Here is a 72089-nt window from a genome sequence, read left to right on the forward strand (position 1 = left end):
TTTGCAGTCAAATTCACAAAATGCTCTTTGAACCCCAGGACCCTATGTTTTCTTCTATGCAGTTTATTGTGTCAAGTCTTATGCTTAAGTCTTTGATGCATTTTGAATTAATTTTGGTACATGGTGACAGATAGCAGTCCAGTTTCATTCTTTTGCACGTGGCTATCCAATTCTCCCAGCACCATTTATTGAAGAGGCTGTCTTTCTTCCATTGTATGTTTTAGCTTCTTTGTCAAAAATTATCTGTCCATATTTATGTGGTTTTATTTCTGGGTTCTCGATTCTTTTCCATTGCTCTATGTGTCTGTTTTTCTGCCAATACCATGCTGTTTTCATTATTGTAGCCCTGTAGTACAAGCTAAAGTCAGGGAGTTGACACCTCCAGTATTGTTCTTTTTTCTTAAGATTGTTTGGCTATTCGGGGTCTTTTGTGTTTCCAAACAAATCTGATGATTTTTTGTTCTATTTCTTTAAAAAATGCCATTGGGATTTTGATGGGGATTGCATTAAATCTGTATATTGATTTGGGTAATATGGCCATTTTAACTATGTTGATTCTTCCAATCCATGAACATGGAATGTCTTTCCATTTCTTTATGTCTTCTTCAATTTCTTTCAAAAGCATCTTATAGTTTTCAGCATATAGGTTCTTCGCAGCCTTGGTTAAGTTTATTCCTAGGTATTTTATTCTTTTTGCTGCAATTGCAAAAGGAATTGTTTTTCGTATTTCTTTTTCTGAGATTTCATTGTTAGTATATAGGAGTGCAATGGAATTTTGTAGGTTGATTTTCTAGGCAGCTAGTTTACTGTATTCGTTGATTGTTTCTAATAGCTTTTTGGTAGAGTCTTTAGGGTTTTCTATATGTAGCATTATGTCATCTGCAAAGAGTGATAATTTAACTTCTTCATTCCCATTGTGGATGCCTTTTATTTCTTTCCCTTGCCTGATTGTTCTGGCAAGGACTTCCAACATTATGTTGAAAAGCAGAGGTGATAGGGGACAGCCCTGTCATGTTCCTGAATGTAGAGCAAAGGGCTTCAGTTTTTCACCATTAATTAGCTGAGGGCTTGTCATATATGGCCTTTATTATGTTAAGGTATTTTCCTTCTATACCTATTTTATTAATTGTTTTAATCATAAATGGATGTTGTATCTTGTCAAATGCTTTTTCTGCATCAATTGATATAATCATACAAATTTTTTGTCCTTTGTTTTGTTTACGTGATGTATCACATTGATGAAGTTGCGGATGTTGAATGATCCTTGTGCCCCAGGGATGAAACCCACTTGGTTGTGATGAATAATCTTTTTAATGCATTGTTGTATTCGATTTGCTAGAATTTTGTTTAGGATTTTTGCATGTGTATTCATCAGAGATATTGATATGTAGTTTTCTTTTTTTGTGTTGTCCTTACCAGGGTTTGGTATCAGGGTAATGTTGGCCTCATAAAATGAGTTAGGGAGTACTGTCTCTTCTTCAATTTTTTGGAAGAGTTTGAGCAGGATTGGTATTAGATCCTCTTTGAAGGTTTGGTAGAATTCACTAGTGAAGCCATCTGGTCCTGGACTTCTGCTTTTGGGAAAGTTTTGGATGACTGATTCAATTTCGTGACTGGTGATCAATCTGTTTAGATATTCCAGTTCTTCATGGTTCAGCCTTGGAAGGCTGTATGTTTCTAAGAATTTGTCCATTTGTTCTAGATTATTGAATTTGGTGGCATATAGTCCTTCATAGTATTCTTGTATGATCCTTTTTATTTCTGTTGTGTCCGTGATAACTTCCCCTTTTTCATTTCTGATTTTGTTAATTAGTGTCTTCTCTCTTTACATCTTAGTGAGTCTAGCAAAGGGTTTGTCAATTTTGTTAATCTTTTCAAAGAACCAGCTCTTTCTCACATTAATTTTTTCTCTTGTCTTTTTGTTCTCTATTTCATTTAGTTCTGCTCTGATTTTTGTTGTTTCCTTTTTTCTGCTGACCTTGGGTTTCACTTGTTCTTCTTTTTCTAGTTCTTTAAGGTGTAACATGAGGTTACTTATTTGAGATTTTTCTTGTTTCCTGATATAGGCCTCTAATGATATAAATATCCCTCTTAAAACTGCTTTTGATGAATCCCAAAAATTTTGGTAAGATGGATTTTCATTGTTATTTTTTTCTCTGTACCTTTTAATCTCTCCTGTAATTTCTTCTTTGACCCAGTCATTCTTAAAAGTATGTTGTTTAATCTACACGTATTTGTGTTTTTTCCTGCTTTCTTTTTGCAGTTGATATCTAATTTCAAAGCCTTGTGATCAGAGAATATGCTTGGCATAATTTCAATCTTCTTAAATTTGCTGAGGCTGATTTTATGTCCCAATATATGGTCTATCCTTGAGAATGTCCCATGTACACTAGAAAAGAATGTATAGTCTGGTGTTTTAGGATGATGTGCTCTATATATATCAATTATGTCCATTTCATCTCATATGTGATTTAGGGCTGCTATTTCGTTATTTATTTTCTGTTTTGTTGATCCATCCATAGCTGTCAATTATGTATTTAAGTCCCCTAGTATAATTGTGTTTGGTCAATTTCTCTCTTTAGTTCTGTTAGTAGTTGCTTGGTATATTTTGGTGCTCCCTGATTGAGGTCATAAATATTGATGACTGTTATGTCTTCTTGTTGTATAGTCCCCTTTACCATTATGAAATGTCCATCATTGTCTCTTGTTATCTTTTTCACCCTGAAGTCTCTTTCATCTGATATCAGTAAAGCTACACCTGAGTTTCTCTGGATACCATTTGCTTGGAGTATCAATTTCCACTGTTTCATTTTGAGTCTATGCTTGTCCTTGTGGCTGAGATGTGTCTCTTGGAGACAGCATATGGTTGGGTTTAGTTTTTTGATCCAATCTCTTACTCTGTGCCTTTTTATTGGTGAGTTCAGTCCATTTACATTTCGGGTGATTGTTGATATGAGAGGATTTTCTGTCATTCTATCTTTAGTTTCTGGTAAGGCTGTGTCTCCATTGTTTCTTTGCCTTTTTGTTGTTGTCTATTATTTCTGTGTGGTGGTATTCTATGATGTTTCCCTCTGTTTCTTCTTTTATTACAGTATATATTTCAGTTCTGGATTTTTTTTCCGTGATTACCCTTAAGTTTATGTAAAAGAAAGACAAACAAATGAGAAACAAGAACTCATAGACACAGACAGTAGTTTAGTGGTTACCAGAGGGTAAGGGTCGTGCGGGGTGGGAGATGAGGGTAAGGGGGATCCCTCAATATATGGTGATGGAAGCAGAACTGATTCCGGGTGGTGAACACACAATGTGATTTATAGATAATGTAATACAGAATTGTACACCCGAAATCTATGTAATTTTACTAACAATTGTCACCCCAATAAATTAAAAAAAAAAAAAGACAGTTTGATATTTAGAGTATTCCATTTTTTTCAGCACGTTTACTTTTCCCATTCCCATATTCCGATTCAGGACTTCACTCTCCCCCTTTTTATGTTTTGGTTGGCACAAATTCTCCCGGTTGGTTGTGGTCGAATAACCTCCTTTAGTATTTCTTGTAGTGCACGTCATGTATTAGAAAATTCCTTCAGCTTCTGTATGTCTGGAAATGGCTTTATTCCTCCTTCATATCTAAAGGATATCTTTGCTGGGTATATTATTCTTGGCTCATGATGTCTCTATTTCAATATTTTGAATATTTGGTTCCACTCCCTCCTGGCTTGTAGAGTTTCTGCTGAAAAATCTGATGATAATCTAATGGGTTTTCCTTTGTAGGTTACCGTCTTCTTTTCCCTGGCTGCCTTGAGGATTCTTACTTTGTCGTTGATTTTAGACAGCTTCAATACAATGTGCCTTGGAGAAAGCCTGTTACAATTGAGGTAATTAGGTGTTCTATTTGCTTCTTGGATTGGAGGATCCAGTTCTGTCCACAAGTTTGGGAAGTTCTCATCAACAATTTGTTTGAATGTATTCTCTGTTCCCTTCTCTGTTTCTTCTTCTTCTGGTATTTCCAGTATTCTTATATTGCTCTTTCTAATGGAGTCATAAAGTTCTTGTGGAGTTCTTTCATTTCTTTTAAGTCTCAATTCTCTTTCTTCTTCCATCTGTGTCATTTCCAGGTTTCTATCTTCTATGTCACTGATTCTTTCCTCCATCTGGTCAACTCTACTACCTAAGCTGGTTATTTCATTCTTAATTTCTTCTATTGAGTTCTTCATCTCTAGAAATTCTATTTGGTTCTTTTTTAAAATTTTAATCTCTTTCGTAAAATGCTCATGTTGCTCTTTGATTGTGTTTCTGAGTTCATTAAACTGCCTTTCTGTGTTTTCTTGCATCTCATGAGTTTTCTCAGAACTGCAATCTTGAATTTTCTGTCATTTAAGTCACATATTTCCATATCTTTAAGTTCCATTATGGAGACTTCACTTTCTTTCTGAGCTGTCTTGTTGCCTTTGTTATTCACAGCAATCAATGATTTATTATTTCTCTAACTATATACCTACAGGAGTGGGTTCTGCAACAGGTTGATAGGCATAGGTCTTTCTTTTGTTTTCTGGTACATTTGGTAGAGTGTTTTATTTTCTCTCCGGCTGTAGCCTTTTTTTTCTCTCTAGCAAGGTAGTGCTATATTTTCTCTGCACTATTCCAGTTTCTCACCCAGTGGGGTCATTCCCTGGGAGCCAGGCTTCGTTTGTGTTAATAGTTCGCCTGGGTCACAGGGTGCAGTGTCCGTGTGGGTATGGGGAGAGCTTTTGTAGTTGCAATGCTCTTCCTGCACCAGATTCATAGCCCATATGTTTCAGCAATTCAGTTTACTCCTGCAGGGATCCGCCCAGATACGTGGGGTCAGGGGCAGGGTGAGTTGTGAGAGGTGGCCTAGAGCAATGATGGGAACCAGCACCACTGCCGGTCCTGCTTCCACAGCACCCACCCCTTTTCCAGAACTAGTTGGGCTGCAAATCTGTCTGTGTTCCACAGTTCTCAGAACAGCAAATATTCTGTTCTTTTGATCTGACACTGCTACTCTTCCTCTTCTAGCACCGGGCAGGTTGGGGCGGGGCGAGCTCTGGGAGCTTAGGGCGGGGACGGCTAGTCTCAGTGCTAAAGGCTTCAGTTCTCTGCTGGGCAGTGAGGGCTTAAACCACTGTTTTCAGCCTTCTTCCCTCAGTCTTTTCTCTGAGCTCTCTGCCTTGAGCGTTGGGTTCAGCTGTGTTATATGCTGTCCCCTCAGCAGTGTGGGCCATAAATGGAGCCCTAGCAGTCTGAGTTCTTCCGTCGCCCACAGTTGCAGTAGTTCCAGTATGCAGCGAGGTCAGAGCACTGAACTAAGTCTGTGTCCTGCACCCGTGTGGCTCTGTCTCCGCACTTCTCCCTTCCCTCCTCCCCTGCTTGCACTATTCACCAACCTCTAGATGAATTCATTAGTGGGCCTCTTTGTCTTTCCTGTCTGCTGTGCAGGGAGTCCTTTGTGGAGTTATAGTTGTTCGATTAGTTGTACATTCCAGGGGAGATTTACAGAGGCTCACCTCACGCCGTCACTTTGATGACGTCTCTGCAATTACTTTTCCATGAACCTACCGTAGGGAGAAGAAATACTTCAAACAATGGTGACTGGAAATTTCCCCAAATTAATATCAAACTCCAAACCACAGATCCAGGAAGCTGAGAGAACACCAGGCACAATATGTATCAAAAAATTACACCTCAGCATATCATTTTTAAATTACAGAAAATCAAACATAAAGAAAAATTCCTGAAGAAACCAGAAAAAAAACAAAAAAAAAAAAACCTTACCTATAGAGGAGCAAATGTAAGAATTACATCCAACTTCTTTCCAGAAATCATGCAAGCGAGAAGAGAATGGAATGAAATATTTAAAGTTTTGAGAGGAAAAACGTCCCCAACCTAGCATTCTGTATTCTATGAAATTATCCTTCAAAAGTGAGGAAGAAATATTTTTGGAGATAAAACAAAAAAATGAGGGAATTTGTTGCTAATAAACCTTCCTTGCAAGAAATGTTAAAATAAGTTCTTTAGAGAGAAGAAAAATAATATAGGTCAGAAACTCAGGTTTAAATAAAGGAAGAGTATCAAAGAAGGAATACGTGAAGGTGAAATAAAAACTTTTATTTTTTTATTACTAATTGATCTATCAGACAGCAGTTTATTCAAAATAATAGCAACAATATATTTGATTATGTATGCTTAATGTATGTATATAGACACACATATATATGCTTATGCATGCTTATATATAAGTGAAATGAATGATAGCAATGATACCAGGGATGGGAGGAAAGAATTAGGATTATTTTATTAGAAGGTACTCATACTACCCATAAAGTGGTATAGTGTTATTTGAAAGTGGACTGCGATTGGTAATTCTATTCTTAAATTTTTGAGGAACCTCGATAGTGTTTTCCATAGTGGCTGTACCAATTTACACTCCCACCAGCAGTGCATAAGTGTTGCTTTATCTCCACAGCCTCTCCAAACACTTGTTATTACTTGCCTTGTTGATAACAGCCATTTTAAGAGGTGTGAGGTGGTATCTCATTGTGGTTTTGATGTGCATTTCCCTAATAACTAGTGAAGTTGAGCATTTTTTCATATATCTGTTGGCTGTTTGAGAGAAGTGTCTGTTCAGGTCTTCTGCCCATTCTTTAATTGTATTCTTTGGTTTCATTGTTGTTGAGTTGTATGAGTTCTTAAAATATGTTTTGGATATTAGTCCCTTATCAGAGGTGTTGTTTGCATATATCTTCTCCCATTTGGTTGGTTATCTGTTTGTTTGGTTGATAGTTTCTTTTGCTGTGCAGAAGCTTTTTAATTTGTATAGTCCCATTCATTTATTTTTGCTTTTACTTCCCTTGTGTTTGAGATCAAATTCATAAAATCCTCTATGAACCCAAAATCTGTAAGTTCAGTACCTATGCTTTCTTCTATGCACTTTATTGTTTCAGGTGTTATATTTAGGTCTTTGATCCATTTTGAGTTAATTTTGGTATACGGTGATAGATGATAGTCTAGTTTTATTCTTTTGCACTTGGCTTTCCAATTTTCCCAGCACCATTTATTGAAGAGGCTTTCTTTTCTCCATTGTATGGTTTTGGCTCCTTTATGAAAAATTATCTGCCCATACATATGTGGGTTTATTTTTGGGTTCTCAATTCTATTCCATTAGTCTCCGTGTGTGTTTTTCTGCCAATACCATTTCGTTTTGATTATTATCTCTTTGAAGTATACATTGAAGTCCCAGCAATCCCTCTTCTGGGTGTCTACCCCAACACCTGAAAACATTTATCCATAAAGATATATGTGCCCCTATGTTCATTGCAGCACAATTTACTGTGGCCAAGACATGGAAACAACTAAAGTGTCCTTCGATAAATGATTGGATAAAAAAGATGTGGTACATATAGTATACATGCTGCCGAAGTGAGCATGATATGGTACATATATACAATGAAATATTACTCAACCATAAGAAAAGATGAAATACTGCCATTTGCAACAACATGGATGGATCTTGAGATTATCATGCTAAGCAAAATAAGTCAGACAGAAAAGTTGAGAAACATATGACTTGACTCATGTGTGGGATATAAAACTGAAAGCAACAAATGAACAAGACAATCAATCAAGAAACAAAGACTCATAGATACAGACAATAGTTTAGTGGTTACCAGAGGGTAAGGGGGGGTGGGTGGTAGAAGAGGGTAAAGGGGCTCAAGTATATGATGATGGAAGATCTGACTCTGGGTGGTGAACAGACAATGCAATGTATAGATGATGTGTTATAGAATTGTACCCTTGAAACCTATGTAATTTTACTAACCAATGTCATCCCCAATAAATTTAATAAAAATTAAAAAGAAAAAAGGAAGTGGACTTGGATTAGCTGTAAATGTATACTGCAAATTCTAGGGCTATCACTAAAAAAAAAGTAAAACAAGTATAACTAATATGCTAAAAAAGGAGAGAAAATGGAATCATATAAAATGCCCGTTAAAACCAGAAAAGGCAGGAAAAGGGTGGAAGACAAAAATAAGAACAAAGAACAAAGGCAACAAATAGAACACAGTAATAAATATGGTAGATATTAATCAACTATATCTTTGAATATTAATGATATAAATGCACCAATTAAAAGACAGTTGTTTTCAGAGTGGATCAAAAAACACACCCCAACTATTTGTTGTCTACAGTAAACCCAATTTAAATATAAAGAGACATATAGATTGAAATAAATGGATGGAGAAAAATATACTATACTAACACTAACGATAAGAAAGCAGGAATAGATATATAAATTTCAGACAGAGCAGACTTCAAAATAAGGAAAGTTATCAGGGATAAAGAAGGGCATTAAATAATGATAAAGGTGTCAGTTTTCCAAGAAGACATAACATTCTTTAATATGTATGTCACCAACAACAGAATGTCAAACTATATCAGACAAAAACTGATAGAACTACAGGAAGAAACATATGAATCCTCTATCATATTGGAGATTTCACCACCCCTTTCTGAGAAATGGACAGATCCAGCAAACAGAAAATCAGTCCAGCAAACAGAAAATCAGTAAGGATGAAGTTGAACTTAGCAACACCATTAATTTACTGGGTATTATTTACATCTATAGACTACTTAATCCAACAGCAGAAGAATAAACATTTACCTCAAGCTCATATGGAATATTCACCAAGATAGACCACATTCTGGGCCATAAAACACACCTTAACAGGTGTAAAAGAATAGAAATCATACAATGTCTTCTCTCAGACCACAGCGGAATTAAACTAGAAATCAATAAAGAAAGATACCTGGAACATTCCAAAATACATGAAGGTTATACAACACATTTCTAAATACCACATGGATCAAAGAACAAATGTCAAGAGAAATTTTAAAATATTTTGAACTAAATGAAAACGCAACTTAAAATTTGTGGGATGCAGTGAAAGCAATGCTTTATTGAATCAAATGCATATATTAGAAAAGAAGAAAGTTCTAAATATCAATAATAAGTTCCACCTTAAGTAACTAGAACAAGAAGACCAAATTAAATCCAAAGTTAGCAGAAGAAAATAAATAATCAGAATTAGAGCAGAAATGAATGAAATTGAAAACAGGAAATCAATAGAGAAAATCAGCAAACCAAAACCTGGTTCTTTGAAAAGATCAATAAGACTGATAAACCCCTGGCCAGGCTAACTAAGAAAAAAAGAGGGAAGATACAAATTACTAATAAAAGAAATAAAAGAAGAAACATCACTACAGATTCCATGGGAATTGGGAGTTAAAAGGGTAATACAGGATTACTATGAACAACTCTATGCCCACAAATTTGATAACCCAGACAAAATAGGTCAATTCTTGTGAAGTCTCAGTCTGCCAAAACTGACTCAAGAAGCAATACATGATATGAATAGGCCCATATCTACTGAAAAAAATGAATCAATAATTAATAACTTTCCTAAACAGAAAGCACTGCTCCCAGATGGGTTTGCTGGTGAATTCTATCAAATATTTAAGGAAGAAATTATATCAATTCTCTATAATTTCTTTCAGAGGATAGAAGCAGAGGAAATATGTCCTCACTCAATCTGTGAGGCCAGCATTACCCTAATACCCAAACCAAACAACGACATTAAAGGAAAAGAAAACTAAAAACTAATATCCTCTCATAAACACGGATGCAAAGATTCTCAACAAAATATTAGCAAAGCAAATTTAAAACGTATGAAAAAAATCACGCACCACAACCAAGTAGGATTTATTCTAGGCATGCAAGACTAGTTCAATATTTGAAAATCATTTATTGTAATCAACAGACTGTTAAAGGAAAATCACATAATCCTCTCAATAGATTCAGAGAAAGTATTTGACAAAATCAAACATCTATTCATGATAAATCTCAGTAAACTAGGAATAGAGGGTAATTTTCTCAACCTAACAAAGACTACAAAAAACCTACAGCTAATGCCATACTTAATTATGAGAAATTAAAAGCATTCCCACTAAGATCAGGCACAAGGCAAGGATGTCCAGTTCCACCACTCCTTTTCAACATCACGCCAGAAGTCTTTGATAATGGAATAAGGCAAGAAAAGGAAATAAAAAATATACAGATTAGGAAGGAAGATGCAAATCTGAAGACACGATCACCTATGTATAAAATTTGGAAGAATCGTTAGTAAAGTTACATAGATTTCAGGTGTACAATTCTGTATTACAGCATCTATAAATCCCATTGTGTGTTCACCACCCAGAGTCAGTTCTCCTTCCATCACCATATATTTGTTCCCCTTTAACTTTAATTTAAAAAAAAATTGAAAGAATCAACCAAAAAACTCCAGGAATAAGTGATTCTAGCAAGATGGCAGAATACAAGGTTAATATACAAAAGTGAATTGTTTTCCTGAACACCAACAAAAAACAAGTGAAATTTGAAATTAAAAACACATTACTACTTATATGAGCATACTCCAAAATTAAATACTTATGTATAAATCTAATAAAATACATACAAGATCTATATGAAGAAAACTACAGTGCTTTGCCAAACAAAAGTAAAAGGAACTAAATAAATGGAGAGATATCTTATATTCATGGATAAGAAGACTCAATATTGTCAAGATGTTATTCTTTCCAACTTGATCTTTCAATTCAATGCAATCTCAATCAAAATCTCAGCAAGTTATTTTGTGGATGTCAACAAATTGATTCTAAAGATTATATGGAGAAGCAAAAACAAACAAACAAACAAACAAACAAACAAGCAAAGAAACCGAACAGCCTACACAATACAGAAAGACAAGAAAAAACTTGCAGGACTGGTACTGTTAAACTTCAAGATTTAATCAAGACAGTGTGGTACTGGTGAAAGAATAGACAGATTAATGAAACAAAACAGAAAGCACAGGAATAGGCCCACACAAAAATATTCAACTGATCTTTGACAAAGTAGCAAAGGCAATGCAATGGAAAAAAGACATCTTTTCAACAAATGGTGCTGAAACAACTGTACACACACGCGCGCGTGTGCGCGTGCACACACACACACACACAAATGAATCTGCTGTGTTTCCCTGAAAATAAGACCTAGCCAGACAATCAGCTCTAATGCGTCTTTTGGGGCAAAAATTAATATAAGACCCGGTCTTATTTTACTATAATATAAGACCGGGTCTTATATAATATAAGACTGGGTCCTATATTAATTTTGGCTCCAAAAGATGCATTAGAGCTGATTGTCACGCTAGGTCTTTTTTTGGGGAAACACAGTAGATGCAAAACTTACGCTCTTCACACACACACACATAAAATAACCTCAAAATTGATCATAGACCTACCTGTAAAATGCAAAACTACGAAACTTACAGAAGATAACATAGGAGAGAACCTAGATAGCCTTTGATATGGTGATATCATTTTTAGATACAACACCTGAGACATGATCCATGAAAGAAACAATTGAAAAGCTGGACTTCATTAAAATTAAAAACTTCTGCTCTGTGAAAGACAGTATCAAGAGAATTAAAGGACAAGTTACAGACTGGGAAAAAATATTTGCAAAAGCCACATCTAATAAAGGACTATTATCCAAAATATACAAAGAATCCTTAAAACTCAACAATAAGAAAACAACCCAATTTAAAAATGGACCAAAGACCTTAACAGACACCTCACCAAAGAGGATATATAGATGGCAAATAAAGCATATGAAAAGATGTTCCACATCATATATCATCAGAGTAATACAAATCAAAACAATAATGAGATACCTCCACACACCTACTAAAATAGCCAAATCAAGAACAGGGACACCAAATGCTGGTGAGGATGTGGAGCAATAGAAGCTCTCACTGCTAGTGGGAATGCAAAATGGTACACACTTTGGAAGACAGTTTGGTAGTTTCTTACAAAACTAAATATACTCTTACCATAGGATGCAGCAATTCCACATCTTGATATTTACCCAAAAGAGTTGAAAACTTATGTCCACACAACAACTAGCACATACTGATTTATAGCAGCTTTGTTCGTAATTGTCAAAACTTGAAAGCAACCAAGATATCCTTCAGTAGGTGAATAGATAAATAAACTGTGGTACATTGAGACAGTGGAATATTATTCAGCACTAATTAAAAATGAGCTGTCAAGCCATTAAAAGACATAGAGGAAACTTAAATGCATATTCTTAAGTGAAAAAAGCCAATCTGCGAAGGCTACATACTGTATAATTCCAACTATATGACATTTTAGTAAAGGTAAAAATATAGAAAAAAAATCAGTGATTGCCAGAGGTTGGAGTGGAGGAAAGATGAATAGGCAAAGTACAGAGGATTTTTAGGGCAGTGAAAATACTCTGCATGATACTATAATCATGTATACATGTCATTATACATGTGTGCAAACCCACAGAATGTGCAACAGCAAGATTGAACCCTAAGGTACACTATGGACTTTGGATGACTATGATGCACCAATGCAGGTTCATCCTCGGTAACAAATGTGCCCTCTGGTGAGTGATGCTGATAATGGGGAGGCTACGTGTGTGTGTGGGGGCGCAGATATAGATATATATATATATATATATATATATATATATATATATATATATATATATATATATATATATATATATATGAAATCTCTGTGCCTTCCTCTCCATTTTGTTGTAAACCCAAAACTGCTCTTAAAAGGTCTTTACGTTCCCCAGATTAATTTTCAAAACCCCATGGCCATCTTGTGGTTACTGATTTGAAAATTAATCTGGGGAACGTAATTTAGTGGTTACCAGAGGGTAAGGGGGTTGGGGGTTGGGAGATGAGGGTAAGGGGGATCAAATATATGGTAACGGAAGGAGAACTGACTCTGGATGGTGAACACACAATGTAATTTATAGATGATGTGATACAGAATTGTACACCTGAAATCTATGTAATTTTACTAACAATAGTCACCCCAATAAATTTTTAAAAAAAGGTCTTTAAAAAAAAAACCTCTATGTTCAGTAACTATTTCTTGCTTTGAACATAAAAAAATATATGAGTGACATTTTATCTAAGGATTCTATTCTTTTGTTTATCCACCAAATCTATTAAGTACATTCTCTCTCTAAGTTATGATCCTAGATGTTTTAGGACATATAAAAAGTCCTGACACATGGTGCTATGACTTCAAGCTTACAATCTAGTTAAAGAGCTCACACATGTGCATAAAACTACCACATTAGGAAATGTTTTAAATGTTAAGTGAGTGATGCAGATATATGTGTCATTAGAATTCAAGGGAGATTACTTGTAGTTGGGGTGATCAGAAAAACATTGTGAAGGGGTTAGCTTTTGAAAAGCTGGACCTGGAAAAATGAATATTTTTTAGTTATAAATTAATAAAACATTAAAAATGAATAGCACAGCCGTGTATCCATATATATCCATATATATATACACATATACATATATACCCATATGTATATTATGTGTAGACAACATTTTTATAGATTTGTTCATACTACACATGTTTTGCAACTTCATTTAGAAAGTTATATATGTATAATAATTATATATATTTTATATATGTATAGTTAACAGCTCTATAGAATTCCATTGTATGTCTATTTGATAATTTATTGAACTAGAACTTCATTGTTGAGTATTTTAGATTTGAGGGGAAGTTTATTACTATTACAAACAGTGCTGTTAACATGCTTGTACATTTTTTTTTTGTACATTTGTGCGGGGTTTTCTGTAGAAAAGAATCCTGTAAAATGTAATTTCCAGGTCCAAAAGAATGTGTGATTTTTATTTTGTTAGGTAGTGTCAGATTTACCTGCAAGTAGCTTATACCATTTATATTCCCACCAACAGTTTATGCAAGTTACTTTTCATCCATGTGCTTCCCAACATATGTATTCTTTTACTTTTTGCCAATCTGATATATGATATATAGTATCTCATTGTTTTTATTTGTATTTATATATGAATGAGGTAGCATCTTATATGTTTATGGGCCATTTTCATTTAATTTTTAGTAAACTGTGCCTTCCACTGACCATTTTTCTATTTGAGTTGTTCGTTTTTATGAGCTCTTTTTAAATTAAGGAAATTCTCCTATTTTCTGTTACACATGTTAAAGTACATTTCCCAGTTTGATTTTTGTCTGACTCTGATTTTTTTTTTTTTTTGCCATATAGGTATTTTAAAGTTGTATATAGTCAATCCTTAAACTGTCTATTAGTTATTCCTCCCTTTTGGATAGGGCTTTGAATGGAGGGCTCCTACCAAGGAGATATGAGTTAGGAACTGTAAGCTGGATCTTTAATACCTGGCTAAGAAGTTTGACTTCATCCTTTTAACAATGAGGAAGCACTGTACAGAAAGGGAATTGTAGGTTTTGAAGAAGATGGGTTTGGCAATATGGAGGAGTAGCTGATAGAAGAGAAGAAAGAACAGAATTGGAAAGAACAGATAGGAAGCTAATGCATTATTAGTCAGGCATAGTGGGACAAAAGTCTCACCTAGGGGAATTGTGGGGGGTTTCGAAAGATTTTAAGAGACATTCTAAAGGAAGCATTGACAGAATTTGGTGACTTGCTTGCGTGATTGTAGAGTTACTGATTATTCTGAACTTCAAGGTTTATGATTCCATTCAATAAAATGGGGGCTGTCTCTTGATTTGACATATAAGTCATTTTCTTTCCTGCTTAGTTCAACTCACCAGACACATACTATGAGCTGCTATATGCCAACCCTTGTGCATGGAGCTGGAGACATAAAGACACATATGGACTCTGGCCTGAAGGAATTAAGTCTAGTAGGGAAGACAGACACATGTATAGCCAAGTATTTCATTACAGTGTGCCAAGTACAGTGTGCCAAGTACAGTACTTATGCACAAGATGCATAAGTAATACAGAGAAGGGAGGGGAAACTGCCAGAGGATATCAGGTAGAGTATAATAGAGGATGGTACATGTGAGCAAGTTTTTAAAGGATGAACAGGAGTTTGTCAGGTGAAAAGGGGGAAAGAAAGGCATGGATGTCTGAAGCACAGTGGTGTGTTTAAAGAGACTTGTGAGTATTAATAGCTAAGTATGACAACTTTAAACTATAAGGAAGAATAACAAGTGATGTAGTTGAAGTGGCAAAGAAAGGCCAAGTTGTGGAAGACTTTGAATGCCCTGCAAAGGATCTTGGAGCTTGAAACCTTTGAAAGGTTTAAAACAAAGAGTGACTGTTTAGGATTTATAGTTTAGCAAGACAACCTTCCTTAGAAGGGATGGGACTAAAGTCAATGAAACCAGTTAGAAGGCAACTGCAAGAAGTGATGAGGGCCTGGCTTTGGGCAAGAGAAGAGAGTGGAGTCAATTTGGAAAATATTCAGGAAAATCTAAACTATATGTAATTTACAGAAGATGTAAATTTCAACTAATTGTTTTTTCCTGAAGCAGTTCTTAATAGGTTTGATACTGCTGTTTCCACTGGTATTCCTCATGGAGTGGATGTGTAAAAGTGATGGGACAGGAGTGGGAAGCATTTGTTAATCTTGAGCTTAATTTACTGGTTCTTAACTCATTTTGTACCTCCATACTGTGAAATTGACATCCATCAGCAACATCACTCATTACCCTGCAGTGATTTTAAACTTGGCGGAGGGTGATTGGTATGAGAGAAGTTATACTGTCTTCCAGGGAGCATGTGTAGTTTGAAAAAAAACCCTGAGAATTCTGCTAGGTAATACCCTCCACTCTTCCTCCAAACATACACACATTGAGAATCACTGGTGTATTTGTAGCATTGGTGTGAGACTATGCGCGTGTTCATGCATGGATGAGTGTGTGTGTGTGCACGCATGCATGCGTGCTCGGGCATGCACACACACACACACACACACACACACACACACACACAGCAAATGAATTCACATCCACACAGTGAGTATATATGTGACTACACTAAAACAGCCCCCAGTTACAGATTAAGCAGCAGCATCACACTTTAGTTTTCTTCTCTGTGGTGCTGTGATTTTTAATGCATTTCTGATAAATATAAATCAACTCATTGGGAGAAAGTTAACACATGGGGAGAGAATTAAGGGAAAAAGCATGGAACAAATCCCCAATCTAGAGAGAAGGGAATATAAGATGAATAATTACTTTCATGCAGATGTGATTTTTGAGCTGACTGCTATTGTAAAGCTTCCAGAGTGTGGCAAATAACATAGTAAGTGCAGCGTCTGGCAATGGAGTGTGAAGAGTGCTCACTTTAGGTGAAAACCAAGTTATCTGCTGAGGTCACACAGACTGTCAGGGAGGCAGCATTTAAGGCACCTGAGTAATTTCTGTGCCAGGGAAGAGTTGACACAGCAAAATGGTGATTTTCTTCCAGATCCTTCTACCTCCCCTTTGTAACATCAGTTTCCTGACTCACCTACCTACTATCATTATGTTCCATCTCTTCCACATGCAACCTGTCCTTCAATTTCAACAAGCTCTCAGTAGAAATGTGTTCACACTGCATTAAGAATAACTGACAGAACTCTAGGTTGTATCAGCCTTGTAAAGATGTAAATAACAACTACTGAGAGGAGGAGTAATTGATTTTTTAAAATAAAATGAGCATAATATTTTTCATTAAAATTTATTAGGGTGACAATGTTAAGTAAAATTAAGTAGGTTTCAAGTGCATAATTCTCTAACACATCATCTATGAAGATCTGGTCATTAAGTTTGCGAACTTCTTGCAATAAAGTTGCTAACCTTTTTTGATATCAGAGGGACTATTAATTATGAATTTGTACCAACTGGACAAACAGTTAACCAAGTTTACCATTTGAAAGTGCTAAAAAGCTGTGTGAAAAAGTTAGACAACCTGAACTTCTCACCAACAATTCATGGTTCATGCATCTGACAATGCACCAACTCACACGGCACTGTCTGTGACGGAGTTTTTAGCCAGTGAACAAATAATTATATAGGAACACCTCCCTACTCACCTGATCTGGCCCCCAATAACTTCTTTTTTTTTAAATTTATTGGGGTGACAATTGTTAGTAAAATTACATAGATTTCAGGTGTACAATTCTGTATTACATCATCTATAAATCCCATTGTGTGTTCACCACCCAGAGTCAGTTCTCCTTCCATCACCATATATTTCATCCCCCTTACCCTCATCTCCCACCCCCCACTCCCCTTAACCTCTGGTAACCACTAAACTATTGTCTGTGTCTATGAGTTCTTGTTTCTCATTTGTTTGTCTTGTTCTTTTGTTGTTTTTGGTTTATATACCACATATCAGTGAAATCATATGGTTCTCTGATTTTTCTGTCTGACTTGTTTCGCTTAGCATTATATTCTCAGGACCCATCCATGTTGTCACAAATGTTCCTATATCATCTTTTCTTACTGCCGAATAATATTCCATTGTGTATATATACCACAACTTCTTTCTCCATTCATCTATCGAAGGACATTTTGGTTGTTTCCACATCTTGGCCACCGTAAACAAAGCTGCAATGAACATTGGAGCACACGTGTCTTTATGTGTAGATGTTTTCAGATTATATGGGTAGATACCCAGGAGAAGGATTGCTGGGTCATATGGTAATTCTATTCGTATTTTTTGAGGAACCTCCACACTGACTTTCATAACGGCTGCACCAGTCTGCATTCCCACCAACAGTGTCTGAGGGTTCCTTTTTCTCCACATCCTCTCCAACACTTGTTACTATTTGTCTTGTTGATGATAGCCATTCTGACTGGGGTGAGGTGATATCTCATTGTGGTTTTTGTTTGCATTTCTCTGATGATTAGTGATGTTGAGCATTTTTTCATATGTCTATTTGCCATTTGTATGTCCTTTTTGGAGAAATGTCTCTTTAGGTCCTCTGCCCATTTTTCAATTGGGTTGTTTGTTTTTTTGTTGTTGAGTTTCATGAGTTGCTTGTGTATTTTGGATATTACCCCTTATTGGAGGTACTGTTTGCAAAAATCTTCTCCCATTCAGTTGGTTGCCTCTTTATTTTGTCCATGGTTTCTTTTGCTGTGTAGAAGCTTTTAAGTTTCATATAGTCCCATTCGTTTATTTTAGCTTTTACTTCCATTACCTATGGAGTCAAATTCATAAAATGCTCTTTGAACCCAAGGTCCGTAAGTTTATTACCTATGTTTTCTTCTATGCAACAACTTCTTTTTTTAACCAAAGATAAAGGAAATATAAAAAGGAAGACATTTTGATGACATTCGGGACATCAAGTGTAATACGTCGAGAACTCTGATGACCATTCCAGAAAAAGAGTTCCAAAATTCCTTTCAAGGGTGTTCAAGGCACTGCCATTGATGCATAGCTTTCTAAAGGGAGTACTTCAAAGGTGACCATAGTGATATTCAGTAATGAGGTACGTAGCACTTTTTCTAGGATGAGTTCCTTAACTTAATTGTCTGACCTTGTACATATCACATTGTGTATTCACCACCCAGAAAAAGTCAAGAACCATATGATTTCACTGATATATGGAACAGCAAAGGAACAAGACAAACAAATAAAGAAACAACAACTCATAGAAACAGACAATAGTTTAGTGGTTACCGGAGAGTAAGGAGGGAGGTGGGCAGTAGATGAGGATAATTGGGATCAAATATATGGTAATGAAAGGAGAACTGACTCTGGGTGGTGAGTAATTGATTTCTAATAGTGCCTTAAACCAGCACAGTGAAATATCACCTGGCACAACAGGCATGGTCTCTATCTTCACGGAGTGTACAGTCTAGTAGAGGATATGGACAATGAGCACTTATATGTATGATGACTCTTACAGGAAGGACAATGAATCTTGAATTATGGGATATTTAAGCAGATGCAAAAAGTGGAGATATTTTGGGTGGGGTTGGTGCACTACCCATTAAAACATATCCTAAAATTATCAGGGTACATATGACAGGCCTTTTTAGTAGGCTGAGTCTCTTTGGGGACCCAGTCTCTCAAGTTGCAGGGGAGATTAGCTTTCTATTCCCTGCTTGGGCTTTTTTTTTCTTATCTTGATTTAGGTGCTTATCCATTTTTATTTTTAAAATATTGTTGACATGCAGCATTACATTAGTTTCTGCTGTAAACATAGTGATTCAACATTTACATACCTTATGAATTGGTCATCATAATAAGTCTAGTAACCAACTGCCATCGTAGAAAGTTATTACAATATTATTGACTATATTTCCTATGCTGTACATTACATCTCCATGGCTTATTTATTTTATAACTGGAAGTTTGTATCTCTTAATACTCTTCCCCTGTTTTACCCATTCCCCCACCTCCTCCCCTCTGGCAACCATCAATCTGTTCTCTGTATCTATGATTCTGCTTCTGTTTTGTTTTGTTTGTTTTTTTACATTCCACATATAACTGAAATCACACAGTATTTGTCTCTCTTTCTCTAACTTATTTCACTTCGCATAATACCCCTTTCTCATGGAACTTGGCTAGTGTTTGAGACATCATTAACTTGGGGAAGAAAAATAACATATATGAACAATGAATCATATTCTGTAATATCAAGTTATATTTTCAGTGTTGAAATTCATCACAGATTCTTTTTAAAGATTATACATTCAGGGAAAAAATGCACATAAAAAAATGTAGAGAGATGATGTCATAAAATTGGCGGCTTAGGGTGAGCCTCTTGAAATCTCCCCTGGAATTTACAACAAAGTGAATAACTATAATTCCACAAAGGACTCCCTGCACAGCAAACAGGCAAGAATAAGAGGTGCGCAATTGAAATCATCTAAAGGTGGGCAAATTAGGCAAGTGGGGGAGGATGGGAAGGGGAAAGTGCAAAGACGTGAGCCACGCGGGTGCAGGAGCAGATGAGATCTCGGAATTCTGAGCTCCCTGCATTCTGGAACTACCTCAGTCACGGGAGAGGGAAGAATTCAGACAGCTAATGCTCCCCTTATGGTCCACAGTCCTGCCTGAGGGATCAGCACATAACACAGCTGAACCCAACACTCACTGCAGAGACCTCAGAGCAAAGACTGAGGGAAGAAGGGTGAAAATGGTGGTTTAAGCCCCTACTACCCAGCAGAGGATGTAAGACTTAGACACAAAGCCTAACTGGCCCCTCCCTACCATCCCAGACCTTACCCCACCCCACCTGCCCAGTGCTAGAAGCAGAACCAGAGCATTGTCAGACCAAAAGAACAGAATATTTGCAGTCCTGAGAACTGCGATCTGCAGCCACAGACTAGCAGCCCAACTACTTCTGGTGAAAGGGAGGGAGCCTTGGGTGCAAGACTGGCTGTGGTCGTGGTCGCCACCATTGCTCAGAGCCACCATTCAGAACCCACCCTGCCCCTAGCCCCACCTATCTGTGCGAATCCCTGCTGAAGTAAACAAGGTCACTAGAACACACAGGCTCTGAATCTGGTGCAGGAAGAGCTTTGGAATTTAAGAAGTTCTCCACATCCCCTCACAGAGGCGGTGCCCTGTGACCCAGGTGACCTGTTCACTGAAGAGATGCCCACCTTCCAAGGAATTCCCCCCCCATTTTGTGAGAACCTGGAACAGTGCAGAGAAAATATAACATTACAGTGTGAGAGAATAAAAGGCTGCATTCAGAGAGAAAGTAAAATATTCTACCATCACCTACTGGAAAACAAAAGAAAGACCTCTTCCTATCAAACTATTGCAGAATCCACTTCTCTAGATGTCTAGGAAGAGAAATAATAATTCATTAACTGCCATGAATAACCAAGGTAACAAGACAGATCAGAAAGAAAGTGAAAAGTCTCCAGAAAAGGAACTCAAAGATATGGAAGTATGTGACTTAAATGACAGAGAATTCAAAATTGCAGTTCTTAAAAAACTCAATGAGATGCAAGAAAACACAGAAAGGCAGTTTAATGAACTCAGAAACACAATCAAAGAACAAAATGAACATTTTACCAGAGAGATTGAAATTTTAAAAAGAACAAAATAGTATTTCTGGAGATTAAGAACTCAATAAAAGAAATTAAGAATGAAATAGCCAGCTTAGGTGGTAGAGTTGACCAGATTGAAGAAAGAACCAGTGACATCGAAGATAGAAATCTGGATATGACACAGATGGAAGAAGAGAGAGACTTGAGAGTTAAAAGAAATGAAAAAACTCTACAAGAACTTTCTGACTCAACCAGAAAGAGCAATATAAGAATAATGGGCATACCAGAAGGAGAATAAAGGGAGAAGGGAACAGAGAGTATATTCAAATAGTCACCCCAAACTTCCCAAACTTGTGGAAAGAACTGAATCCTCGAATCAAAAAGCAAATAGAACACCTAATTACCTCAATCCCAACAGGACTTCTTGAAGGCAAATGTATTGAGCTGTCAAAAATTAACGACAAAGGATGTCATAGGAATAGCAGCAGCAAGGTGGACTTCTTGAGATCTCCTCCTTAGCTAATCACAAACTGAACATCTATAACTCATCAAAGAACTCTCTGCTCATCACACAGAACTGCTAAGAGACTCCTACGAGGATTACTTGAAGGTGGGCAAACTGGGCGAGCAGTGGAAGAGGGAAGGGAGCACAGGGGACAAGCGGCCCACATTCGCGGCTGCGGAGACGCAGGGGATCCCAGGACGGAACATAGACCACAAGAGCTAGGGTGTGGGCTCTTTCTCTGCGTCCCACAGCTGATCTCTCCTGCCAAGAGAACAACATATCCAGCATTTGAGGCAGTAACCTCAGTGAGACCTCCAACTAGGCCCAAGGTCGGACAAAGGACATAAACTCCATACCTGGGCCCCTCCCCCCACTCTCCCAATCTTACACCCGCCCTTCCAGAGACTTAAGCTGGCCCCTGAACTGAGGAGTAGTGTAAGATTACAGAGGAGCCATAGTGCTCAGGATCTGGAAAGACACGGCGTGCAGCTCTGACCCAGGGAAGAGACTGGGAAGAGTGACACTACTGGGCTTGGAGAGAGAAGACTCCTCCATCCCCAGCCCCCACCTTTTCTGGCTTCTGGGATGAGTCTGACACTGCTGGGCTGGGAGACAGAAGAATCCTCCATCACCAGCCCCCACCCTTTTTGGCCTGCCTAGGGCAGGGCAATTCAACAGCAGAGATACTCCCAGGGATTAGCAGTAAGTGGCAGACGAAGCTCTGGGCTTTCAGGAGCTCAGACATCTCCCGCCTGCCACACATACATGCACACACGCATACACACAAACACACACACATGGAAGAAGTGCCCTAAGACTCAGGAGAACTGGGCACAGTTTTGTTACTCTCAGTGTGCATATGTGCAGGAAAGAGCAGAAACTGCACTGACTTTGTAGAAACTACCATCCAGACCCCTTAGCCCCACTCATCTACATCTGCAGTCCGAAGGTCACTCTGAGCACCAGATGACCGCCTCTGCCTGCACAATACGCAGAGAACTATTTGGTACAGCAGAGGACAACCTTGAGATTACTTGGTGGGCTTAAGCCAAGACTGGTGCTGCATTTTTGTTTTTTTTTTGTTTTGTTTTGTTTTTATATCTTTTATATTTTTGCCTGTGTTGAGTGTGGGTTATCAGTTGTTTTTACATGTGAATGTATTTGGTTTTTTCTTTCTTGATGTTGTTGATATTGTTGTGCTTGCTGATTTCCTTTGTTCTGAAATTGCCCTACATCAGGGCACAACTCAAGAGGCACAAGATTCAACATACACAGAGGCCAACTCCAGACCAAACCAGAGTACTACCATGTTTGACCTGTAAGTGACACACCCAGAGGGAATTCTCTACAGGCTCAAGAGCCCATAGAGGCCAAGCCTCATTTAAGGGATCAACCCTCACATAGCAGAACATCAACTGTGTGCAGAGCCAAGTCTGACAACTAGTCAGCCTAGGAGTCAATCCCACCTACTCACAAGCAAAAAGCCATTAAAGATCAACTTTAACAGGACAATATACACAACACAAGAGTCACCTTTGGAGACACGCACAGGAGAAGAAGGAAGTGGTGCAAGTCAAATATAAAGGACACATACTACATAAGATAACTCAGCAAAAACTAAGAACCATAGGGGATCTACCTAATACATCGAAGCAAACACAGAGAGTCAGCCAGAATGGGGAAACAAAGAAACATGACCCAAATAAAAGAAGAGTAGAAACCTCCAGAATTGGAACCAAATGAAATAGAGGTAACCAACCTATCAGAGACAGAGTTCAGAAAACTGATGATAAGAAATTCAAGGAGCTTAGTGATGACATAAAGAAGGATAGAGAAATCATAATGAACAGCCAGTTAGAATTAAAGAATACAATAACTCAAATAAAGAAGACACTTGAAGGAATTACCAGCAGATTAGATGAAGCAGAGGATATCGAATCAGCGACTTAAAAGACAAGTTAGCAGAGATCACGCAAATGGAACAACAAAAAGAAAAAAGAATAAAAAACAATGAAGATGGTTTAAGAGACCTCTGGGATAACATCAAGAGTAAGAACATGTGCTTCATAGGAATTCGAGAAGGTGAAGAGAAGAAGCAAGGGATCGAGAATATATTTAAAGTAAAAATGACAGAAAACTTCCCTAACCTGGTGAAGGAAACCGACATACAAGCCCAGGAAGTGCAGAGAATTCCAAGCAGGATAAAACCAAGCAGGTCCACACCAAGACACATTATAGTTAAAATGGCAAAGATTAAAGACAAAGAGAGAATCCTAAAAGCAGCAAGAGAAAGACAGTGGGTTACATACAAGGGAACTCCTATAAGACTATCAAATGGTTTTTTTTACAGAAACATTGTAGGCCAGGAGGGAGTGGCAGGAGATACTCTAAGTGATGGAAAACAAAGGCCTACAACCTAGATTGCTTCATCCAGGAAGGTTATCATTTAAAATTGAAGAAGAGATAAAGAGCTTCCCAGAAACGAATAAGCTAAAGGAATTTATTACCACCGAGCCAGCATTGCAGAAAATATTAAAAGGGCTTCTGTAAACAGAAGAAAGATGAAAACAATCTAACTGCAAATTTAAAAAAATGGCAATAACAATGTACCTATCAATAATGACTTTAAATGTAAATGGATTAAATGCTCCAATCAAGAGACATAGGGTGGCTGACTGGATAAGAAAGCAAGACCCTTGTATATGCTGTATACAAGAGACTCACCTCAGATCAAAAGACACACACAGGCTGAAAGTGAAGGGTTGGATTAAGATATTTCATGCAAATGGAAATGAGAAAAAAGCTGGAGTTGCAATACTTATATCTGACAAAATAGACTTTAAAATGAAGAACATATTAAAAGACAAAGATGGGCACTATGTAATAATAAAGGGATCGATCCGACAACAACAGGACATAACCATAGTAAACATGTATGCACCCAACACAGGAGCATCAAAATATATAAAACAGATATTGCCTGACATAAAGACAGAGATCAACAGGAACACTATCATAGTAGTGGACTTCAACACACCTCTGACAACAAGGGACAGGTCTTCCAGACAGAAAATCAATATGGAAACAACGGCCTTAAATGACATTTTGGGACAGTTGGATCTAATTTATATTTTCAGAGCATTTCACCACTAAGTTTCAGAATACACATTCTTCTCAAGCACACATGGAACATTTTCCAAGATAGACCACATGATAGGTCACAAAAGACATCTTGATAAATTTAAGAAAATTGAAATCATACCAATTGTCTTCTTTGACCACAGTGGTATGAAATTGGAAAGAACAATAGGAAAAAAACTTGAAGGCACACCAATTCATGGAGGCTGAATCACATGTTACTAAATAATGTATGGGTCAAGCAGGAGATCAAGGAAGAAATCAAAATATATCTTTAGACAAATGAAAATGAAAACATGATAACCCAAAATCTATGGGATGCCATGAAAGCAGTCCTAAGAGGGAAATTCATAGCTTTGCAGGCCTACCTAAAGAAACAAGAAACATCACTAATCAACAGTTTATCTTCACACTTAAGGGATCTGGAAAAAGAACAGAAAAATAAGCCCAAAGGCAGTGCAAGAAAGGAAATAATAAATACCAGAGCGGAAATAAATGAAATAGAAACCAGAAAAACAATACAAAAGATCAATGAATCCAAGAGTTGGTTCTTAGAGAAGATAAACAAAATTGACAAAATTTTAGCCAGACTCATCAAAAAACAGAGAGAATCCAAATTAATGAAATCAGAAATGAAAGAGGAGAAGTGACAACAGACACCACAGAAAAAAAGAAAAATTTGAAGAAATTACTATGAGCAATTACTATGAGCAATAACTATATGCTAACAAATTTGACAATCTGGGAGAAATGGACAATTTTCTGGAAGCATAAAATCTTCCAAGGCTAACTCAAGAAGAAACAGAATACCTGAATAGACTGTTTACCACCAGGGAAATTGAATCAGTAATCAACAATCTCCCAACAAATAAAAGCCCTGGACCAGATGGCTTTACAGGTGAATTTTACAAAATATTCAAAAAAGAATTATCACCTATTCCCCTCAAGCTCTTCCAAAAAATCCAGAAAGAGGGAAGGCGCCCAAACAATTTTTATGAGGCCACTATCACCCTGATCCCAAATCCAGACAAAGACACTACAAAAAAAAGAAAACTACGGGCCGACATCTCTAATGAACATAGATACAAAAATCCTCAACAAATATTAGCGAACAGAATTCGGCAATATATTAAAAAGATCATACACCATGATCAAGTGGGATTCATTCCTGGTGACATTCAACATCCTCAAATCAATTAATGTGATAAACCTCATTAACAAGATGAAAAATAAAAATCATAAGATCATATCAATAGATGCAGAAAAAGCATTTGACAAAATCCAGCAGCCATTTATGATAAAAACCCTTAAGAAAGTGGGAATAAAGGGATCATATCTCAACATAATAAAGGCCACGTATAATAAACCCACAGCTAACATCATACTCAATGGGGAAAAGCTGAAACCATTCCCCTTAAGATCAGGAACAAGGCAAGGTTGCCCACTTTCTCTACTTCTATTCAACATAGTGCTGGAAGTTCTAGCCACAGTAATCAGGCAAGATAAATAAATAAAAGGCATCCAAATTGGTAAGGAGGAAGTAAAATTGTCATTATATGTAGATGATATGATACTATATACAGATCCCTAAAGACTCCACCGAGAAAGTATTAGAGCTGATAAATGAATTTAGTAAAGTAGCAGGATACAAAGTTAATATTCAAAAATAAGTTGCACTTGACAGGCATTCTCCATGCTGACCTCAGCCATTCTGCCACAGGCTCTGGTCCAGTTCCTACTATTCACTCTGGCCCCTCCTTCACTGTCACTTCAGCTCCTTATCCAATCCCAAGACTACTCAGTTCCAAGAAATGTCTCAGCACTTGGCCCAACGGCAGTGTACGGTACCTGCTCACTTTACTTTGGAGGTTTCTCTCTGAGGGAATTGGTTTAATTCACTAGAGGCTGTGAGGTTTAACTCAACAGTAGTTGTAACACCGTTTTCTCTTACATTTTTCTTTCTTTTTTTTTAATTGAAGCTTATTGAGGTGACAATTGTTGGTGGAGTTGCATGGGTTCCGGGTGTGCGGTTCTGTGGTACATCGTCTATGTCTTGCATTGTGTGGTCGCCACCCAGAGTCAGTTCTTCCGTCGCCGTGTATCTGACCCCATTCACCCTCTTCTACAGCCCCCCTCCCCCCTTACCCTCTGGTAATCCCTAAACTATTGTCTGTCTCTGAGTTTTTGTTTCTTCATTTGTTTATCTTGTTCTTTTGTTGTTTTCAGTTTTATATATCACGTATCAGTGAAATAATATGGTTCTCTGCTTTTTCTGTCTGACATATTTCACTTAGCGTTGTGGTCTCGGGATCCATCCATGTTGCCGCGGGTGGTACTATTTCATTTTTCCTTGTGGCAGAGTAGTATTACATTGTATATGTATGTGTGTGTGTGTGTATATATATATGCACACACACATACATGCATACATATGTACACGCACATATATATATATGTGTGTGTGTATATGTGTGTGTGTGTGTGTGTGTGTGTGTGTGTGTATATATATATATATATATATATATATATATATATATATATATACACACACAACACTTCTTTATCCATTCATCTTTCTTGGTAGAACTTAGTTTTGGTTTTGCCACTTAGGAGAGAGCTCTTCTTCCCTAACATACCAGTCACAAAATAAGCAAAGTAGCCCTTATTATCGCCACCTAGAAGGGATAGATTTATGGTATCACAGGCCTCCTTGCCCTCCTTACATAAACTTTGCTCAAGATACAGAGACTTTCATAAAGGTGGAATCCTAAGAACTGGTCCCACATAAATTTAAGTTTTGCAGAGCAATTACGAGAAGCATACCAAAGACTCTAGAATACTTTAATATCAATAAAAACTGTACTGTGTTTAAGTATAGTTTCTGACATATAATACTAAAATAAGTATCAATTATATATACAAAGTTTTGCTTAGAAAAAAAATGAAATATATGCACATACAAATTGTTATATTGTCATATAAAGATTAACTAAAAAAATAGTCCTTTTTACCCAAAATCCAAATTAGTTCAGCATGGAGGTGGTCTTTACAACATGTAAAATAATATTTGTTTGTAATTAATAGGATAGTTCAATAAAATATTATTTTGATATCTTCATGGTTCACATGCCATGTATTAAAAACAGCAGTATATACTCACTTGATTAACTAACAGAATTAAAGATAAAACAGAAGTATTCCATTAACAAGCATGGGTAAATTATAAGATAACATGTAAAGGGTGGTAGAAAAAATAAATGGAAGATATGCATGTTATTCAAAAAAAAAATAAGTTGCACTTGTATATAACAATAATAAAATATCAGAAGGAGAAATTAAGAAAACAATCCCATTTATAATTGCTTCAAAGACTATAAAATACCTGGGGATAAATTTAACCAAAGAAGTGAAAGAACTGTACTCAGAAAATTATGAGACACTGAAGAAAAAAATTAAACAAGATACAAATAGATATAAACATATACCATGCTCATGGATAGGAAGAATTAATATAGTTAAAATGTCCACACTGCCTAAGGCAATATACATATTCAACTCAATTCCTATCAAACTAGCAATGACGTTTTTCACAGAAATAGAACATGTAATCCTCAGATTTATATGGAACCATAAAAGACCCTGGGTAGTCTTCGGCAATCTTGAGAAATAAGAACAATGTGGGAGGTATAACGATACATGACATGAAATTACACTACAAGGCTACAGTAATCAAAACAGCATTGCAGTGGCCTAAAAACAGACACATAGATCAATGGAAAAGAATAGAGAGCCCAGAAATAAATCCATGCCTATGTGGTCATTTAATCTACAACAATGGAAGCAAGAATTTAAGGTGGGGTAAAGACAGTTTATTCAATAAATGGTGCTGGGAAACCCGGACAGACAACTGCAAAAAAATGAAGCTGGATCCCCTCTGTTCACCATATACAAAAATAAATTCAAAATGGCTTAAAGACTTAAATGCAAGATCTGAAACCACAAAATTCATAGAAGAAAATATAGGCAGAAACTTTACAGACATTACCTGGAGTAAGATTTTTACTGATGTATCCCCTCGGGCAAGGGAAGTAAGAGAAAAAATAAACATGTGGGATTACATCAAACTAAAAAGTTTTTTCACAGCAAAGGAAACCATTAATAAAACAAAAATGGATCCTACTGAATAGGAAAAGATATTTGCCAATGATATATTCGATAAGGGGTTAATATCCCAAATTTATAAAAAAACTCACTCAACTCAACTCCAAAAAAACAAACAACCCAATTGAAAAATGGGCAGAGGACTTGAAGAGACATTTTTCTAAAAAAGACATACAGATGGCAAACAGACATATGAAAAAATGCTCAACCTCACTAACCATCAGAGAAATGCAAATAAACACCACAATGATATACAACCTCACCCCATTCAAAATGACTATCATCAATAAATCAACAATCAACAAGTGCTGGCGAGGATGTGGGGAAAAGGGAACCCTTGTGCACTGTTGGTGGGATTGCAGATTGGTGCAGCCACTATGGAAAACAGTATGGAGGTATCTCAGAAATCTGAAATTGGAACTACCTTATGATCCAGCATTTCCACTCCTAGGTATGTATCCGGAGAAATCCAAAACTCTAATTCAAAAAACATGTATGCACCCCTATGTTTATTGAAGCACTATTCACAATAGCCAAGGCATGGAAACAACCGGAATGCCCATTGGTAGACAACTGGACTAAGAAACTGTGGTAGATTTATGCGATGGAGTATTATGCAGCCATAAAGAAGAAAGAAATCTTACCATTTACAACAACATGGATGGACCTAGGGAACATTACATTAAGTGAAATAAGTCAGAGAAAAACAAATACCATATGATCTCACTTACATGTGGAATCTAAAGGAAACAGTAAATGAATGAACTAATGAGAAACAGTTTCAGAGAATTAGAGGAAAAACTGAGGGTTGCTAGATGGGAGGGGGAGTGGGGGTAAGAGGGAAGGTGAGGGGATTAGAAAACAGTCAGTAACCACAAGATGGCCATGGGGTTATGAAAGTTAATTTGGGAAATGTAATCAATAACATTGTAAAGATTTTGTGGGGTATCCAATGGACACTTGTCTCGTTAGGGAGACCACCTCAGGCATGATGTAGATGCCTGATCACTGCACTGTACATCTGAAACTGAAGCTGAACAATAATGAATGTCAACTACAAGTTTGTATATATATATACAAGAAGCGGAATACAGCATTAGGAATAGAGACAGTGGAAATGTAATAGCTCTGTGCGATGTCAGAGGGATAGTGGATGGGAGGAGGGGGGTTGACACAGTGTGAGGGATGTAAATGATAAATGTCTAACTATTAAATTGTTTTGTGCACCTGAAACTAATAAAAAAAAATTATGACAAAGAAAGAATCCTCAAGGCAGCCAGGGAAAAGAAGATGGTATCACACAAAGGAAAGCCCATTATATTATCATCAGATTTTTGAGCAGAAACTCTAGAAGCCAGGAGGGAGTGTAATCAAATATTCAGATTATTGAAAGAGAGAAATTATGAGCCAAGAATAATGTATCCATCAAAGATATCCTTCATATGAAGGAGGAAAAAAGCCCTTTCCAGACATAAAGAATCTGAGGGAATTTTCTAACACATGACCTGCACTACAAGAAATACTGAAGGAGGCTATTCAACCTGAAACGAAAAACCAAAAGAATACAAAACCATGAGTAGTATTACGAACAAACAGAAGCTGGGAATGGCAAGTCCTACAGCAAAAGGCACTATACACTTAAACATAACATATAGGATAAAGAAGGGGAAGAAAAAAACTTGGAAATAGAGGAAAAAGACAACTTTCTACCACAGCAAAGAAATCAACTCACAGCATAAATAGGCATAATTTCTGACAACAAAAACATAAATGAGGAAGGAGTAAAGGTCTGAACTGGCACAAAAGAATGGGGAAAGTAAGCTTACTGAAGAAAATAGAATACTTTAAATATGAAACTTTCTTTTACATAAACTTAATGGTTACCACTCAAAAAAACAAAAACAAAAAAACCCAGAGCTGAAGTATAAAACATAAAAAAAGAAGAAACAGAGGGAAATATCATAGAGTACCACCACACTGAAATAATACACAGCAACACAAAGGCAAAGAAACAATGGAGACACCATCCTACGAGAAAACCAGAAATAGAATGATAGGAAATTCTCATATATCAATCATCACCCTAAATGTACTCTTCTGCCGTAAGAATAGACAAAATAGTACCATTTGTGACAACATGGATGGAACTTGAGATTATTAGGCTGAGCGAAATAAATCAGACAGAAATGTCAAGAACCATATGATTTCACTGATACATGGTACATAAAACTGAAAACAACTAAAGAACAAGACAAACAAATGAAGAAACAAAAACTTATAGGCTCAGATAATAGTTTAGTGGTTACCATAGTGTAAGGGGGGAATGGCGTGGTAGATGAAGGTAAAGGGGATCCAATATGTGGTGATGGAAGGAGAACTGACTTTGGGTGGTGAACACACAATGTGATATATAGATGATGTAATACAGAATTGTACACCTGAAATCTGTGTAACTTTATTAACAATTGTCACCCCAATAAACTTATTATTTAAGAAAAAAATGCAGACATGTCTCAATCTGACTACCTTTATGCATAAATCCTCCTTATAGACCCTCTGCATACAGCAGTTTCTTCCCCTCTGTCCTGTCACTTTCTGTGTTTTCCAGCCATTTTTATTCACACTTGTCATAGAGGCTTTGCACATGAAGACTCTTTCTGTGTCTTGCATGAAGGGTCTATTATACACCTTCATTTTGCTCATTAAACTAACTGTGCTTGGAAAACTCATACTCTCCAGAAACTGGGCAGAAACCCAAGAAACTGAGGAGGTAATGTGCCTGAGATTACGTGTCTGAGATTGGAGGTCATTTTGAGTTACATTTCTTGATAATCTTTTGGAAAAGTGTCAGGTGCAGACTTTTGAAAGGTTAATTTTTTTTCTCAGGTTGTAAATTCTGGCTTCAGGTTTTCTTCTCCCCATAAACTGTCACAGGGTCATGATACTTCCTGGTACTCCCCACATTTATTTATTATTCATAATAAACTCCTTAAGGGAACATTTATGTTTAGTTTGTGCTTACATTTAGTGTTGCTTTGTATATCTGAGACTATAATTTTCAACTTTGAAATCTGCCAGCATGACATTTACCTTAAAGTGTGTTTCTGTTGTAGAATTATTCACAAGCTTATTTTCTTACTGATATCAAATGGGTTATTGAGCATGAATGGTTGTAGTCAGAGAAAGTTGGTGGAGGCAGTGCAGCTACATGTGTTCTTTACTCATGTATTTGGTGTCATTATTAGACTGGACTAGCATAATCAGAAACTGGAAGTAGTGATTCCAATTGCTGCTACAAGCTGGCTTCTTTAGGGTGAACAGAATAAATTATCTTTTAGTATCATGATCCAGTGAGACAAGGCTGCCTAGGCACACGACAATAGTAGGAATTATTGAATTGGCAGCCTGCAATAGGAATTTGATTCTGGATTCGCAATTGAAAGGTTTCCTGTATTAGTGATTGCCAGAAGGTTAAAGTGATCCAAGACTTGCAAACCAAGAAACTATGGCAAGAAGAAGTCTAGCATTATGCCTGGTCAGAAGTAAGCTAGACATCAGGCATATGGTCATGGTGCAGAGAATAAATCAAGGCAGTCAGAAATCCAGAATTTTAGGTAATTTCAGATCAAGAGCCAGCTATAGAAGCACAGAAGTAAGTCCTATCATAAGTCAGATATTGTTTAACTTCTGAGTTACTTGGTAGTTTACACTGAAACTAGAAATTCTGAATGGGGGTAGCCTTTGATTTGTGGGTATGATTAAGGAATTAGCTAAAAGTGTATTTCACCTGGATAGGGCGGGGTTAGGAGAGCTAAGACCCATAAAGAATCACAAACTCAGTGAAAACTGGGTTGGAATGATGATCCTGATAATGATAATAATAGTAGCTCCAAAGTGTTGACATGCTTCTTCTCATTTCATCCTTATAGCAAACTGTGTGTAGGTACTATTAATGTACTCACTTTTACAAATGGGAAAATGAAGGCTCAGAAAATTTTAGTAATTTCCCCAGGATCCATAAGGTAATAAATTGCAAAGATTAGTTGCATATCCTGCCTCTCTTTGATTGTGACTATATAGGCTGATATTAACCCCATACCCACGCAAGAAATGAAGATCCTTATGAACAGGAAGAAGTAGGGTAAACACAGTGAAGTGGCTGACTTATGCTTCTGACTCTCTTTTCTGTTGTTCTCTTGATACCTGCCTTTCAGTTGTTTCTATAGTCAACTGGGCAGTCATCTTCTGTGGACCTATTCCCTGCCCAGTCCTACGCTGGGCTATCTGGGGTTGTCTTTCTCACATGTTGTCATTAAAACAAAACAGTTCAGATTAGTAATATTTAACTTCAGTTGATTATACCTAACTCTGTGGTGTGACTGCTTGTAATTAATTCTTCCATCATCAGACCACTATGTTTTTACTCTTTGTCCTTTGCTGATAACAGGCATGATTAAAAACAACATTCCAGTGATATTCCCTTTTAGGGTCTCTTCTCTATTCTGAATAGGATTTCTTTTGCCCTTGTTTAAGATAAACCTTCCTTGTCCAATTATTGGCTTTTCAGGTAGCCTGCGTGATTGCTGCCATACCCCTTAGGTTTATAGGAACATTCTCTCCTATGAAGTTGGTCTTCTCGATCAATGATACCTCTACTTCAGGTCAAGAGTCAATTGAATACTTTTCACGTGACACCTGGGCGTATGCAGATGTCTAGTTTTGATGCCAGTGGCATTTTTTAATATTATAGTGAATAGTACATACAGGATTCATGACAGGTTTTGACTAATTGTATCTCCAAATTAATTCCAGAGTCACACATCAGTCAGTCATTAGTTTCTTGATCTATTTCTTACCGTACTTTCAGTAAGTCTTACTCTCTTCCTCCAACTTTCTGTATAGCATATTATATATGTCCTAGTTCCTCATTTTCTAACACTGTAAAATGGGGATAATTATTCTTGGCTAGCAAGTAGATGAATGTGTTCTGTTTGTGGAGTCCTTGGGGCCCTTGGGGAAAAAGACACTCTATTAATTCAAGGCCGTGATATGACTGTTAGGAACATATATAAATTATTTAGAGTCTGATCATCTCAATTTAAGTTTACCAAGGGTACTTTATAGTGTTTGTACAGATTTCAGTGGCTGCCACAGAACCCTCCAAAGTCATTAAGGGGGTTATCAGGTATATGCTGATATCAATTTTAGTAAAAATATGGGATCTCCATGTAAGTAGAATAATTAAAATAATTTATTATTGGAGCACATTCTTTTACAAAATAATCCAGACAGAGACACTAACTATCTTTCAGGCTAAAAAAAAGTCATACAAATTATGATTGCAGGTCACACACATGACTTTAGGAATATGTCATAAGGGAAAATAGACTCTTGAGAGACTGACAAGAGGAATATGCTTGTTTCATTTCTTTTATTCTTAATTGAGGGGGCACAAAACTCCAGTCATCCATTTTATTAAAAAGCTACTGACTAGGCCACATTTCTGAAAAAAATTGACATTGAAAGGTAAAATAGAGTATAAAGTGACTACATATTCTTAGGCAGCTTTTTGCCACCCCAATGGAATAGGCTGGAAGATATCGAGTGTGGACGGAAAAGGGGCCACATGTTAAACCTGACAAGCTCAGGAGACTGAAAATAACCACATAGGATGACGTGAACATAAAAATTCATAACTAAGGAGGGCCATGGTGGGAAGTCACACCCTTGGCCTGTAGCTTCTTTGACAAAAGGTCAATCTTTACCTTAAGTGAGCCTATCTATTGTATTTTTGCATCTAAGATAACATACCCTTGGGATGTCAGAGTAATCCCTTTTTCCGGATCCCCCAAGGGCACAACCCACCACACCAGAGCAGGAAACCACAAAATCCCTCATTGTTATGTTGTTCCCCAAATGCTACCTCTGTGTGCTGTAAAATGCTACTAACTATCCTGTACCCATCAATGTAAAAGAAGTGTGTGCCTCTCCATTTTGCTTTTTATCCAGTCCCAGAGATTTCCCTGCTTTGTTTTTTTTTTCCCCACCCCCTTAATCTACAACCAATGGATTTCATGTAACCTTCCTCCTTTGTTTCTAATGTATAAACTAAATTACAAAACGGCCATTTTACAGAGCATTTTTCTCAATCCATTGAGACTTTGCTTCCCGGCAATTGTCAGTTTGGCTTAAATAAACTCTTATAAGTTTTCTCTTAGACTGAATGTATTTTTCATTGACACAAGAAAGGGTTGAGGAATTCTGCATGGATGGTGAGGCTCTTCCTGGGCCCTATACTTTCTAAAAAGCTCCTTTTCCTCTGTTGCCTCCTGTGGCAGTGTGAGTGTAGGGGGGAGTGGTGGGAGTGGAAGTGGTTAGGGAGTAGTGGGGCGATGCCTTTGTGTGGCCAGCTTGAGTATGACACTTTACCCTGCGTGCTCTTACCCTTCCTGGAATATTTGGGTGAGCTCTTAAAATCAGGCAAAATATGCACAACTCATAAAGCCTGCAGGCAATCATTGCAGTTAAAATCTGTCCCATTTCCTCTCTTGACTTCCCCCTTGAACTTTGTGTGCCTTCCTCCATTCACTTTTACTATGTGGATTTAAATTTCTTGTTCTTCTCATTTAGAGGTTTTTATTGAAATCAATGTCCCTTCAAATTGATGAAAGGAAGAGATGAATTTTAACTATACAAGTAAATAGCAAATCACTGATATACCAGACAACATCCCATCATTCACTCAGGAATCTCTGAAAGGGAAGATTACTTCTGTTTCACATGATGGCTGACTTGATTAAAATATTTAGTTTTTTTGAATTCAAATACATTACCACCATCAAATGTTATCATGAATTTTTACATATTCATCAAGGTAAAGAAGGTCTTTTCAGATTTTTCTGTTGGGTTTTGTTTGAGTCCTTTGATAACAGAAACAGAGCTGTTCACTGTTGTGCTTTCCTTCCAGCATGTTCACAGAATTATGACAACTAGCAAGTAGTTAAATTCTTTTGCAGAATGTAAGGTACAAATACTATAGGTCCTACAGCATTTGTCACCATTGAATAGTGTAGGGGAGGAAAAGATGTTTTTCCCCCACCCTCGTAGGTTATTGGCTAAGACTTCCCTGAAATAAAAGAGAGATTAACAGGAGAAAAACAAACAGAAGTTTAATAACATGTGTATCTCCTGTATACATGGGAGAGATCATTGCAAGGCTTGCGGTGAGATAATGAGGCTAGTCAGGCAGGTTGAGAAAAGTGAGTGCTTTATTCTGCGCTCCCGGGCAAGGTTCACCGGTCCCTAAGACGGGGGCCGGCGAAGTCGCGCCCAGGGCAGAGCAAGGGAAGCATATATGCAATTTTTGGGGGTGGGGGTTGGCTGAGTGAGGTGGCAGTTGGGCAGGCCCCCCCAGCGCAGATCGGGCGCGAGCAGCTGCATCTGGAGTTGTTTATCGCACCAGCGGTCTGCTGCCTTTTCTGGGAAACGCCAGGAGCCTCAGTCTCTGTCATGCGGCAAGGGGTCTGACTTAGCAGAGGGACATGACTTGGCTCCTGGGGACGGGTCTGACTTGACAGAGGGGTATTTTTGGCACCTGGCCGCTTTGACCATGTCCATAGCTGACCTAACAACCATAGGAAAACTGAGTAACTCTCTGAAATGGCCCAAGTCATCACCTTAAATACCATCTCTAGTAAAGAGAAAAGATGTTGATGGGGGTGTTAAGGTCCGGAATTGTCCCCCCTCAGACAGACAGAGAACACACACAATAATGCAAGTCACACAACGAGGTTTATTTCCAGCCAGCTGGGGTCCAAGTCTCTGCCCGACGCAGCGGGTTTTAACAAGGACCCCAAACACTTAAAGCCAAGGGTTTATATAGCATTTTCAAGGCTTTCCATAGCTTCAGAGAGTACAAGATAAACTACAGGACTTACATAGCTTCAAAGAGTATAAGATTTACTACAGGACAAGGAGACCAGGGGTATAAGATAAGCTACAGAACTTGCATAGCTACAAGGAGTATAAAATAAGCTACAGGACTTCTAGTCTCCATGCTGCAACTGCCCACATCCTGGAATTTACAATTATGTTGTTTCAGGCTAGGGGCTGTTAACCCTGACCTTAAGATAGCAGTTCTCATGCTAACGGTCTCTACAGGGGGCAGTTATAGGAGATTACCAGGAAAAGCACAATAAGCAAAGGTATGGTTGTTATGAAGATTTAAGTAATTGCCTTCTCCACTGTTAAGTTTCTAGAGATTTGGTCATTCTCCTCTTCCTGGTACAGAAAAGAGGAAAACCTTACAAATAGAGATTTCTCTTATAAAAATGTAAATGTTTGTTACGAAAAGGTAACTTCTATTAGGTTTTCAGAGGTTCTCCTATGGTTTGTCTGCTCTTTCTTAAAAATAACCAGCCCCAAATAATCAATAGGCCAAAGAGGCATATTTTGGGGTAGCAAATTCTCCCCTTCAATAGTAAAGCTTCTAACAGTGTTAGGGATTGGCAGAAACCATGATTAAATTCTCAATCCCAGAGTAGGCATTTGTATAATTATTTAAAGTTAGATAGTGAGGCATAGTGGAAAGGGCACAGAACGTGAAGTCAGAATACCTATCTAGTAGGTATCAATCACACTGTGCCCAAAGCCACATAGCAAGTAAGTGGCAAAACTGAAACTCAAACCTAGGTTTGTCTCACTAGATACTCTATGCTTCTACACTCTAGCTATACAGGCTATCAGAGATATAAGAACTTATCCTATAATAATAACTGCCATATTGTATTGAACAGTTACTGTATTCTAGACACTACACTTTAACACATGATTACATTTAATATGTCACGGCTGAGGAAACGGAAACATCAGGAGATCTCTGTGTGATTCTGAATAAGTCGCTTCATTTCTCTGAATCTCAATTGTTTTCTGTTTTCCTTGGCTTTCTACTTCTTAACTGCCCAGGAAAGGACAATCAGGTTGTGCATGTAATGATAAAATTGAGTTCCTGCCATCAGAACCACAGGTTCACAAGTCTCCCCTCCCTCACCCAGTTTCTTTTTGCCTTCTGAATCTCTGCTATTTGACATTGCTAGCTGGTCCTGTGTTTCTACTCTTGCTGCCTTCCCAAGGACCTCTGATCCATTTTCCTATCCTATTTCCTATCAGCATTTAAATATGTTCCTATATTCCCTGTCTTAAAAACTATCACAAAACTCCTTTCTGAAAACTCCGTGCTGTTCCTGTTAATGCTCTTTCCACTTAAAAATCAAAGTTTTGAATGAATTGTCTTGACTGATTAAATACCATCACCTGCTGTGATCTGGCTTCTGTCCTGACTACTGTCCCCTCTCTCCATATTAATTTTCAATGGCTGCTGTAACAAATCACCACAAATTTAGTGGCTTAAAACAACACCCATTTATTGTTTTATAGTTCCATAGAAGTCTGACATGGTGTCACTAGGTTAAAATTAAGGTGTGGACACCTTGTGGAGGAAGCTCTAAAGGAGAATTTGTTCCCTTGACTTTTCTAGTTTCTAGAGGTTGCCCACATTCCTCGGTTCATAGTTCCCCTTCCTCCATCTTCAAATCTTGCAATGTTGGTTGTATTTCCTTAGTTATTCCTTTCATAGTCGCATCTCCTTCTGACTACAGCCAGGAAAGATTCTTCACTTTTAAGGACCTTTGTGATTACATTGGACTCACTTGGATAATCCTGGATAACCTCCCCATTCCATGTTACTTAATTTAATTACATCTGCAAAATTTCCATTGTCATGTAACCTAGCATATTCACAGACTCCAAGGATTAGGACATGGGGGACATTATTCTGTATACCTCTCCCCTGCCTAATGTTCTCACTGAAAAAGTCCTCATTGTTAAGAACTCCAAATGGTACTTTCAATACTTATAATACTTCTTGTCTACATATGGTAGCGTTGACAAACTCTTCTTTCCCAATTTCTCTCTCTTTCTTTCTCTCCTTTTATGACCAGTTCTTTTCTGCCTTTCTGGTCTTCCTCTACTTTGTCCAATAAACATTGGTGTTCTACAGAATTAAATCTTCAACCCAATTATCTTCTATCTGTACAAACTCTCCTTGTGTGATCTCATCCATTTCCATGACTGAAACTGAAGTTGTGGGCTGATGACCACATTTTATAGCCCCCTCTTGAGTCCAGACTATATGTGTGAATGCTTACAGTCATATCTTTTTAAGCCTCATTTTCCTAGCTTTATTGAGACATAAATGACCAATAGGAGTGCATATGTTTAAGGTAAAAAATGTGGACATTTTGATATATGTATACATTATAAAATGATCACCACATGCAAGCTAAATAATATATCCATCACCTCACATAGTTACCATTTATTATTTTGTATTGTGAAAACACTTAAAATCTACCTTCTTAGCAAGTTTCAAGTATACAATACATTGTTATTAACTATAGTCATGCTGCTGTACATTAGTTTTCCAGAACTCATTCATATTGTATGATCGAAATTTTGTACCCTTTGACCAACATTTTAATTACCCCACACTCCTGCCCCTAGCAAGCAACATTATAGTGTTAGCTTCTATGAGTTTGACTATTTTAGATTCCATATGTAAGTGATACAATTCAGTATTTGTTTTTCCATGTCTGGTTTATTTCACTTAGCATAACAGTAATCAAAACAATATGATAAAAACTGGCATAAAAACAGGCATATAGACCAGTGTAATAGACTAGAGAGCCCAGAAATAAAGCCACACATCTATAGTCAGCTGATCTTCCACAAGGGTACCAAGAACACATAATGGGAAAGGGATAATCTCTTCAATAAATGGTAATGGGAAAACTGGATATCTACATGTAGAAGAATGAAATTGGACACTTCTCTTGCACCAAAAACAAAAATCAATGCAAAATGGATTGAAGATTTCAGTGCTAGATGTGAAACTAAAATTACTTGAAGAAAATGGGGGAAAAAATCTTGATATTGGTCTTGGCAATGATTCTGTTTGTCATGACACCAAAAGGACAGGCAATAAAAACAAAAATAGACAAGTGGGGTTGCATCAAACTAAAAGGCTCTGTACAACAAAAAGAGTGAAAAGACAGTCTATATAATGGGAGAAAGTATTTGCAAATCACATAGCTGATAAGGGATTAATATCCAAAATATATAAGGAGCTCAAACAACTCAGTGAATAAATAAATAAATAAATAAATAAATAAATAAATAAATAAATAAATAAATAAATAATAAAACCCAACCTGATTAAAAACTGTGCAAAGGAACTGAATAGACATTTCTCACAAACAAAAAATACAAATGGCCAACAGGTACATGACAAAATGGTTAGTGTCACTAATCATGAGGAAAATGCAAACCAAAAGCACAGTAAAATATCACCTCACACCAATTACAATGGATATTCTTAAAAAGAAAAGAAATAAGTGTTTGTGACAATGTGAAGAAAAGGGAACCCTGATGTACTGTTGGTGGGAAAGTAAATTGGTACAGCAGTTATGGAAAACAGTATGGAAATTTCACAAAAAATTAAAAATAGAACTACTATGTGATCCAGCAATATCACTACTGAGTACACATCCAAAGGAAATGAAAACAGACTGTCTAAGTGATAACTGCCTCCCCATGTTCGTTGCAGCACTATTCATAATAGCCAAGATATGGGAACAACCTAAATGTCTTTTGATGGAAAATGGATTAAAAAACTGTGGTGTGTGTGTGTGTGTGTGTGTGTGTGTGTGTGTGTGTGTGTCTGTGTCAGTGTCTGTGTGTCTGTGTGTAATATTACTCAGCCTGTAAAAAGAAGGAAATTCTGCCATTTGTGAAAACATGGGTGAACTTACAGTCATATTTTTATATGGATGTCTCACAGGTACCTAAAATTCATCATGTTCAAAGGGGTAACATTGACTGAAATAAGAAAGCAGCTATTAGAGACATCATCAAAATGGCGGCATGAGGTGAGACTCTGTAAAGCTCCCCTGGAATTTACAAATAATCTAACAACAATAATTCCACAAAGGACTCCCTGAACAGCAGAAAGCCAAGACAAAGAGGCCCACTACTGAATTCACTGAAAGGTGGGCGAATCGCATGAGCAGGGGAGACGGAAGGGAGAAGTGCAGAGATGGAGCCACGTGGGCGCAGGACGCAGACCTAGTCCAGTGCTCCGAGCTCGCTGCATCCCGGAACTTCCACAGCTACGGGAGAGGGAAGAACTCGGACGACTAGGGCTCCGCTTATGGCCCACAGGACTGAGGGGGCAGCATATAACATGGCTGAACCCAATGCTCACGGCAGACACCTCGGAGCAAAGACTGAGGGAAGAAGGCTGAAAACGGTGGTTTAAGCCCTCACTGCCGAGCAGAGAATGGAACCTTAGGCACTGAGACTAGCTGCCCACTGCCTACGCTCCCAGAGTTCGCCCTGCCCCACCTGTCCGGTGCTAGAAGCAGAACAGTAGCACGGTCAGATCAAAAGAACAGAATACTTGCTGTTCTGAGAACTGTGGACCATAGACACAGATTCACAGCCCAACTAGTTCCGGCAAAGGGAAGGAAGTTGTGGAAGCAGGACCGGCTATGGTGGTGTTCGCCACCATTGCTCTGGCCCACCTCTCACAACTCACCCTGTCCCTGGACCCACCTATCTAGGCAGATCCCTACAGGAGTAAACAGAATTGCTGAAACATACGGGCTCTGAATCTGGTGCAGGAAGAGCTTTGGAACTTCAAAAGCTCTCGGCATACCCACAGAGGCACTGCACCCTATGACCCAGGAGAACTATTAACAGAGGAGAAGCCCGTCTCCCAGGGAATCACCCCATTGTGTGAGAAGCTGGAATAGTGCAGAGAAAACATAGCACTAACGTGTGAGAGAGGAAAAAAAGGCTGCAGACGGACAGAAAATAAAACATTCTACCAAAAAGTACTGGAAAACAAAAGAAAAACCTCTTCCTATCAACATGTTGCAGAAACCACACTTGTAGATATCTAGGAAGAGAAATAATAAATCAGTAATTGCCATGAATAACCAAGGCAACAAGACAGCTCAGAAAGAAAGTGAAAAGTCTCCAGAAAAGGAACTTAAAGATATGGAAATATGTGACTTAAACGACAGAGAATTCAAGATTGCAGTTTTGAAAAAACTCAACAAGATGCAAGAAAACGCAGAAAGGCAGTTTAATTAACTCAGAAACACAATGAAAGAACAACATGAGCATTTTACGAAAGAGATTGAAATTTTAAAAAGAACCAAATAGAAGTTCTGGAGATTAAGAACTCAATAGAGGAAATTGAGAATGAAATAACGAGCTTAGGTAATAGAGTTAACCAGATGGAGAATGAATCAGTGACATCAAAAATTGAAATCGGGAAATTACACAGATGGAAGAAGAGAGACGTGAGACTTAAAAGAAATTAAAGAACTCTACAAGAACTTTCTGACTCCATCAGAAAGAGCAATATAAGAATAATGGGCACACCAGAAGGAGAAGAAAGAGAGAAGGGAACAGAGAACACATTCAAACAAATTGTTGATGAGAACTTCCCAAACTTGTGGACAGAATTGGATCCTCAAATCCAAGAAGCAAGTAGAACACCTAATTACCTCAATCCCAACAGGCCTTCTCCAAGGCACATTGTACTGAAGCTGTCTAAAATCAAAGACACAGAAAGAATCCTCAAGGCAGCCACGGAAAAGAAGACAGTAACCGACAAAGGAAAGGCCATTAGATTATCATCAGATTTTTCAGCAGAAAATCTACAAGTCAGGAGGGAGTGGAACCAAATATTCAAACTATTGAAAGAGAGAGATTATGAGCCACGAATAATATGTCCAGCAAAGATATCCTTTAGATATGAAGGAGGAATAAAGACCTTTCCAGACATACAGAAGCTGAGGGAATTTTCTAATACGCGACCTGCACTACAAGAAATACCAAAGGGACTATTCGACCACCATCAACAGGGACGATTTGTGGCAACCAAAACATAAAAAGGGGAAGAGTAAAGGCCTGAACCGGAATATGGGAATAGAAAAAATAAGCTTGCTGAAGAAAATGGAATACTCTAAATATCAAACTTTCTTTTACTTATACTTAAGGGTAAACACTCCAAAAAAATCCAGAAGTGAAATACATACTGTAATAAAAGACGAAACAGAGGGAAACATCATAGAATACCACCACACAGAAATAATAGACAATAACAAAAAGGCAAAGAAACAGTGGAGACACAGCCTTACCAGAAAACTAAAGATAGAATGACAGGAAATCCTCACATATCAACAATCACCCGAAATGTAAATGGACTGAACTCACCAATAAAAAGGCACAGAGTAGCAGATTGGATCAAAAAACTAAAACCAACCATACGCTGTCTCCAAGAGACACATCTCAGCTACAAGGACAAGCATAGACTCAAAGTGAAAGGGTGGAAATTGACACTCCAAGCAAATGGTATCCAGAAAAAGTCAGGTGTAGCCATAATGATATCAGATGAAACAAACTTCAGGGTGAAAAAGATAACAAGAGACAAAGATGGACATTTCATAATAGTAAAGGGGACTGTACAACAAGAACACATAACAGTCATAAATATTTATGCCCCCAATCAGGAAGCACCAAAATATACCAAACAACTACTAACAGAGCTAAAGGGAGAATTTGACCAAAATACAATTATACTAGGGGACTAAAATACATCATTGACAGCTATGCATAGATCATCCACCAGAAAATAAATAACAAAATAGCAGCCCTAAATGACACATTAGATGAAATGGACATAACTGACATACATAGAGCACTTCATCCTAAAACATCTGACTATACATTCTTTTCTAGTGTACATGGAACATTCCCAAAGACAGACCTTATATTGGGACATAAAATCAGCCTCAGCAAATTTAAGGAGATTGAAATTATACCAAGCATATTCTCTGATCACAAGGCTTTGAAATTGGATATCAACTGGAAAAAGAAAGCAGGAAAAAACACAATACATTGAGATTAAACAACATACTTTTAAAGAACGACTGGGTCAAAGAAGAAATTAGAGGAGAGATCAAAAGGCACAGAGAAAAAAATGACAATTAAAATAAATCCTACCAAAATTTTTGGGATGCAGTGAAAGCAGTTTTAAGAGGGAAATTTATATCATTACAGTCCTAGCTCAGGAAACAAGAAAAATCCCAAATAAATAACCTCATGTTACACCTTAGAGAACTAGGAAAAGAAGAACAAGTGAAACCCAAGTTCAGCAGAAGAAAGGAAATAACAAAAATCAGAGCAGAACTAAATGAAATAGAGAACAAAAAGACAATAGAAAAAATTAATGTGACAAAGAGCTGGTTCTTTGAAAAGATTAACAAAATTGACAAACCCTTGGCTAGAATCACTAAGATAAAAAGAGAGAGGACACTAATTAACTAAATCAGAAATGAAAAAGGGGAAGTTATCACAGACACCACAGAAATACAAAGGATCATTCAAGAATACTATGAAGGACTATATGCCACCAAATTCAATAACCTAGAAGAAATGGACACGTTCTTAGAAACATATAGCCTTCCAAGGCTGAACCATGAAGAACTGGAAAATCTAAACAGACCAATCACCAGTAATGAAATTGAAACAGTCATCCAAAACCTTCCCAAAAGCAAAAGTCTGGGACTAGATGGCTTCACTAGTGAATTCTACCATACCTTCAAAGAGCATCTAATACCAATCCTGCTCAAACTCTTCCAAAAAATTGAAGAAGAGACAGTACTCCCTAACTCATTTTATGAGGCCAACATTACCCTGATACCAAAACCTGGTAAGGATAACACAAAAAAAGAAAACTACAGACCAATATATCTGATGAATACAGATGCAAAAATCCTAAACAAAATTCTAGCAAATCGAACACAACAATGCATTAAAAAAATTATTCATCACGACCAAGTGGGGTTCATCCCCGGGGCACAAGGATGGTTCAACATCCGCAAATCCATCAATGTGATACATCACGTAAAGAAAATAAAGGACAAAAATTTGTATGATTATATCAATTGATGCAGAAAAAGCATTTGACAAGATACAACATCCATTTATGATTAAAACACTTAACAAAATAGGTATAGAAGGGAAATACCTTAACATAATAAAGGCCATACATGACAAGCCCTCATCTAATCTCATAATTAACGTTGAAAAATTGAAGACCTTTGCTCTATGTTCAGGAACACGACAGGGCTGTCCCCTATCACCTCTGCTTTGCAACATAGTGTTGGAAGTCCTTGCCAGAGTAATCAGCCAAGAGAAAGAAACCAAAGGCATTCAAATTGGAAATGAAGAAGTTAAATTGTCACTCTTTGCAGGTGGCATGATGCTATATATAGAAAACCCTAAAGACTCCACCAAATTGCCGTTAGAAACAGTCCAGGAATACAGTAAAGTTGTGGGTTACACAATCAACATACAAAAGTCCATTGCATTCCTATATACTAACAATGAAATCTCAGAAAAAGAAATACTAAAAACAATTCCTTTAGAAATTGCAGAAAAATAATAAAATACCTAGGAATAAACTTAACCAAGGAAGTGAAGGACCTATATGCTGAAAACTATAGGACATTTTTGAAAGAAGTTGAAGAAGACACAAAGAAATGGAAAGACATTCCGTGCTAATTGATTGGAAGAATCAACATAGTTAAAATGGCCATATTACCCAAAGCAATATGCAGATTTAATGCAATCCCCATCAAAATCCCAATGGCATTTTTTAAAGAAATAGAAGAGAAAATCATCAGATTGGTTTGGAAACACAAAAGACCCCGAATAGCCAAAGGAATCTTAAGAAAAAAGAACAATACTGGAGGTATCACATTCCCTGACTTTAGCTTTACTACAGGGCTACAATAATCAAAACAGCATGGTATTGGGGAAAAAAAAAAAAACAGACAAATAGACTAATGGAATAGAATTGAGAACCCAGAAATAAAACCACATAAATATGGACAGATAATTTTTGACAAAGAAGCTAAAAACATACAATGGAGGAAAGACAGCCTCTTCAATAAATGGTGCTGGGAAAATTGGATAGCCACGTGCAAAAGAATGAAACTGGACTGCTGTCTGTCACCATGTACCAAAATTATTTCAAAATAGATCAAAGACTTAAGCATAAGACCTGACACAATACACTGTATAGAAGAAAACATAGGTACTAAGCTTATGGACCTTGGGTTCAAAGAGCATTTTATGAATTTGACTCCAAAGGCAATGGAAGTAAAAGGTAAAATAAACGAATGGGACTATATGAAACTTAAAAGCTTCTGCACAGCAAAAGAAACCATCGACAAAAGAAAGAGGCAACCAACTGAGTGGGAGAAGATTTTTGCAAACAGTGCCTCCGATAAGGGGCTAATATCCACAATATATAAGGAACTCTGAAACTCAACAACAAGAAAACAAACAACCCAATTGAAAAATGGGCAGATGAGCTGAAGAGACATTTCTCCAAAGAGGACATACAAATGGCAAATAGACATATGAAGAAATGCTCAACATCACTAATCATCAGAGAAATATAAATAAAAACCACAATGAAATATCACCTCACTCCAGTCAGAATGGCTATCATCAACAAGACAAATATTAACAAGTGTTGGAGAGGCTGTGGAGAAAAAGGAACCCTCATGCACTGTTGGTGGGAATGCAGACTGGTGCAGCCGTTATGGAAGGCAGTGTGGAGGTTCCTCAAAATTACGAATAGAATTACCATATGACCCAGCAATCCCTCTCCTGGGTATCTACCCAAAAATCTGAAAACATTTATCCATCAAGACATGTGTGCTCCAATGTTCATTGCAGCTTTGTTTACGGTGGCCAAGACATGGAAACAACCAAAATGTCCTTCGATAGATGAATGGATAAAGAAGTTGTGGTATATATACACAATGGAATACTATTCGGTGGTAAGAAAAGATGAAATAGGACCATTTGTGACAACATGGATGGATCTTGAGAGTATAATGCTAAGCGAAATAAGTCAGACAGAAAAAGCAGAGAACCATTTGATTTCAGTGATATGTGGTATATAAACCAAAAACAACAAAAGAACAAGACAAACAAAAGAGAAACAAATACTCATAGACTCAGACAATAGTTTAGTGGCCACCAGAGGGTAAGGGGGATGGTGGGTGGGAGATGAGGGTAAGGGGGATCAAATATATGGTGATGGAAGGAGAACTGCCTCTGGGTGGTGAACACACAATGGGATTTATAGATGATGTAATACAGAATTGTACACCTGAAATCTATGTAATTTTAGTAACAATTGTCATCCCAATAAATTTAAAAAAATTAGAATTGTACACCTGAAATCTATGTAACTTTACTAACAATTGTCACCCCAATAAACTTTAATTAAAAAAAGCATCTATTTGTCCTGGTTTCTTATTTCAATCAATGGTACCTAAGTGCCCAAGCTATATGACAGCATTCTCTCCCAGGTGAGCACCAATGACCTCTAATAAGCAACTATGGATGCTACTTTCTTCCAAAGGTCATTTATGTTTCATTTGTAGTGCCATTTTCTCAGTTCTTGGCCTCAACATTTCTCTCTTAAGATTCCTACAAAGACCTTCTTGTTGTCCCCTGTTCTCTTAATCTTTTATCCACACAGTAGCCAGGAGGACCTGTTTAAAACTTATCTTCTTAAAGTCCAGTCCATGGTTTTCCTGCACTTTGGGAATAAAATCCAACCTCCTTAGCTTGACATAATATACCTTTATGATCTGGCCTCATCTTATCATTCCATTTTTAACTCACCCCACACCTTTCCCACCAGTTTCCCCTGCACTCATTGCCGCTCATGCCATTTGATTTAACATTATTTTGTTTTCCCAGGCTTTGATGACTTAGCACATGTTGCTTTCCTTCCTGAGAACTTTTTCCGTCTTACCTACTAAAGAATAAAACACACACACACACACACACACACACACACACACACACACACACACACACGGGAGGATAAATGGGATATAAAGAAAATTTTAACTACATATTTAAAAATTATTTTTAATTACTGAACTAATACCTCAGTATATAATCTTCTTATTAAAGTTGTTTAAAAATGTAAATCCTTGCAGATCAAGCTAAAGTTCTCTATTTGTACCCATTCCCACTATACGTATTGTTTTGCAACTTGCTTTTTGATTTGGCTCTATGTCTTAGAGAACTATCTATGTCAGTACATAAAGATTTACTGCATTCTTTTTAACTGCTCACTATACATAGTATGGCCACTGGTATAGGTGTATGCAGACATTCTGGTATTGAAAGATGTTTAGGTTGTCTCCTGATTTTTGCTTTTATGAACATTGTGACAGGGATTATCCTTGTAAAAATGCCATGTTGTGAACATGTGCAAATGTGTCTCCATGGTAGATACTAGTAGATAGTATTCCAATGACAATGACTATTGGTTCTGATAAAGAACATTGTGCATTTAATTGTTTGTCTCTGTCATTGTTTCACAACTTCCTCTGGAGAAAGGACTGTATCTTATGGTTTATATATCCTTAGACTTAAACAGAGCATGGCATATAATATGTGCTTAAAACACACTTGTCAAGTGAATGTGCCTGACTGCTCTCATTAAACAAGGGCTTCTCACTGCCCTAAAAACTTCCTTACCTCTCTCTTTTAATGTGGCCTTAATCTGATTATCATAGTACCACTTATATGGAGGACCTCTGAACCTTGAGCCTAGGGCAGTGTTTCTATATATCTGTTTCTTGAGAGAGACCTGTTACAGTTATTTGAGCATGATTTTGAAGGCGCCATCACCTGAGATTATGATTTCTTCACCTGTCTTTATAGGCCAATGTATTTCTAATTTCTGCACCCAGCCTCTTGGGAGATACTCATCTTTGACAGCTTTACTCTGGTCTCCTCCTTGCATGTAAGGTGATAAAAGACCTAGATGATTGCTAATTTTCTGTCCTTTTAAAATTCTTTGCTCCTTGTCTGTGTGATGGCTATCATTTATATCCCCCACTACACATAAAGTGAGGAATAAGTAGAATATGCTCTGAGACTTTCAGACAATGGTGCTATAGTATAGCTCTTGCATGTGGCAACTATGAAAAGGGGGATTTCTCCATTAGTCCATAGGTGTGTGTACACACGTGCTCCATCTAACCCATTAAACTATGCCCCTTTAGGTCAGAGACAGTATCTCATTCTGTCTTTATTAACTGCATATAGCACTCACATCCAGCTATATGTGTGTTAAATCAATGCACTGGATATCATCATAGTTGAATATGAACAGCCAATATTTATTTTCCATGATTGACTGTGCTAAGTTTTACATTATTATTTCTTTCAATCAGTGACCTAATGTGCTTCATAAGTGCCTAGTTGTTGTCAGTCACTGTGTTAGATGCAGTTGATATGGTTGTAGACAAGACAAGTGTGTCTCCACAATCGTGGGAATTCAGTCTAGTGATATCACAGCAGTAAGTTTTTCAAGGGGCGGTGATGGTGAGAACTCTTCCTCATGCTACATTAAAGAACCTTTAATTCACTTTGTACCTTAGGACAGACTTTACTGTTAGGCTTTGCAAAATAAACCTACCTGATGTCAGGGCATTAATGAGCACTTCTTATGAAGAGCCCTGCAAAGGAAAAGTCATTCTCTTGTAGTACCTATAATGGTATGTAGATATTCAGAATATATTCTTCTAGGACCCCCACTCTCAGTTATTCCTCACAAAATCTTATGTGTATTGATGTTATTTTGTCATTGTTCTTTAGAGTCCTTTATTCATTTCCATGCTTTACTCTAAAACCTTCAAAGCCCTTCTGTTGCCTATTAAAATTAGCCCGATTATCTAGCATTGCATGCTACATTTATTCCCATTTCTGGGCCTTTCTTTGCTTGTATTTTGCCTTCAGCCTATTATCCTTTGTTTATTGTGGCCAAACTTATTTTTCAAGGTTCAGCTCCAATCCTACCTCCTCACTGCTACTATGACTATCCATCTTGTCATCCATCTTTCAACCCAACTTAAGAACAAATACCAACAGGCTATTTCAGGATTGCCCATATTCTCTCTCCCAACAAGATTTGAAACCCTTGGTGAGATGATTCCATGTCTTTTTTTTTTTTTTTCTTTGACCACAGAATATTTCTTTTTTTTTTTTTAATTTATTTTTAATTTATTGGGGGTGACAATTGTTAGTAGAATTACATAGATTTCAGTTGTGCAATTCTGTATCACATCATCCATAAATCACACTGTGTGTTCACCACCCAGAGTCAGCTCCCCTTCCATCACCGTACATTTGATCCCCCTCACCCTCATCCCCCACCCCCCAACCCCCTTACGCTCTGGTAACCACCAAATTACGTTCCCCAGATTAATTTTCAAACCCCGTGGCCATCCTGTGGTCACCGACTGCCCTCCAATCCCCCCACCCCCCACCCCCCCCGCTCATCTAGCAACCCTCAGTTTTTCCTCATTGTCTCCCAAACTGTTTCTGATTAGTTCATTCACTTATTCTTTTCTTTACAATCAGCAAATAAGTGAGATCATATGGTACTTATCTTTCTCTGTCTGACTTATTTCACTTAACATAATGTTCTCTAGATCCATCCATGTTGTTGCAAATGGTAAGATTTCTTTCTTCCTTATGGCTGCATAATACTCCATTGTATAAATGTACCACAGTTTCTTAATCCAGTCATCTACCGATGGGCATTTTGGTTGTTTCCATGTCTTAGCTATTGTGTATAGTGCTGCAATAAACATAGGAGTGCATAGAGATTTTTGAATTGAAGTTCTGGATTTCTCCGGATAGATACCTAGGAGTGGAATTACTGGATCATAAGGTAGTTCCATTTTCAGAATTTTGAGATACTTCCATACTGTTTTCCATAGCGGCTGCACCAGTCTGCAATCCCACCAACAGTGCACAAGCGTTCCCTTTTCTCCACATCTGCGCCAGCACTTGTTGTTTGTTGATTTATTGATGATAGCCATTCTGACTGGGGTGAGGTGGTATCTCATTGTGGTTTTTATCTGCATTTCTCTGATGGTTAGTGAGGTTGAGCATTTCTTCATATGTCTGTTTGCCATCTGTATGTCCTTTTCAGAAAAATGTCTCTTCAAGTCCTCTGCCCATTTTTTAATTGGATCGTTTGTTTTTTTGGAGTTGGGTTGAGTAAGTTTTCCATAGATTTGTGATATTAATCCCTTATCAGATATATCATTGGCAAATATCTTTTCCCATTCAGTAGGATCCCTTCTTGTTTTATTGATGGTTTCCTTTGCTGTGAAAAAACTTTTTAGTTTGATATAATCCCACATGTTTATTCTTTCTCTTAGTTCCCTCGCGCGAGGGTGTATATCAGTAAAAATCTTACTCTGGGTAATGTCTGAGAAGTTTCTTCCTATATTTTCTTCTAGGTATTTTATGGTTTCAGACCTTACATTTAAGTCTTTAAGCCATTTTGAATTTATTTTTGTATATGGTGTAAGGAGGTGGTCCAACTTCATTTTTTTGCATGTGTCTGTCCAGGTTTCCCAGCACCATTTATTGAATAGACTGTCATTACTCCATCGTACATTCTTGCTTCCATTGTCGTAGATTAAATGGCCATATAGGCGTGGATTTATTTCTGGACTCTCTATTCTGTTCCATTGATCTATGTGTCTGTTTTTATGCCAGTACCATGCTGTTTTGATTACTGTAGCCTTGTAGTATAATTTGAAGTCAGGTATTGTTATACCTCCCACTTTGTTCTTATTTCTCAAGATTGCCTTTGCTATTCGGGGTCTTTTATGGTCCCATATAAATTTTAGGATTATATGTTCTATTTCTGTGAAAAACGACGTTGGCAGTTTGATAGGAATTGCATTGAATATGTATATTGCCTTAGGCAGTATGGACATTTTAACTATATTAATTCTTCCTATCCATGAACATGATATGTGTTTCCATCTATTTATATCTTCCTTCATTCCTTTCATCAGTGTCTTATAATTTTCTGAGTATAGATCTTTTACTTCTTTGGTTAAATTTATTCCCAGGTATTTTATAGTCTTTGGAGCGATTGTAAATGGGATTGTTTTTTTAATTTCTCCTTCTGATGTTTTATTATTGGTATATACAAATGCAACTGATTTCTGAATATTAATTTTGTATCCTGCCACTTTACTAAATTCATCTATCAGCTCTAATAGCTTCTTGGTGGAGTCTTTAGGGTTCTCTATATATAGTATCATATCATCTGCATACAATGATAACTTTACTTCCTCCTTACCAATCTGGATGCCTTTTATTTCTTTTTCTTGTCTGATTGCTGTGGCAAGAACTTCCAGAACTATGTTGAATAGAAGCGGAGATAGTGGGCATCCTTGCCTTGTTCCTGATCTTAGGGGGAATGGTTTTAGCTTTTCCCCATTGAGTATGATGTTAGCTGTGGGTTTGTCATATATGGCCTTTATTATGTTGAGATAAGATCCCTCTATTCCCACTTTCTTAAGGGTTTTTATCATAAATGGCTGTTGGATTTTATCAAATGCCTTTTCTGCATCTATTGATATGATCATGTGATTTTTATTTTTCATTTTGTTAATGTGGTGTATCACATTAATAGATTTGCGGATGTTGAACCACCCCTGCATACCAGAGATGAATCCCACTTGATCGTGGTGAATGATCTTTTTAATGTATTGCTGAATTCTGTTTGCTAATATTTTGTTGAGGATTTTTGCATCTATGTTCATTAAAGATATCGGCCTGTAGTTTTCTTTTTTTGTGGTGTCTTTGTCTGATTTTGGGATCAGGGTGATAGTGGCTTAGTAAAAAGTGTTTGGGAGTCTTCCCTCCTTCTGGATTTTTTGGAAGAGCTTGAGGAGAATTGGTGATAATTCTTTTTTGAACGCTTTGTAAAATTCACCTGTAAAGCCATCTGGTCCAGGGCTTTTGTTTGTTGGGAGACTGTTGATTACTGATTCAATTTCCGTGGTGGTAATCAGTCTATTCAGGTTTTCTGTTTCTTCTTGAGTTAGCCTTGGAAGGTTGTACGCCTCTAGAAAATTGTCCATTTCTTCCAAATTGTCAAATTTGTTGGCATATAGTTGCTCATAGTAACTTCTTAAAACTCTTTGTATTTCTGCAGTGTCCGTTGTCACTTCTCCTCTTTCGTTTCTGATTTTATTAATTTGGGTCCTCTCTCTCTTTTTTTTAATGAGTCTGGCTAAAGGTTTGTCGATTTTGTTTATCTTCTCTAAGAACCAACTCTTGGATTCATTGATCTTTTGTATTGTTTTTCTGGTTTCTATTTCATTTATTTCTGCTCTGATCTTTATTATCTCCTTCCTTGTGTTCCCTTTGGGCTTATTTTGCTGTTCTTTTTCCAAATCCCTTAAATGTGAAGATAAACTGTTGATTAGTGATGTTTCTCGTTTCTTTAGGTAGGCCTGCAAAGCTATGAATTTCCCTCTTAGGACTGCTTTCGCGGCATCCCATAGATTTTGGGTCGTCGTGTTTTCATTTTCATTTATCTCGAAATATCTTTTGATTTCTTCCTTGATCTCCTGCTTGACCCATTCATTATTTAGTAATAAGTTATTCAGCCTCCATGAATTGGTGTGTCTTCCCGTTTTTTTCCTGTAGTTCATTTCTAATTTCATAGCATTGTGATCAGAGAAGACAATTGGTATGATTTCAATTTTCTTAAATTTATCAAGAGTTGTTTTGTGGCCTAACATATGATCTATCTTGGAAAATGTTCCATGTGCGCTTGAGAAGAAGGTGTATTTTGCAGCATTGGGGTGAAATGTTCTGAAAATATCGATTAAATCCAAGTGGTCCAATGTATCATTTAAGGCTGTTGTTTCCATATTGATTTTCTGTCTGGAAGACCTGTCCCTTGTGGTCAGAGGTGTGTTGAAGTCCCCGACTATAATAGTGTTACTGTTGATCTCTGCCTTTATGTCAGTCAGTACCTGTTTTATATATTTAGGTGCTCCTATGTTGGGTGCATAGATGTTTACTAGGGTTATGTCCTCTTGTCGGATCGATCCCTTTATTATTATATAGTGTCCATCTTTATCTTTTAGTATGTTCTTCATTTTAAAGTCTATTTTGTCAGAAATAAGTATTGCAACTCCAGCTTTTTTCTCGTTTCCATTTGCATGAAATATCTTACTCCAACCCTTCACTTTCAGCATGTGTGTGTCTTTTGTTCCGAGGTGAGTCTCTTGTGTACAGAATATACAAGGGTCTTGCTTTCTTATCCAGTCAGCCACCCTATGTCTCTTCATTGGAGCATTTAATCCATTTACATTTAAAGTGATTATTGATAGGTACATAGATATTGCCATTTTTAAATTTGTAGTTAGGTTGTTTTGATCTTTCTTCTATTTACAGAAGTCCTTTTAGTATTTCTTGCAATGCTGGCTTGGTGGTAATAAATTCCTTTAGCTTATTTTTTTCTGGAAAGCTCTTTATCTCTCCATCAACTTTAAATGATAGCCTTGCTGGATAAAGCAATCTAGGTTGTAGGCCTTTGTTTTCCATCACTTTGAGTATCTCCTGCCACTCCCTCCTGGCCTTCAATGTTTCTGTAGAAAAATCATTTGATAGTCTTATGGGAGTTCCCTTGTATGTAACCCTCCGTCTTTCTCTTGCTGCTTTTAGGATTCTCTCTTTGTCTTTAAGCTTTGCCATTTTAACTATAATGTGTCTTGGTGTGGACCTGTTTGGGTTAATCCTGGTTGGAACTCTCTGCACTTCCTGGACTTGTATGTTGGTTTCCTTCATCAGGTTGGGGAAGTTTTCAGACATTATTACTTCAAATATGTTCTCAATCCCTTGCTTGCTCTCTTCACCTTCTGGTATTCCTATGATGCGCATGTTGTTGCGCTTGATGTTATCCCAGAGGTCTCTTAGGCCATCTTCATTGTTTTTTATTCTTTTTTCTTTTTGTTGTTCCGTTTGGGTGATCTCTGCTACCTTGTCTTCTAAGTCGCTGATTCGATCCTCTGCTTCATCTAGCCTGCTGGTAATTCCTTCAAGTGAGTTCTTAATTTCGGTAATTGTTTTCTTTAGTTCCAACTGGTTTTTCGTTATGATTTCTACATCCTTCTTTATGTTTTCTCTAAGGTCGTTTGTTATGATTTCTACATCCTTCTTTATGTCTTCTCTAAGCTCCTTAAACATTCTTATCACCAGTGTTCTGAACTCTGTCTCTGAGAGGTTGGTTACGTCTGCTTCATTTGGTTCCAGTTGTGGAAGCTTCTTCTGTTCTTTTATTTGGGACGTGTATCTTTGTTTCCCCATTGTGGCTGACTGTGTTTATTTTGATATATTAGGTAGATCCCCTAGAGTTCTTAGTTCTTGTTAGGTTATCTTATGTAGTATGTGTCCTTTATATTTGACTCGCACCACGTCGTCCTCCTCTGCGTGTGCTCCAAAGGTGAGTCTTGTGTTGTGTACACTGTCCCGTTCAAGAAGATCTTTAATTGCTTCCCGCTAATGAGCAGGTGGGGTCAACTCCTGGGCTGACCTGCCGTGAGACTTGGCTCTGCCCCCCGCAGGGCACTCTGCTGCGTGAGGGTTTACCACCCCAATGTGATTTGGCCTCTATGGGCTCCAGAGCCTGCCGAGAACCCCCTCTAGGTGTGTGACTTGCAGGTCAAACCCGGCTGCACTCCGATTTGGTCTGGAGTTGGCCCCCGGATATGCCGAGTTCCGTGCCACCCAAGCTGGGCCCCGGCAGGGAAGTCCCAGAACAAGGCAAATCACCAAGCACAGCAGCAACGACAACAGCAAAGAGAAAAAAAAAAAAAAAAAAAAAAAAACAAACAAAAAAAACAAACAGCCGATAACCCCCGCTCGACACAGGCAAAGATATCAAAGATACAAGACAAAGCAAAACAAAACCAAGCAAAGCAAAACAAAGCAAAACAAAAAGCAGCGACCGTCTCGGCCTGAGCCCACCAAGCAATGACCAGGTTGTCCTCTGCTGTACCAAAGAGCCCCCTGCTTATTGCGCAGGCAGAGCCGGTCACCTGGTACTCAGAGAGACTTTGGGACTGCAGACTTAAAAGCGTGGGCCTGAGGGGTCTGGATGATAGTCTCCACAAATTCAGTGCAGCTTCTGCCCTTGTCCGCACGTATGCACACCGAGAGGAGCACCACCAGTCCTTTGTCCAGAGCTCGTGAGTCCTAGGGCACTCCTTCAGTGTGTGTGTATGGGTGCGGGCGGGATATTTGTGATCTGCTGACCGTGCCTCACAAGCTGGGCCCCGGCAGGGCAGTTTCAGAACAAAGCAAATCACCAAGCACAACAGCAACAACAACAACAAAGAAAAATATCAAATACGTTCACATGCAAAACCACCTGATAACCCCACTCGACAGAGGCAAAGATATCAAAATATAAAGACAAAGCAAAACAAGACAAAAGAAAGCAATACAAAAAGCAGCGACAGCCTCGGCCTAAGCCCACCAAGCAATGTCTAGGTTGTTCTCTGCTGTACCAAGGAGCCCCCTGCTTATTGCGCAGGCAGAGCCGGTCACCTGGTGCCCAGAGAGACTTTGGGACTGCAGACTTAAAAGCGTGGGCCTGAGGGGTCTGGATGATAGTTTTTACAATGTCAATGCAGTTTCTGCCCTTGCCTGCACAAATGCACACTGAGAGTGGCACCACCAGATACGTGACCAAAACTTTTGAGTCTTAAGGCACCTCTTCAGTGTGTGTGTGTGAGTGCGGGCGGGAGATTTCTGATCTGCTGAAAGCCCAGAGCTGCACCTGCCTCACTGCTGATCTCCGGGTGTGTCTCGGCAGCTGCACCCACCCCACCCTAGGCAAGCCAGGAAGGGTGGGGGCTGGAGATGGAGGGGTCTTCACTCTCCCAGCCCAGCCATGCGTCGCCCTCTTCCCGCAGGCCAGAAAAGGTGGTGGCTGGGGGTGGAGGCGTCTCTTCTCTCCTAGCGCAGCCAAAATCACGCACACTGCCCAATCTGCCTGGGTCAGGGCTGCCCGTCAGGCTTCCCAAAGCGTGAGCCTTAGATACCACTCCTCGGTTCAGGGGCCGGTTTAAGTCTCTGGAGGGGCGGGGTAAGATTGGAAGAGCGAGGCGGGGGAGGGGCCTAGGTATGGAGACTGCGCCCCCCGTCCGCCGCAGGGCGCGCCGCCTTCCCGGCGGGAGAAATCAGCCGTGGGACGGCGGGAGAAATCAGCCGTGGGACGCAGGGAAAGAGCCCACCCCCGGTCTCTGCGCTCTCTGCTCCGCCTTGGGCTCCTGTGCGCGCCCGGCACAGCGGGGCTCCACCGCGGTTTCCAGTCCCAGTCTCTGGAAGGGCGGGGTAGGATTGGGAGAGCAGGGCGGGGGGGAGGGGCCCAGGTATGGAGACTGCGCCCCCCAACCGCCGCAGGGCGCGCCGCCTTCCCGGCGGGAGAAATCAGCTGTGGGACGGCGGGAGAAATCAGCCGTGGGACGCAGGGAAAGAGCCTACCCCCGGTCTCTGCGCTCTCCGCTCCGCCTGGGATCCCATGCGTGCCCGGCACAGTGGTTTTCGGTTTTCGCCCCCGCCAGCCGAGGCTCCGCTGGGGGCTCTCCATGTCTTTTATCCTCCACACTATGAGGCACAGGACAGGAGATCCATAAAGAACCTATTAATTTAGAGCAGCAACATTTAAATGCCATCTGTGAACAGATAAATGGGTGGGAGATGTTTGAATCAAACAAATTAAGTTAAGCCTGTGTTTTTGTAACATTTTATTTCATTCAAAATTCAAGTAATATTTAGGGATAAACTCTATGTGCCAGTTACCATGCTAGATTCTAGTGATTCATAGACAAATAGAAATGGTCCTTTACCCTCAAGAATCTCATGATTTACTTAGACAACATAGAGGTTAGCCAATGAATGCAGTACTGTGTGATAATTGTTATAATGGATATGTGTTATGGAGGTGCCATGAGAGTTCAGGAATGCTGGCTTTGATCTATCTGAGATTGGGCTTCACAGAGGTAGTCAAGCTTGAGCTTACTTTTGAAGGAGACATGATATAAACCATATTCAGCTCATTGGAGACGTTGAATCCCAACTACTTGTGAGATTTCTGACCAAACCAAATGTAGATCACTTGCATCAACTCCACTCTCATCAGAGCAATGTGCTTTCCCTGTGGAGGTATTAAGGCACCTCTTAAACCTTTTAGTACCGTCCATGCAGGAAAGCACTGAGCAGCCAGATAGAGTTTCTGCACTTTCAAAATCTGACTGACCTGGCACTTGTTGGCAGAACAAGGCCAGTTGGATTAGGTGCCAGAGTAACATAATTGTTGTTTGAAGTGTTCAAAGTACACTTATAAAAACAAAGTGGCATGTTGACCACAATATATTTGACATCTAAGGTTCCTATTTATTTCTTCGCTAAACTTCATTACCCTTATCAAACATCGCTAATGCTAAATAATCATAATCACTCCTTTGTCTAAGAATAAATGCAATTACAGACAATACAAGGGAAATTAAATTGGCTTATTAGCAAGCTTCCACATTCTACTCCAAGCTGAAAGGACACATAACTCTATTAAATTCTTAATTCTTGGCTGCACACATTTCAATATTCTGTTAATGTGTGGAGAAACTGTTCAATTTATAAAAAATGCCTACTTAGAGTCATTACCAAGAAAGCAACATTTTTGAGTTTAGCTGCAAATGCAGGAGGCCTGAGCTCACACTTTCAAATCTCTGGAGACTAACACCCTACCTACTCTGGAGGCAGTTTATCTTCTGTGGATGTCTGAAGTTGGCTCTTGGGTTCCCAGAAGCAGCAGGGCAGTCAAGAAAATCCAAGGGGAATCTCCAGTTTTGGCTGGACTTGTGGGAGAGCAGGTGGTTGGGAGTAATTAAGGTCTAATTCCTGGTGGCCTCTCACCAACATAATTTGGCACCTTCAACCACTAATGAATCTCACACTCATGTTGAACTATTTAAACCATCCAAGAAAGCCTTGGTCACAGGGATGTGTCTTGCATCACACTCAATAATGACCTTCCAGGTTCTCTGTCCACGGACCTCTCCCATCCTCACAACTAAAGGCATTTTTAATCACTTGTAAGTTCAGCCTAGTTCTAGACTCTTGGGCTAGTCCTGAGATAGTGGGATTCTGAGGTGCCCTAGGGCAATAGTTTAGCATCCCAGGCATTATATTTGATTATTATTTGACCTCGTTTTTCAGTCTAACAGTTAAGGTTTTCTTTTGTTCTTGTGACAAAGACCTGTTGTTGGACTCCAGTTTTTATAAATGGGTTTCTGTGTCAGACACCGGCCTTGAATGTTTTATGCCTAGGTTCGAGACTTGATCTTTCTCTAGCCTCTTAGAAATTATAGTTCTGCTACAGACTTTAGCCCATTGGGTTACTCTCTGCTAATTGCTACCAGACAAGAAGTTCCTGAGTATCTAATACTGTGCCTCACCTATGTATTAGAGTAATTACTGTCTTCCTACATTTGATTGATCCTCATGCTGACCTTCTGCTTACGCCAACCAGCGGTCCCATTTCTTTAGCTTTAAGTCAGAAGAATTCCTTCCAAGGCCCCTTTTCAAATCTTGAATCATTGTGCTTTCCTCTCTTTTTTTATGCCTGAGCAGAGAAGCACTTTATCTGTTTTCTCTGCCTCTTAGTAGCCACCACCAGAGTTATCTCTTGGGATTCTTTTGTCTCTCACAGAATGACTACAGAATGAGACAGTCTTACCTGCTCACACATTGCTTGTTGATCTTAAAGACAAGTGCACAGGTCCAGTGTTTTTTAAGTCTTTTACCTTGAATAATGGAGAAACAAAGAGGGGATGTTATAAAGGAAAAAGTTCTTATAGTCCTCTCTGTAATTCCTAACAAACTTGTTGTGGTGCATTCGCTAAATTTATGATTTATGCTCCTTTTTTTTTATCTGTTCTTACTTTTTCATCATATTTCCAATTCCTCCTTCCCTGTTTTGTATGACAAAATCTTCCTTCTGTGAAAATCACTTATCCTAGGAATTTTGTATATTTATTCATCCATTCCACAATCTTTATTGCCTATTATATGCTAGACACTATAATAGACACTAGGAATATATATGTTGCACAAGGAAATCATGTTTCCACCGTCATGATGTATATGTTCTACTTGGAGGAAGATTATTAATGAACACACAAAAAGTACATGTGTAAGAAAGTATCAGATGGACATCATAAAAATGGTGGCAGTGAGATGGGCTTCTTGAGTTCTTCTCTGGAAGTTACCGCAAATTGAACGTCTATAACCCATCAAAGGATTCTCTGCTCATCACACAGAACAGCTAAGAGACACACACACGAGGATTACCTGAAGGTGGACAAACCAGGCAAGTAAGGGAAGAGGGATGGGAGAGGTATGGAGACGTGGCCCACATCCACGGCTATGGAGTTGCAGGACCCCAGGACACAGACTGCAGATTACAGCAGCTAGGCTGTGGGCTCCCTCCCTGTGACCCACAGTCCTGCCAAGGGATCAGCATATAGGACAGCGGTGTTCAGCGTTCCAGGCAGAGACCTCAGCTGAAAGCTTCAGCTGGGCTCTCTCTGTCAGAAAGAAAACAAAGAAAACAACATACCTGGACCCCTCCCCCCATTCTCCCATAGCTCTCCCTGACTCCACACTTCCAGAGATTTAAACTAGTCCCAGATGGGGGCCGGGGGAATGAGTAGTGTCAGATTAAAGACTAGCTGCAGCCCTCAAGAACTGGAAAGAGCCAGTTTGCAGTTGTGACCTAGGGAAGAGGCTTGGATTGGTGGAATGGCCAGGGAGAAAAAGACTATTGACTATCCTGCCCCCACCTTTTCTTGGTGACTCCCTGCAGGAAAATTAGAGCTGCCAAGACACACGCAAGTGGCAGCAGCGGGTGGCAGAGGCAGCTCTGGGCTTTCAGCTGCTCAGAAATCTCATGCCCTCCACACACCCTGAAGGAAAAAGTGCCCTAAGACCCAAGAGACCGGTGCACAGAGAAGAATCACACCTCCTGGTGGCTGGCTGTGGTGCTTTCAGAGCGCATTTGTGCAGGCAAGAGTAGAAACTGCACTGACTTTGTCAAAACTACCAACCACACACTCCATAGCCCCACCCATCGAGAACTGTATTGCCAGTGTCACTCTGGGTGCCAGATGTCTGGCTCTGCCTCCACAAGATGCAGAGGAGTTTCTGTATAGCAGAGAACAACCAGGGGATAGCTTGGTGTAATTAAGCCAAGACTGGTGCTGTTTTTCTTTCTTTCTTTTTTTTTGTTATTATCATCATTTATATATATATATATATATATATATATATATATATATATATATATATATATACATATATATATATATATATATATATATATATATATATATATATATAAAATTCCCCTTTCTCTCTTCTTTTCTTTTTTCTTTTCCTTGCTCTACTTTTCCTCCTTCTTTCCATTTTTCTGTATTGATTTTTTATTTTTTGGTGTTGCTATTGTGTGTGTTTGTGTGTGTGTGTGTGTGTGTGTGTTGTTCTTTTTTGTATTTTTGATGTTTTTGTATCTGTTGAACATTGGTTGTCAGTTGTTTTCGTATGTGAGTTATTTGTTTTTGTTGTCATTGTTGTTGTGCTTTGGGTTTGTTTTGTTTTGAAATCGCCCTGCACGAGGGCCAAGCCCAAGAGTCACAAGAATCAACACACTCAGAGGCCATCTCCAGACCAAACTAGAGCATTGCCACGTTTGACCTACAGTGACACACCAAAAGGGATTTCTCTATGGGCACAAGAACCCACAGGGGACAAGCCTCATCTGAGGGGTCAACTCTCACACAGCAGCTCATACACTGAGCATCGCCAATTCTCATAGCTAGTCAGCCTGGGAGTCAATCCCACCCACTGATAAGCCAAAAGCTCAACTTCAACAGGAAAACACACACAACAAAAGGGACACCTCTAGAACACATGCACAGGGAGACAGTGCAACTGAAATATAAAGGACATATACTACATAAGTCCACACAGCAAAGACTGAGAGAACTAGGGGATCTACCTAATACATCAAAGCAAACACAGTCAGCCAGAATGAGGAAACAAAGAAACATGTCCCAAATAAAAGAACAGAAGAAGCCTCCAGAATTGGAATTAAATGAAATAGAGGTAACCAACTTATAAGACACAGAATTTAGAACACTGATTATAAGAATGTTTAAGGAACATAGTGAGAACATAAGGAAGGATACAGAAATCATAAAAAAAAAAATCAGTTTGGACTAAAAAAACAATAACTGAAATAAAGAACACACCCGAAGGAGTTACCAGCAGATTAGATGAAGCAGAGGACAGAATTAGTGATTTAGAAGACAAGACAGCAGAGATCACCCAATCAGAACAACAAAAAGAAAAAGGAATAAAAAACAATGAAAGTAGTTTAAGAGACCTGTGGGATAACATCAAATGCAACAACATGCACATGATAGGAATACCAGAAGGAGAAGAAAGGGAGTAAGAGATCAAGAACATATTTGAAGAAATAATGACAAAAAACTTCCCTAACCTGATGAAGGAATCAACATACTAGCCCAGGAAGTGCTGAAAGTTCCAACCAAGATGAACCAAAACAGGCCCACACTACGACATATTATAGTTAAAATGGCAAAGGTTAAAGACAAAGAGGGAATCCTAACAGCAACAAGTGACAGACAGTGAGTTACTTAAAGGGTGCTCCCATTAGACTATCAGATGACGTTTCTACAGAAACTCTTCAAGCCAGAAAGGAGTGGCAGGAGGAATTCAAACTGATGAAAAACAAGGGAAGGATGATGTCATAAAAATGGCGGCATGAAGTGAGCCTCTTGAAACCCCCTGGAATTTACCAAAAAATTGAACATCTATAACTCCACAAAGGACTCCCTGCACAGCACACAGGCAAGACTAAGTGGCACACTACTGAAGTCACTTAAAGGTGGGCAAATTGCACGAATGGGAGAGGAGGGAAGGAAGAAGTGTGGAAACGGGTATGAGTGGACACAAGATGCAGACCTAGCTTGGTGCTCCGAGCTCCCTGCATTTTGGAACTACCGCAGCTATGGGAGAGGAAACAACTTAGACTGCTAGGACTCGGCTTATGGCCCACAGGGTGGAGGGGACAGCATATAAAACAGCTGAACCCAATGCTCATGGCAGAGACCTCAGAGTAAAGACTGAGGGAAGAAGGCTGAAAACAATGGTTTAAGCCCTCATTGCTGAGCAGAGAACAGAAGCCTTAGGCGGTGAGCCTACCTGCCCCCTCTTTACCCTCCCAGAGCTGACCACGTCCCCACCTACCCAGTGAAAGAAGCAGAAGAGTAGCAGTGTCAGATCAAAAGAACAGAATATTTACAGTTCTGAGAACTGTGGTCCACAGACATGAAATTGCAGCCCAACTAGTTCCAGCAAAAGGGAGCGAGGCTCGGATGTAGGATTGGTTGTGGTGTTGGTTGTCGCCAATGCGCTGACCAACCTCTCACAACCCACCCCACTGCTTTCCCCACCTATCTGGGTGAATCCCTGCAACAGTAAAAAAAGCTGCTGAAACACACTGCCTCTGAAACTGGTGCAGGAAGAGCTTTGGAACTTCAGAAGCTCTCTGCAACCTCACACGGAGGCGGTGACCTATGACCCAGGTGAACTGTTCTCAGAGGAGAAGCCGGCCTTCCAGGGAATCCCCGCATTGTGTGAGAAGCCGGAAAGCACAGAGAAAATATAACACTACAGTGTGAGAGAGAATAAAAGCTTGCAGTCGTAGAGAAAATAAAACATTCTACCAACACTTACAGGAAAGAGAAAGAAAAACCTCTTTCTATCAACCTGTTGCAGAACCCACGCCTGTAGATGTCCAGGAAGAGAAATAATAAATCATTCATTACCATGAATAACCAACTTAACAAGAAAGGTCAGAAAGAAAATGAAAAGTGACCAGAAAATGAGATTAAAGACATGGAAATATGTGACTTAAATGACAGAGAATTCAAGATTGCAGTTCTTAAAAAACTCAACGAGATACAAGAAAACACAGACAAGGAAGATTAATGAACTCAGAAATGCAATCAAACAACGAACTGAATATTTTAACAAAGAGATTGAAATTTTTTAAAAAATCAAGTATAATTTCTAAGATTCTGAAATATGTACTGTAATAAAAGAAGAAACAGAGGGAAAAATCATAGAATACCAACACACAGAAATAATAGAAAACAAAAAAAGAAAAAGAAATAATGGAGACACAGTTTTACCAGAAAACTAAAGATACAATGATAGGAAATCCACACATATCAATAATCACCATGAAGGGAAATGGACTGAACTCACCAATAAAAAGGCACATAGTAGAAGATTGGATCAAAAAACAAAACAAAACCATATGCTGTCTCTAAGACATATAAATCAGGTACAAGGACAAACATAGACTCAAAGTGAAAGGGTGGAAATTGACACTCCAAGCAAATGGTACCCAGAGAAAATCAGGTGGAGCTGTACTGATATCAGATGAAACAGACATTAGAGAAAAAGGTAATAAGAGACAAAGATGGACATTTCATAATGGTAAAGGGGACTATACAACAAGAAGACACAACAGTCATCAATATTTATGCCCCCAATCAGGGAGAAGCGAAATATACTAGACAACTACTAACAGAACTAAAGGGAGAAATTGACGAAAACACAATTATACTAGGGGACCTAAATACATCATTGACAGCTCTGGATAGATCATCCAAACACAACATAAATAAAGAAATAGCAGCCCTAAATGACCTATTAGATGAAATGGACATAATTGACATTTATAGAGCACTTCATCCTAAAACATCAGACTATATATTTTATTCTAGTGTAAATGGAACATTCTCAAGGATAGATAATATATTGGGACATAAAACCAGCTTCAGCAAATTTAAGAAGCTTGAAATCATGCGAAGCATATTCACTGATCACAAGGCTTTGAAATTGAATATCAACTGTAAAAAGAAAGCAGGAAAACACACAAATACGTTGAGATTAAACAACATATTTTTAAAGAATGACTGGGTCAAAAAAGAAATAAGAGGAGAGATAAAAAAATACATACAAACAAATTAGAATGACAATGTATCCTACCAAATTTTTTGGGATGCAGCAAAAGCAGTTTTAAGAGGGAAATTTATATCATTACCAGCCTATCTCAAAAAACAAGAAAAATCCCAAATAGAAAACCTCACATCACGCTTAGAGTACGAGAAAACGAAGAACAAATGAAACCCAAGGTCAACAGAAGAAATGAAATAATAAAACTCAGAATAGAACTAAATGAAATAGAGAACAAAAAGACAATAGAAAAAATTAATGTGACAAAAAGCTGTTTCTTTGAAAAGATTAACAAAATTGGCAAACCCATGGCTAGACTCACTAAGATAAAAAGAGAGAAGACACTAATAAACAAAATCAGAAATAAAAGAGGGGAAAATATCACAGATGTTACAGAAATACAAAGGATTATCCAAGAATACTATGAAGGACTAAATGCCACCAAATTTAATAACCTAGAAGAAATGGACAGGTTCTTAGAAACAGGAACTGGAAAATCTAAATAGACCAAGCAGCAGTAAGGAAATGATTCAGTCATCCAGAACATTACCAAAAGCAAAATTCTGGGACCAGATGGCTTAACTAGTGAATTCTACCAGACTTTCAAAGGGGATCTAATACCACTCCTGCTCAAACTCTTCCAAAAAATTGAAGAAGAGACAATACTCCCTAACTCATTTTATGAGGCCAACATTACCTTGATACCAAAACCTGGTAAGGATAACACGAAAAAAGAAAACTACAGACGAATATCTCTTGAATACAGATGCAAAAATCCTAAACAAAATTCTAGCAAATCGATTGAAACAATGCACTAAAAAAATTATTCATCATGACCAAGTCGGGTTTATTCCAGGGGCACAAGGAAGGTTCAACATATGCAAATCCGTCAATGAGATATATCACATAAACAAAACAAAGAAAAAAATCATGCGATTATATCAATTGATGCAGAAAAACCATTTGACAAGATACAACATCCATTTATGATTAAAACAATTAATAAAATATGTATAGAAGGAAAATACCTTAACATAATAAAGGCCATATATGACAACCCTCAGCTAATCTCATAATTAACAGTGAAAAACTCAAGCCCTTTGCTCTACGTTCAGGAACACGACAGGGGTGTCCCCTATCACCTCTGCTTTTCAACATAGTGTTAGAAGTCCTAGCCAGAGCAATCAGGCAAGACAAAGAAATAAAAGGCATCCAAATTATGAATGAAGAAGTTAAATTGTTACTCTTTGCAGATGACATGATGCTATATATAGAATACCTTAAAGGCTCCACCAAAAAGCTATTAGAAACAATCAACGAATACAGTAAAGTTGCTGGCTACAAAATCAACGTACAAAAGTTAATAGCATTCCTATATACTAAGAATGAAATCTCAGAAAAAGAAATTAAAAAAAAATCAATTCCTTTTGCAATTGCAAAAAAAAGAATGAAATACCTAGGAAGCAAGTTAACCAAGGATGTGAAAGAATTATATGCTGAAAACTATAAGGCATTTTTAAAAGAAATTGAAGAACATACACAGAAATCGAAAGACATTCTGTGCTCATGGATTTAAAGAATCAACATAGTTAAAATGGCCATATTACCCAAAGCAATATACAGATTTAATGCAATCCCCATCAAAATCCAACAGCATTTTAAAAAAAAAAAGTAAGAAAAAATCATCTGATTTATTTGGAACAAAAAAAGACCCGAATACTCAAGTCTATCTTAAGAAAAAAGAACAATGCTGGAGGTATCACACTCCCTGACTTCAGGTTGTACTACAGGGCTACAATAATCAAAACAGCATGGTATTGGCAGAAAAACAGACACATAGACCAATGGAATAGAATTGAGAACCCAGAAATAAAACCACATAAATACGGACAGTTAATTTTGGAGAAAGAAGAAGCAAACATACAATCAAGATAACACAGCGTCTACAATAAATGGTGCTGGCAGAATGTGCAAAAGAATGAAACTGGACTGCTATCTGACACATGTACCAAAATTAATTCAAAATGGATCAACCACTTAAAAATAAGATCTGAAACAATGAACTGCACAGAAGAAAACCTAGGTACTAAACTCATGGAACTTGGGTTCAAAGAGCATTTTATGAATTTGACTCCAAAGGCAAGGGAAGTAAAAGCTAAAATAAATGAATGGGACTATATCAAACTTAAATGATTCTGCACAGCAAAAGAAAACCAACGATAAAATAAAGACGCAACCAACTGAGTGGGAGACTATTTTGGCAAACAGTGCCTCCCATACGGGCCTAATATCCAAAATATACAAGGAACTCATACAATTCAACACCAAAAAACAAGCAACCCAATTGAAAAATGGGCAATGGTTTATATACCACATATCAGTGAAATCATATGGTTCTCTGCTTTTTCTGTCTGACTTATTTCACTTAGCATTATAATCTCAAGATCCATCCATTTTGTCACAAATTGTCCTATTTTATCTTTTCTTACCGCCGAATAGTATTCAATTGTGTATATATACCACAACTTCTTTATCCATTCATCCATCGAAGGACATTTTGGTTGTTTCCATGTCTTGGCCACCGTAAGTAAAGCTGCAATGAACATTGGAGCACACGTGTCTTTATGGATAAATGTTTTCAGATTTTTTGGGTAGATACCCAGGAGAATGATTGCTGGGTCATATGGTAATTCTATTTGTGATTTTTTGGAGGAGTTTGAGCACGATTGGTATTAGATCCTCTTTGAAGGTTTAGTAGAATTCACTAGTCAAGCCATCTGGTCCTGCACTTCTGCTTTATGTAAGGTTTTGGATGATTGATTCAATTTCCTTACTGGTGATCAGTCAGTTTAGATATTCCAGCTCTTCATGGTTCAGTTTTGGAAGGCTATATGTTTCTAAGAACTTGTCCATTTCTTCTAGGTTATTGAATTTGGTGGCATATAGTCCTTCATAGCATTCTTGGATGATCCTTTGTACTTCTGTGGCATCTTTGATAGTTTCCCCTTTTTCATTTGTGATTTTGTTTATTAGTGTCTTCCCTCTGTTTATCTTAGTGAGTCTAGCCAAGGGTTTGTCAATTTTGTTAATCTTTTCAAAGAACCAGCTCTTGTCTCACTAATTTTTTCTATTGTCCGTTTGTTCTCTATTTCATTTAGTTCTGCTCTGATTTTTATTATTTCCTTTTTTTCTGCTGACCTTAGGTTTCATTTGTTCTTGTTTTTCTATTTCTTTAAGGTGTAATGTGAGGTTATTTATTTGGGACTTTTCTTGTTTCTTGAGAGAGGCCTTTAATGATATAAATTTCCCTATTAAAACTTCTTTTGCTGCATCCCCAAAATTTTGTAACGATGTATTTTCATTGTCATCTGTTTCTATGTATCATTTGATCTCTCCTCTAATTTCTTCTTTGACCTGGTCCCTCTTTAAAAGTATGTTGTTTAATCTCCATGTATTTGTGTTTTTTCCTGCTTTCTTTTTGCAGTTGATATCCAATTTCAAAGCCTTGTGATCAGAGAATATGCTTGGTAAGTTTTCAATCTTCTTAAATTTGCTGAGGCTAGTTTTAAGTCCCAATATATGATCTATCCTTGAGAATGTTCCATGTACACTAGAAAAATAATGTACAGTCTGATGTTTTAGGATGAAGTGCTCTATAAATGTCATTTATATCCGTTTCATCTAATGTGTCATTTAGGGTTGCTATTTCATTATTTATTTTCTGTTTGGATGATCTATCCAGAGCTGTCAATGATGTATTTAGGTCCCCTACTATAATTGTGTTTTCGTCAATTTCTCCCTTTAGTTCTGTTAGTAGTTGCTTGGTATATTTCGGTGCTCCCTAATTGGGGGTATAAACATTGATGACTGTTGTATCTTCTTGTTGTATAGTTCCCTTTACCAGGATGAAATGTCCATCTTTGTCTGTTGTTATCTTTTTCACCCTGAAGTCTGTTTCATCTGATATCAGTATGGCTACACCTGATTTTTTCTGGATACCATTTGCTTGGAGTGTCAATTTCCACCTTTTCACTTTGACTCTATGCTTGTCCTTGTAGCTGAGATTTGTCTCTTGGAGACAGCATATGGTTGCGCTTAGTTTTTTGATCCAATCTGCTACTCTGTGCCTTTTTATTGGTGAGTTCAGTCCATTTACATTTAGGGTTATTATTGATATGTGAGGATTTCCTGTCATTCTATCTTTAGTTTTCTGGCAAGGCTGTGTCTCCATTGTTTCTTTGCCTTTTGTTGTTGTCTATTATTTCTGTGTTGTGGTATTCTATGATGTTTCCCTCTGTTTCTTCTTTTATTACAGTATATATTTCAGGTCTGGATTTTTTTTGAGTGGTTACCCTTAAGTTTATGTAAAAGAAAGTTTGATATTTAGAGTATTCCATTTTCTTCAGCAAGCTTACTTTCTCCATTCCCATATTCTGGTTCAGGCCTTTACTCTCCCCCTTTTTATGTTTTGGTTGCCACAAACTGTCCCTTTTGATGGTGGTCGAATAGCCTCCTTTAATATTTCTTGTGGTGCAGGTCGTGTATTAGAAAATTCCCTCAGCTTCTGTGTGTCTGGAAAGGTCTTTATTCCTCCTTCATACTTAAATGATATCTTTGCTGGGTGTATTATTCTTGGCTAATAATTTCTCTCTTTCAATAACTTGAATATTTTGTTCCACTCTCTCCGGGCTTGTACAGTTTCTGTTGAGAAATCTGATGGTAATCTAATCGACTTTCCTTTGTTGCTTACTGTCTTATTTTCTCTGGCTGCCTTGAGGATTCTTTCTTTGTCATTGATTTTTGACCCTTCAATACAATGTGCCTTGGAGAGGTCCATTAGGGTTGAGGTTATTAAGTATTCTGTTTGCTTCTTGGATTCGAGGATCCAGTTCTTTCCACAAGTTTGGGAAGTTCTCACAGACTATTTGTTTGAATATGCTCTCTGTTTCCTTCTCTCTTTCTTCTCCATCTGGTATGCCCATTATTCTTATATTGCTCTTTCTGTTGGAGTCGGAATGTTCTTGTAAATTTTTTTCATTTCTTTTAAGTTTCAAGTCTGTTTCTTCTTCCATCTGTGTAATTTCCAGGTTTCTATCCTTGATGTCACTGATTCTTTCCTCCATCTGGTCAACTCTACCAACTAAGCTGGCTATTTCATTCTTCTATTCAGTTTTTAATCTCCAGAAATTCTACTTGGTTCTTTTTTTAAATTTCAGTCTCTTTGGTAAAAAGTTCATGTTGTTCTTTGATTTTGTTTCTGAGTTCATTAAACTGCCTTTTTTGTTTTCTTGCATCTTGTTGAGTTTTTTCAGAACTGCAATCTTGAATTCTCTATCATTTTAAGTCACACATTTCCATATTTTTGAGTTCATTTGCTGAAGACTTTTCACCTTCTTTCTAAGCTATCTTGTTGCCTTGGTTATTCATGGCAATTAATGATTTATTTTTTTTCTCTTCTTAGACATTTACATCAGTGGGTTCTGCAACAGGTTGATAGGAAGAGGTCTTTCTTTTTTTTCCCGGTACATTTGGTAGAATGTTTTATTTTCTCTGACTGCAGCCTTTCATTCTCTCTCATACTGTAGTGTTATGTGTTCTATGCATTATTCCAGCTTCTCACACAATGGGGGGTTCCCTGGAAGGTGGGCTTCTCCTCTATTAACAGTTCGCCTGGGTCATAGGGCACTGTGTCCCTGTGGGGATGCGGAGAGCTTTTGAAGTTCCAAAGCTCTTCCTGCTCCAGATTCAGAGCCCATGTGTTTCAGCAGTTCTGTTTACTCCTGCAGGGATCTGCCCAGTTAGGTGGGGACAGGGGCGGGTTGAGTTGTGAGAATTGACCCTGAGCAATGGCAGCGACCACCACCACAGCTGGTCCTGCTTCCACAACTCCCTCCCCTTTGCCGGAACTAGGTGGGGTTCAAATCTGTGTCTGCAGGCCACAGTTCTCAGAACTGCAAATATTCTGTTCTTTTGATCTGACACTGCTGCTGTTCTGTTTCTAGCACTGGGCAGGTGGGGGCGGGGCGTGCTCTGGGAGGGTAGGGAGGGGGCAGCTTGTCTCAGTGCCTAAGGCTTCTGATATCTGCTTGGCAGTGAGGGCTTAAGCCATCGTTTTCAGCCTTCTTCCCTAAGTCTGCTCTGAGGTCTGTGCTGTGAGCATTGGGTTCAACTGTGTTATATGCTGTCCCCTCAACCCTGTGGGCCATAAGCGGAGCCCTAGCAGTCCGAGTTCTTCCGTATGCCACAGCTGCAGTAGTTCTGGGATGCAACGAGCTTGGAGCACTGTCTAGGTCTGCATCCTGCAACTGCACGACCCTGTCTCTGCACTTCTCCCTTCCCTTCTCCCCTGCTTGTACAGTTTGCCCACTTTTAGGTGAATTCAGTAGTGAGCCTCATCGTCTTGCCTGTCTGCTGTGTAGGGAGTCCTTTGTGGAGTTATAGTTTTTCAATTTGTTGTAAATTCCTGGGGAGATTTCCAGAGTCTCACCTCACGCCGCCATTTTGATGACATCTCTTCATTCTTATAATTTTTGCCAAGGACCGAACTCAATCAAAGCATAAGCAGTCCCTGACTTAAGAAAATGAAAATATAAACAGAATGATAAATATTATCAAGTTCCTATTTCTGCTGTAAGAAATTGCCACATGCTTAGTGGCTGAAAACAACACAAAATTATTATCTTACATTTCTGGACATGTCTCGACATGTTTCACTTGGAGAACATTGAGGTGTCAGCAGGACTGTATTCCTTCTGGAGGATTTAGGAGGAATTCTGTGGCCTTCGGATTTCTTTTCATGATTAGAATGTGAGTTATCAGGATGTTTTTGTGCAGGTTTTTATAAATTCCTGCCTTTGGGTGCAGCAGGGAAGACCAGCAATTAAATGACTGGATTATGCGTTTGTTACATATCACATAGAGCTAGGTTTTATCATAAAAAGACTTGCTTTTTCCAGTTTTTAGAGGCTTCTGGTATTCCTATGCTCATAACCCTCTTCCAGCAATCACATCACACTAACCTCTGCTTCTGTTTTCATGCCTTCTCTGACTTTCCTGCCTTCCTCTTTCTCTTATAAGGACTCTTGTGGTTATATTGAACCCACCAAGGTAATACAGCATAATCTCCACATCTCAAGATCTTTAAATCAATCACATCCTCAATGTCCCTTTTGCTATA

This window comes from Rhinolophus ferrumequinum, chromosome X, assembly GCF_004115265.2.
Source record: "Rhinolophus ferrumequinum isolate MPI-CBG mRhiFer1 chromosome X, mRhiFer1_v1.p, whole genome shotgun sequence".
NCBI lineage: Eukaryota > Metazoa > Chordata > Mammalia > Chiroptera > Rhinolophidae > Rhinolophus > Rhinolophus ferrumequinum.